This window comes from Vicia villosa, linkage group LG4 (genome assembly GCF_029867415.1).
Source record: "Vicia villosa cultivar HV-30 ecotype Madison, WI linkage group LG4, Vvil1.0, whole genome shotgun sequence".
NCBI lineage: Eukaryota > Viridiplantae > Streptophyta > Magnoliopsida > Fabales > Fabaceae > Vicia > Vicia villosa.
This window is the reverse complement of record NC_081183.1, coordinates 94,630-155,577: the sequence shown is the minus strand read 5'-3', so window position 1 is coordinate 155,577 and position 60,948 is coordinate 94,630. Positions and strand designations below refer to the sequence as shown.

General features: G+C 33.2%; 6 protein-coding genes across 10 annotated transcripts; all 6 read left to right on the top strand.

Annotated features, from left to right (window-relative positions):
• The first annotated feature begins 4,803 nt into the window (after positions 1-4,803).
• On the top strand, positions 4,804-7,918 carry LOC131598669 (1-aminocyclopropane-1-carboxylate synthase 7-like). The gene is made up of 3 exons (XM_058871253.1): positions 4,804-6,052; positions 6,263-6,552; positions 6,743-7,918. Exons 1-3 carry the CDS (start codon positions 5,876-5,878, stop codon positions 7,608-7,610), a joined length of 1,335 nt encoding a protein of 444 aa, XP_058727236.1. The 5' UTR covers positions 4,804-5,875; the 3' UTR covers positions 7,611-7,918.
• A 5,858-nt stretch (positions 7,919-13,776) lies between these two features.
• On the top strand, positions 13,777-19,697 carry LOC131598667 (protein ALP1-like). 4 transcript variants are annotated; one of them, XM_058871249.1, is made up of 4 exons: positions 13,777-14,059; positions 16,061-16,590; positions 16,671-16,896; positions 16,981-17,664. In XM_058871249.1, exons 2-4 carry the CDS (start codon positions 16,063-16,065, stop codon positions 17,478-17,480), a joined length of 1,254 nt encoding a protein of 417 aa, XP_058727232.1. In that variant the 5' UTR covers positions 13,777-14,059; positions 16,061-16,062; the 3' UTR covers positions 17,481-17,664. The 4 variants fall into 4 exon arrangements, with proteins under 4 accessions (XP_058727232.1, XP_058727231.1, XP_058727233.1 ...); XM_058871248.1 differs by having other exon boundaries at positions 16,044-16,590; positions 16,981-17,663; XM_058871250.1 differs by lacking the exons at positions 16,061-16,590; positions 16,671-16,896; positions 16,981-17,664 and adding exons at positions 17,713-18,130; positions 19,012-19,697.
• Positions 19,698-22,859: 3,162 nt separating this feature from the next.
• On the top strand, positions 22,860-24,151 carry LOC131598668 (probable phospholipase A2 homolog 1). Its single transcript, XM_058871252.1, has 4 exons — positions 22,860-23,016; positions 23,114-23,153; positions 23,252-23,371; positions 23,784-24,151. The coding sequence occupies exons 1-4, from the start codon at positions 22,939-22,941 to the stop codon at positions 23,960-23,962; spliced, it is 417 nt and encodes a 138-aa protein (XP_058727235.1). The 5' UTR covers positions 22,860-22,938; the 3' UTR covers positions 23,963-24,151.
• A 719-nt stretch (positions 24,152-24,870) lies between these two features.
• LOC131598666 (phospholipase A2-beta-like) lies at positions 24,871-26,992 on the top strand. The gene is made up of 4 exons (XM_058871247.1): positions 24,871-25,029; positions 25,119-25,158; positions 25,274-25,393; positions 26,636-26,992. Exons 1-4 carry the CDS (start codon positions 24,937-24,939, stop codon positions 26,809-26,811), a joined length of 429 nt encoding a protein of 142 aa, XP_058727230.1. The 5' UTR covers positions 24,871-24,936; the 3' UTR covers positions 26,812-26,992.
• Positions 26,993-28,761: 1,769 nt separating this feature from the next.
• On the top strand, positions 28,762-34,443 carry LOC131594243 (uncharacterized). Its single transcript, XM_058866321.1, has 7 exons — positions 28,762-29,010; positions 29,126-29,258; positions 30,143-30,246; positions 31,104-31,275; positions 31,369-31,509; positions 31,602-31,839; positions 31,928-34,443. Exons 1-7 carry the CDS (start codon positions 28,979-28,981, stop codon positions 34,213-34,215), a joined length of 3,108 nt encoding a protein of 1,035 aa, XP_058722304.1. The 5' UTR covers positions 28,762-28,978; the 3' UTR covers positions 34,216-34,443.
• An 804-nt stretch (positions 34,444-35,247) lies between these two features.
• On the top strand, positions 35,248-37,004 carry LOC131598665 (probable caffeoyl-CoA O-methyltransferase At4g26220). Of its 2 annotated transcripts, XM_058871245.1 has the most exons (5): positions 35,248-35,427; positions 35,530-35,609; positions 35,828-35,972; positions 36,139-36,270; positions 36,488-37,003. In XM_058871245.1, the coding sequence occupies exons 1-5, from the start codon at positions 35,359-35,361 to the stop codon at positions 36,776-36,778; spliced, it is 717 nt and encodes a 238-aa protein (XP_058727228.1). In that variant the 5' UTR covers positions 35,248-35,358; the 3' UTR covers positions 36,779-37,003. The 2 variants fall into 2 exon arrangements, with proteins under 2 accessions (XP_058727228.1, XP_058727229.1); XM_058871246.1 differs by lacking the exon at positions 35,248-35,427 and having other exon boundaries at positions 35,533-35,662; positions 36,488-37,004.
• Positions 37,005-60,948: the final 23,944 nt, after the last annotated feature.

Here is a 60,948-nt window from a genome sequence, read left to right as displayed (position 1 = left end):
GAATTCAATCCTTTATTAAATAAAAGTGAGTGCAAAGCAAAAAGTGAAATTAGAAAGGAACAATCTGATAAGAAAAAAAAGAAAGTACAAAGTGAATAGAAAAAATATATCACAAATAATATTTGTTTTGGATCGGGCATGTGGTTGACTCACTGTCGAGCACGGTCAAATCCAAGTCTTCATCGAGAACGGTTTAAAATGTTGTCGAATCTTTTAGGATCAGTGGAGAACACGTTTCCCACGTGCTCTTCACACCAGGACACGTCATCAAATGCATCTCCACGTTTCGCGCGACTGGCGAAACCGTCTTGCCTTTCATAACAGGCAAGCCCATCCATGATTCGAGAATAACAGAGCAGTTGATCCAGGATGATGAGCACGTGCTATTTATCCCCACTTTTACGTAGGAATTTTGGGAGTTGTCCATTACGGGCCTAAATACTCAGCCTATAACGGAAGCCATTAGCCCAGCGTTGGGGACTCATTATAAATATCCTAATTTGCATGAGGGTCAGGTATTCTATTAAAAAACCTTTTCTCACAACCTCTTCACTCATACTTATTTGAGCATCGGAGTGTCTGCAGGTACATCCCTCTCATTTGTTGATCCATCAAACCTACGGACTTTTTGTTGGCCATCATACTTCTGATCACCGATAAGATCAGTGGCGTCGTCTGTGGGAAGCCTTGTTTCCCCATCTTCTTTTCCCTTGAAACCAAAAAATCAAAACAAATCTCTCAAATAACCGATCATGGTTGGTCAAGACGAAAACACCGACGGTCACGACACTGTCGCCGCTCCCATCCGTAACACCAACAATGGCAGTGAAACACCATTTTTGGAGGAAAGCCCCCCAATGAGGAGAGACGGGCATACCGCTTCTCCCTCATCCGACGACACGGACAAAAATGTTGTCCATTATGTCAAAATCCTCAAAGGTCTAAAGAAGACGTCGGAGAAATTTAAGCTGATTCTAGTGCCGCCCAACGACGACCCGACCATGGTAGCCCTGTTCGTGACACTTAAGCAGACCAATGCTTTGATCTGCCAACATAATGAAAGGATCAGAGCATTGGACAAGGACCACAATTCATGTTCTTCCCCATGGAGACACCGATAGTACGAGTTCCGAAGCCCTTCTCCATAACGACAAAGCCGCCACCCATTATTGGAGAAGGCGCATCCCATGATGACCAAAAATCGCAACCGTTCTCCTCCTCGCGAGGATCGACACTTCATGAGGGCCAAGAAAAACAAGGTAAACCGATGACCAAAAAACCATCGTTCACCTCTACACAAAACTAAGGGCAGACCAAAGAATTCGTCGCCACGCCACAATGACAGCCCTTGGTGAGAAAGGTAAGACCACTCTCCGTCGCAATCATCGACTTGGAGTGACGAAGATGACCCTCGCAGTCCACTGTCTCGAGCTATCCTGGACGTTCATCTTGTAACACCCTGATATCTGCTGCACGCATCAACTGTGTCGGCCAACCGAGCATGTCACCGGCTTAATCAATAATCCCCCTAGGTCCGCTTATCGGCTGCCTAGGAAATATTGTTTTTGCCTCCCGCAGGAATCAAACCACGTACCTAGGGGTTAAGTACGTATTCATAGCAATTCCTGCTACCACTTGAGCTATGTAACACCCCGATATCCGCTGCACGCATCAACCGTGTCGGCCAACCGAGCATGTCACCGGCTTAATCAATAATCCCCCTAGGTCCGCTTCTCGCCGCCATTCAAAGTCCGAGGCGACACTTAAAAAAATCATGTAAGGGAAAGACGAATCCATCCAAGCCTACATCGAGAGGTTCAATCGGGAAGCCGTACAGGTCTCTACAATCAATGATATGAAGAAGTACCTGCTCGAGCGAGAACTGCACCCCTGCAGTGACTTTGCCAAAAGGTATCTCAGAGTTTGTGTGACACCCTTGCATTAGAGGTCTTAGCAATCATTAAAGAAAGAAACACCTTGAATATGTCCAACATCATCAAAAAAAACTTTCTGCACAAAAATCCATTGCATGTGCGGGCTCATCCGCTTTTCAGGCTGGCACATGTAACTCAATATTGAAGCATGTGGCTTCTGTCACAGTCAGGTCGACACATAATGTTCTTTAGGTCGACACATACTGAAACCTCAGTGTTATGTGTCCACACATGCATATTTCAGGTCGGCACACACAACTCAAAAATGAAATGTGCAACTTCTGTTTCTTTTGGGTCGACACATGTATATTACATGTCGGCACATATTGAAAGAAAATATTTTATGTGTCAGCACATACGTAAAATAGGTCGGCACTTGCAACTGCTTAAATAAGATTGTAGCTTCTATTTTTTTTTGGTCGACACATATACATCTTCAGGCCGTCACATGCTGCTATTTTTCATATCATGTGTCGGCACATGTATCAAACAGGTCGACACATGCTATTAGTTGGGTCAAATTCTTTTAATTCTCTTAATTTCTAATTTCCTCATTTTTCCACCAAACTTCCACAACTATAAATACATCACTCATGCATCATCATTATGAGAGAAAAAAATCATGAGCAACAAATAAAAAAGGATAGGGTTAGAAACCAAATATTTCTAGTACCATGTAAAAAAATAGTGATTGTTTGACTGCATGATTCTTTTAACTGAAAAAAAATCTAGATGTAAATCAAAAAGAGTCTAATTAGTAATTTTCTCAAGCACAATTGTCAGACACTACAATTAAAAAAAAAAATTGAAACCATTCTTTATACGCTTTATTACTTTTTTTCCTGTCTTTTGTTCGATTAATTTATTTATTATTTTCCGCATTGACTTTGCATGGAATACAATTTCTTCAGTATATCTATTAAATGTGGAAGTGTAAATCAGTATATGCAAAGAAATTATACTTTACTTTATCTTTAAAATACTAAACCTATCAACAACAACAACAACTAAAATTAAAATACTAAAACTATTATTACTATATTTATTTATTTTGAAATATAGCACTTTTATTTCAATAGATTATACTAAATCTATTAAAAATATGTATTATAGTTATTTTTTTCAATCAATTATTTTTAGTGTAAACCAATTATCATTTGTGCAAAATTGTATAGATTAATTTTTTTGAATATCTGAGTTCTTAAAAACAAAAAATTGGACAAAATATGGATATCTTAGGTTGTAATAGAACAACTCGACATATTTCATCAAAGCTGCTTATTAAAAAAAATGCAGCTGTCTGTAAAAGTGTCAAGACTTGGTAGAGTAAATATTCTTTCAAGGGATATGTTTAGTTGTTTCTATTTTTGGGTACATTGTACTCAATGGGTAACTTAGTAAAATTTCTAGTCACTATCATGAGAAAAAAGAGTTTAAATCTAAACCCTAAATCCTAGATAATTAAAATTTCTAGATCATTAAAATATTAAATAATAATAATTATTTCATAATATTAATAAATTATTAAAATTAAAATATAATATAAAATAATTATTATGAAATAAAATTATTAAAATAAAATATAATATAAAATATTAAGTAATTTATTAAATACTAAAACAGATATTCAAGAAACAAAAGGACAAATCTAGTGGATAATGACTATTAAGGTTCCAAGGGACATGGGTTCAACACTTTTAATTCAACATTTGATTTATTCATATGGATTTTTGTTATTTTTTTTATAAGAAGGAGGGCTTTAGCCCAGATTTTTGTCATTTTTTTCTTGCACTTTTGAAGTTAAAAAAATATAAGCTTAAACGATTTATTGGTCTTTGTAAGTTAACGTGTTATTGTTTTTAATATCTAATTTGATTTTTTATAAATAGTTCCTGAATGTTAAAATTATTTGAATTTTAGTTCATAAAGTAAAAGTCCGCAAGAAAATTCGAAGGAAAATCTGTAGAAAACTTGCAGGTGTTAAATTTGCTAGAAAATTCGGAGAAAAATCCGCAAGAAACTTGCATATTTTCCAATGAAATTTAAGGACTAAAACATAAAATATTTAAAATTCAGAAACTATTTAGAAAAAATAGATTATAAAATAAAAACAAAAACACACTAAACCAATAAACCATTTAAGTCAAAAATATATATATTTAAATCATCTCATGTTAAAACTCTAAAAAAAATTAATAATTTTATAATATTTTAAGCATATCTACAAAATACCATTTTAAAACTTTAGAGTTTAAGAATGAGTATAAAAATTATGGAGACTAAAGAAAGAATCAAAATAAAGTAAACGCAAAATTTAGAACATTCTCATTTTCTAATTTTATGGAAATGTAAAAAATGTTTATCCTTTAAAATTTTGTTGTTGATCAAAGTAACCACTATTTAAGATCAATATTTAAATATATTGAGAGGAGCACACTCTTAAGACCCAAACGTTTCACCGTTAAACCGCACACACGCACACACATTAATCTATGTAGTTGCACACATATGATATTCAATTTATATAAAAAAATTATTATTGTTCGAGAAATCCATTTTATATAAGTTAATTGACCGTTTATTATTTTACCAATGATAGTTATGTCTAGTAGAAGAAGTTAGTCTCCTACAATAATGCAAATTGCGTTTCAATTATATATATTTAGTAGTTTATTACTCCTCAAATAAGTTTACGTCTATATTGCCTTTCATTTTGTCTCCAAAGAAAAAATGGCATTCCAAATATTTAGGAAGTGCATAAGTAAACGACTAATCAGAACAAGGCAAACCACAATTAAATTAGTTATGGCTACAAACTTTAAATGTCATCATTGGGTTGACTTCTGGTTACACCAAAAAAAAAAATATCATATAGAAATTATTCGTATTAGATTGGAGTACTCGTTGTGCTCCTTCGTCGTTGATTCGTATCGAATTGGAGTACTCGTTGTGCTCCTTCATCGTATAATTTCGATCTTAGAAGATGATTGCTTTAAACTTCACAAAACTCATTGTTGATGAATTTTGTTGTTTGGTATTGAAGCAAAAGTGGGCCCATAAGATATCCCAAGATGTTCTTTCTTCTTACAAAATCAGAATCTTAATCTATCTTTTGGGTTACTTGGTATCTTTGTCAGGTCATCAAAACTTAACTACTCCTAGCTAGAATTTGCTCCAATTCTTTCTTATATGATAAAAACCCAATTCAGATCTTAATTCATGATTTGGTTTTCCACATTGGAATTTTTGGTGTTTATTTGGCAAGGGATTTGATTAGTCGTAGGTTGAGAATAGTACAATTTTTTTTTCCAAAACTCAACCACTTGTCAATATAACAAACAAGTTCAAAAACCATATTTTAATTAAGCCACAAAAAAAAATTATCACTAGTATTCCAAACTATCTACTCCATTAAACCAAAAACTATAAGAAAATATTTCACCAAAAATTTCTTTAAAAAAAACAACTGAGTCAAATCTCAGAAATTCATCCGATTAACGGTGAGTCTCAAAAATTCATCCGAATAACGACAGAATATTCACTATAGTATTTACATTGACAACAAAATTCGAACTCGAGTTTTTATAAAAACATCTACCTCCATACAACCACCATATAATTTCTATATGCATCTGTCATAGTTGTCACAAGTAGCAACATACAAACTATGTAAAATTAAATTAAATCATAAAAGGTAAAGCTTTGATGATATGCTTACACTATAGAATCAATAATTTATAATATAAACATTTTTCTACATTATTTGTCTGAACAAGCCAACCAAGTTGAAAAGGGACCATTTTTCCTTGTAAGCCTCAAAGCCTATATATATAGAGAAACTTCACACAAACACTTCATTCAACTTTCTCTCTCTCTATCTCTCACCCTTCTTTCTCTAACTAGCTTTTCATTCTTCTTCTCCTTATAGAAAGCTAGTTAGAATGGGTATTGAGATTGAACAAAATCACCCTATTGTTGAACTTTCAAGTATTGCAACTTCTGAAACTCATGGAGAAAATTCTCCATATTTTGCTGGTTGGAAAGCTTATGATGAAGATCCTTATCATGAATTAACTAATTCATCTGGAGTTATTCAAATGGGTTTGGCAGAAAATCAAGTAAGTGTATATATATCGAAAACATTTTCGGTATCAGACACATATTAGCGATCATTAGAAAAAAAAAATGTATATCTGATCTATATATAGATTAAAAATATATATATTTTTTTTATATTTCATGGCAAAAAGAAAAGCATGCAAGAAAATAATATTTGAACTTATTATTGAAAAATTAACTAATTTTTTTTTTTTTTTTGAATTTTTTAGGTGTCATTTGATTTACTTGAAAAATATTTAGAAGAAAACTCAGATGCATTGACATGGGGAAAAGGAGGATCTAGTTTCAGAGAAAATGCATTATTTCAAGATTATCATGGACTTAAGTCATTCAGAAAAGCAATGGCAAGTTTCATGGAAAAAATCAGAGGAAATAAAGCAAAATTTGATTCTGAAAGAATTGTCCTCACTGCTGGTGCAACTGCTGCAAATGAACTCTTAACTTTCATTCTTGCAAATCCTGGAGATGCTTTACTTGTTCCAACTCCATACTATCCTGGGTAAGAAATAATCACTTTTTTTTTATATCAATTTTACACTTATGAAATAATCACTTTTATATATTTTTTTACAGTATATAAAAAAATATATAATCAATTTAACATATTTTTTTCTTTGGAACTTGCAAGCACTGTATGATAATTGATAAATTATACTAATGTTTATTTTTATTTTTTTTTTATTTTGCAGATTTGATAGAGATTTAAGATGGAGAACCGGTGTGAATATAGTTCCAATCCATTGTGATAGTTCAAACAATTTTCAAATCACACTTGAAGCATTAGAATCTGCATACAAAAATTCAGAAGCAATGAACATGAAAGTAAAAGCTGTACTAATAACCAACCCATCAAATCCATTAGGCATTGCGATTCAACGATCGGTTCTTGAGGACATTCTCGATTTCGTGACTCGTAAGAATATACACCTTGTCTCGGACGAAATCTATTCGGGCTCGGTTTTCTCTTCACACGAGTTCGTAAGCGTGGCTGAAATTCTTGAGTCTCGTCAATATAGAGACGCGGAAAGAGTTCACATTGTTTATAGTCTTTCAAAAGATCTCGGTCTACCTGGTTTTAGAGTCGGGACGATATATTCGTACAACGATAAAGTTGTTACGACAGCTCGAAGAATGTCGAGTTTTACATTGATATCTTCTCAGACTCAACATCTTTTAGCATCAATGTTATCGGATGAAAATTTTACGGATAATTATATTAAGATAAACCGAGAAAGACTTAGAAAAAGATACGAAATGATTATTGAAGGTTTGAAAAGTGCTGGAATCGAGTGTTTGAAAGGTAATGCCGGGTTGTTTTGTTGGATGAATATGAGTCCAATGTTGGAAAATAATACAAGAGACGGTGAATTGAAGCTTTGGAATTCGATTTTGAATGAAGTTAAGCTTAATATTTCGCCAGGGTGTTCTTGTCATTGTTCCGAACCGGGTTGGTTTAGAGTTTGTTTTGCAAATATGAGTGAACAAACCCTTGAAATCGCACTTAAGAGAATACGAGATTTCATGAATAACAAGGACGTAAAGGATATTGAAACCTAATTCACTATATAGTGTTTTTAAAGTCGAATCTTCAAGAGAATCGACTCAAGTCAGGTTGTCAGAGGTCAAAGGGATAAGACAAAAAAATAAGTCTTTTTTTCAAATGGTTGAGACCATTTTGGTAAATTCTTTTGAAGCACATAATGTAAAGATGAATATTGAATTGAAGTGTATGAATCCCTTGTTTGCTTGCTTAATTAAGTTAAGCAAGTTCCTTAGAAGTTATAATTAATTAATCCTTTGTACTATTATTTATTTTTGTAATAAATAAAATTTGTTACTAGTATTAAATTATGAATGAGTTATTATATAGTGTCTATATCATAGTATATAATAAAAATTAACCCTTGTTGGATGAATATTATTAATATCCTTTTTTTTTTTTTGGTGTTAAAACACCGGTATCCGCGGGGGAAAGGGGCCCCACGTGACTAATCCGGACCCGGGCTCGGAGGCGACGGCACCGTGGCCCCAGGGCGTTTTTGACTCCAGCCGGGATCGAACCCGGGTACTAGCCGGTTCCGTCCCTTTTTGGAGAAAGCTCATTTGCCAACTGAGCCAACCCTTTGAGGTTATTATTAATATCCTTTGACTTAGTAATTAGTGATATTTTTGGTAGTAACATATGGTTGACTTAGAGATAGGAGTTTTAATTACGTAACAGCTACAGCTACAGCTACAGCTAGCAAAACACACCAACCAACCATTTATAGCTTTCAATTTCATGACAGAGATGGAAACTTGGAATGAATGATTAAATATATAACATCCCAATCTCTACATTGATGTGTATATTTTTTATTCAACAATCTAATTGCCATGCTTATTGGATAATTAGTATATTAATCTGATTTGGTTAAAGCATACTTAATTATTATAAGTATATACTTTGCATAAATTCCTATATTTAGAGTGTCGGAGATGTTGAAGAACAAATTAAAAATGGTCCAATCCACGTGATGTATACTCATTGAATTTATATTTGTAGGAGTATTATGTATAGCTGCTCCTATTACAAATTTCACCTGTTAAATCTTGGCCACATAAATAAATAAATAAATAAATAAATAAATAAATAAATAAATAATGGTCTAGGACTTTTGTTTCGGACCATATAAGACATTTTGTAGCCTATAAACAAAACTATGAGACTCCTCCTCGACAATGAATATAGGTTTTTTCAACTAAATTACAATGTTAAAATGTACTTCAAAAAATCTTTATTTTTCTAAAATATTGAAATCTTTAAATTTTTGAAACAAATATATTACTTAAAATGATAAAAGAGTATTTATCATTAACACATTTTTAATTTTTGAAATATTATAATAACATAAATTTATTTAAATAATTTATCTAAATCCTCCTCCAATATAATTTTTAGTTCATCCGAATCAGGAAGATTGTGTGAACAAAAATAAATTTTCTAAAATTCTTCCCACCTAAATCTTTCCATTCTTTGCATTCAATCATTCCTTTTTTTCAAACCCCTCCCCTCCCCTCCAAAATCCTAAACAAAGCCTATGAAAAGTAGGGTTGAGACTTCATACTTCCTTCTTGAAAAGACCCTTGGTTAGAACTCATTCCTTAAAGAATTCTTGATCTATTTTTTAACACTATTCAATTAGATATTGGTGAGAGGCGCTCAGGTGGGTAATGAAGAACTGGTCTGCGATCTCAGGTGGAGGAGACCCTTTTTTAGAGTTACTTGCGTTTTAAAAACTTCCTTCTGCTTTGAGATGTCATTCTCTCTCATGTTAGAGATAAGGGGATTTGGAAGCATACAAGTGAGAGTTTTTCTTAATTTTCTCTGCTTATCATATTTAGTTAGATGCTTCATCGTCGTCTCTTATGACTGTGAATTTGACTCTTCCCTTTATTTGGACTAGTTGGGCTTATCCTAAAGTTTTTTTTCTTCTCCTGAAAGTTTTCCAAGATAAATTCCATTTCAGAGATAACCTATCTAAAATGAGGGGATTATTGATGCAGGTGAGATCTCTTGTCCTTTCTTTAAGGATTTAATTGAGTTAGATTCTCATCTTTTTGTCACTTGTGAGCTAACTTTGTTTGTGTGATATAGGATATTTTAGTGATTTGATTGTTAGATTGTTCTTCCTAATGATCACATACTTATGTTTGAGTGTTTTCTTTCTATAGGAGGTAAGGTCAATCTAGGGGTAGTTTTGATTGACACTTGGAGAGCTCGTAATTATGTCTTTAATGGTGTTTCAAAACCAATGAAAGAGATAGAGGAGAAAAATACTTTTTATCGTCGAACTAGTTTCTAGTTAGATTAAAGGTGAACTTGTGCACTTATTCTGAGTAATTTCAAAACCCTATCATCTAGTTTAACTCATAACGGATCGAGTGTTCGCATTTGTTCTAAGATAAGTACTAATTTGTGTCTTTGTTGCTCTATATGTGGGTTCTAATATCTATTGATGGCGGCACTAGCAATATAAGATATAACATAAATCCTTCGATGCAAGTTTTAGACAGCTTGGACATTTTTCTCTCTCTACTTTGTTTTTGTTTTGATTGTTTTGTTGTTATGTTAGGCGCGGTGTTTCTATTCTCGTTCGATTTGTATCCTTAATAATCTTTTAAAGTTTTAAACATCTTATGCTTTATTATTATTTATATTTTGATATCATCTTTTTATTAATAATATTATTTTTTTTTATTAAAAAATATCCAAGAAAAATCAACTCTTATAGTATCCAACTCAAATAAATTAAGAAAAAATAAAATGCGTCCAATCCTCTTTAGTGTCTTATAATAAAAGGCTTGTACCAAAAAAAAAAAAATAGCTCTCAAAGGGAAAACTTAGTTGCTTAAAAGAAATACTATATAGTTAAGCATAAGCCATAAGATACTTATAATTGTTAAGAAAATAGAATTGATTCAACCTTTAATCGTAGAGTGTCACTATAATATACTACATATGTAGAAGCTAGTTTTCTTATATAGATATTAATGGCCTGCTTATACTTATTTTATTAATTATGGGATAATTTGACTTTTATATCTATATCTATATCTATATATTAAAATGAAATATTGAGGTAATGTTTTTAATGTAGTACATTTTGGAGAATATTATAAAAGGTTTTAACCAATGATGAAGACCCAATTTACGTAGACTTTCAATTCTATGATATTTAATTAATCCATCAAAATCTCAATAAACAAAACTTTTAACCATCTAATTAAATTTAGTCAACAATATTGTTTGATAATAAAACCATAGATTATTAGTCAATTTGCTAGTTTTATACTATATGCATTCCAAATGCAAGCTAAAGGATCACAAACCATTGAGATAAACTCAAAGCCAAATATTTCACATTATCTAAAAAAAATGTGACGATGTGACATCAAGCCAGAAAAACATGATGCTCAGCTTTATATTTCTTTCCTAGAAAAATACATCAATGATGCATCAAATTATTTACTCCATTATAATGAAAAAAAGTACAACATCAAATCAAAACTAAGCATGCATAGATAACAAACCACATAAAACTGATAGCAACAAAAAATAATCTAATCTCAATGTTTATACAAAATAGAAAGACGAGATAAAGATAAAATAAATTCTACTTGAAAGTTGAAATTTGAGTACTAAACAACAATGAAGTATAATGAGAACATGCAGAGTCATGTGTGTGGGTGGGTCATGAAGATAAGAGTGTTTGACTCAAGCTTATATGCAACGTGATTTTCACAGTCAACATACCCAACTACTTATTTGGAACTCAGTACACACATGGAGAGTATGTACTAATAAGTTGTTATAAGAGCAAACGTGCCATGAAAGTATTGGTATGTATATGAGGTCATAGTCACAAATAATTTAGGATTAAGTGCATACACACAAATGATAAAAAATAAAAATTTAGCCAGTTTTTTTTATCATTTATGTGTGTTTCATGATTTAAATTAGATGTGATTATGATTATAAAAATCGTGTTCATAATTCAAAATGTTTAGGCATTGAAAGACTTGTTAGATCCGAGTGATCAAAGAGTTGGTTAGAATTTAGAAGAGTTTGTTGTCTTCTAAAGTAATATTTTTTAGTTGTTACGGAATAGACTATTGATCAGATAGAATTTTTTTGGATGCCAAATATTCGTCGTTGATATTAGGGTTTAGAGCGGGTGGAGTCTATGGACCATTTTGTGAGATAACTTTCTTGTTTTGATATATGGTGATTAGGTAGGTGGATATGCCTACACCTCTTTCGCACTCGATTGTAGAGGTTTTAGGGTTTTTGTCCGGGAAAAATATCTCTTCTCTTGTTTTGGATTCTGACTTTTCGTTACTTGACTGAGAGCGAGACTCGCTCTGGTATCTTTGTTTTTAGTAGTGTGTTGGGTGATCATTTGTCCTCCTTTGTTTCGTCAGGTGATCGTGTTTAATTTTCTTCAACGATTTCTCGATAAGAGTGCAAAGTCCGATGTTTTAGAATAGACTTTTTGTGTGTGGTCTAAGATTGTGCTACTAAAAAAAGTTGCATTAATTTTTTCAAAAAAAAACTATTAATGTTTACCTTGACTAATAACACAACTAAATATATGTAATTGATGCCTTCAAGGTTAAACCAACATTACAAATTGCAATATATTTTATTTATATTAGAGTGTCATTCAAACTAATGTTTCTTTCTGCTCAAAATAGTTAACCTCACAATTTTAAAATATGTATAAAAAATTACATTGGAAGAGATTGAAATATTACATTGAAAATGATACAAATAGTATAAATTATAAGTACCATAAAAAGATAGCTACTATTATTGAAGATTGAAAGGGTTACTTTTTGACAATTTTTTTTATAAATAGATAAGCTAGTTAGTTTAGAATAGAGGTGTAATATCTAAATATTAGCAATACTTTTTATTTCTGATGGAAAGTGATGGCGAATAATTGAATAGTGTTTTAAATTTTTAAAGTTCTGTTGAATATAACTTTCCAAAGGTATGTGGAGTGGAGGTATGTTTTTTATTAGATTACTTAACACTTATAACTTGTTACTATAGGTACATGAATATTTGTTTTACTATCTAGCTAGCCGGCCCATTTTAATTAATACTTGATTATGAATGGGGTAGACTCTTATTATAAATCAGATTAATTTCATTGTATTCAAAAACATCTTTATGTTTTGCTCAAAGGAAAAGGCAAAGAAAATTCATCTACATTATATATATTATACATTATGTTTGAGGAGGTGTTCATTGCCCACACTAAGAAAGTTAAAATATAATAATTATAGGACGAAAATTACATCTACATTTTCTTTAGTTTTAAAATATTTTTAAAATATGCACTAACTTTTTACGAAATCTATTAAAATAACATCTACATTATTCTTTAATTTTTAATGGCAATTAAAAATCATAGATATAAATGACACTTACGAATTTTTATTTACTATGAAAATTTTCCGTTGACATATAGTACAAATTTTAAAACTAGAGAAGTGTTGTGTTATTTTAACAAATTTCAGAGAAGTTGAGCATAATTTTTCTTAATATAATAGATATTTAATATTATATTCTACTATTTTATGTATTATGATTAAATTATAAAAGTTTCCTTGTGAAAAATTAGAACATAATATAGGGGTGTAACTAACAACTAGTTCCCTTATATTAAATTATCGTTTGGAGTTTCAAGATTTTGGCTTGGAGATGGAGTGTCGTAGGAAAAATTAGTCATACCAATTATAACTTTTATAATTTTAGCAAAGACTCTTTGCTATTCCTTTTTTTTTAATCACCACCGGTATAATCCGGTTTGGGGGATCAGCTCTGGCATCAAGTCAAGCCCCCTCCCGATCGCAGTTTCGGGGCGTTTAGTGTCTTGCCTCCTTTTCTTGTAAGTTTGGATTAGAACTTTTGTTCTCTTTTAATCAATGAATTCTTGCTTACTAAAAAAATTTAAAATAAAATATATTATCATGTTTTATTTTTATTATGCTCACCAAATGAAACTTAAGAATCTAAGAGTGTGTTTGGATGGAGTAATTTAATGAGGGAATGTATTTTAATGAGGCAATTTAAAATGATTTCATCCAAATCCCTTGTTTGGATAAATAAATGACAGAAATGTTAAAATGATGGAATTTTATTAAATATTTTACAATGACTAATTTTGGAGAATTTACAATTCCACCTAATTTGATAGAATTGTGAATTCCTTCGTTCTCTCTCCATGGCACGTTGGTTTCAGATCTCGTTCACTCTCTCTTCCGATCTCGTGCACTCTCTCATGGCGATTCTTCTCTAGCTTCAGATCTCGTGCACTCTCTCTTCCCCGAAGCTTCTCAACAATCGCTCTTCTGATTAGGGCTTCCAAACTTGCTCTTCTCACTCTGGGCTTTCGAACTCGTTCTTCTCACTCTGGGCTTCCGAAATCGCTCTTCTCACTCAGTATTCTTTTCAGGTATTCACTTCGCATCTGGGTTTCGATCTACTATACTTTGCAACTCATATTCTCACTGCTTTACATGTTCTTTTTGTTCGTGTTCTTTTTGTTCATGCTCTGTATATCAGTATGTGATGCTAATGTTGATTTGATTCGGTAGAATGAAAATGAAACCTAGTTTCTATGTAATTTTAGTATAATGTTTATGATGGAAATGAGATATGAGATATCTCATTCATGTTAGTCTCTGTTATTTACTCCATGAAAATGAGTTAAATGCATTGGTAGTTTGTTTTGTGGTTTCAAACTGAGGTTGGTGTAGCATTTTTCTGTAGAAGAAAATTGTAGCTAGATGTTTATAGTATGCAATGGGAATCATCTAATTTTAATAGGTTTTATGTAGTTCATAACAGTGGGAACATGTTGGGGCTTCTATATTCCTTATTTGCAAGTGTGTTCGATTTTATGATCTTTAGCTCTCTTTATGATATTGCATCTGCTAATAATGTAAAACTAAGTTGTCATCTCCTTCAAAACCATACCATTTGGCATAGTAGAACTAATAGGAGAGGATGAAACTCTACAACTTGTAGAATATTTCTTGGGAGAGAGGGGCTTACTTGAATTAAGAATGTAGTTCTCTACTTTATAGATTGTAAATTATTGTTTTGGTAAAACTGTTTCGATCAAATAAGCTCTAACCGTTTCAGATCTTTTGCTGCAACTGTTTTTAATAGATTTATTGACCAACTAATAATTGATTATCAATACACATAAAGTTCATACTTCTAAATAGATGGCTTTCCAAGCTTCCCCTTGGCATAAACCAAGTAGCTTGACCAAGTTGGGATGAGAAATCCTACCTAAAAAGTTGATTTCTGTCTGCATTATCATGCTAAAACACAAGAAATTATATAGTCAACAAAAGAGAAAAAAAAGACTTTTTCTATTGAAATCCCTTGTGTTTTCTTCTATATACTACTATATTTATGAACTATATGGATAATATATTTTCCTATTGCAATTTTTTAATCTAGTCATGTGTGAGTGTGATATTGGTCTGGTGATATACATCCCAGTCATTGTCCTAAACGTGTACATTAAATTATACTCCTATTCATAAAGTATCTTTACTAATTGAAACACTTAATTACCTTTCTTGGCTGTTTCAAATACTAATTATATCCCTTAATCATTCAAAATCATCACTAATTATGAAATTTAAAAAAACTTATATGAAGAATATTTATATAGAATAGAGTTAAGAATTATGTGGTCACGTACTCACGTAGGAGAGGTACTAATGATGAATAGAAAATTTTATTTTATTAAGGCATATGGTTATTCACAATAGAAGCAAAGCATATGTTAGTGAAAATGAGATTGGTTGGTCACTATGCTTTGTTTTTCATTCTGTGTGTGACAAATAAAAACAGACAGAGAAAAAGGACATAAAAATATGGAGCACTATGGAGACAGAAATGTACACTTTTTTAAATTGTGGTTACTTTTATTATTTTACCTAACTGTAACTGTATAGCATGGTTAGTTTTGTGGGGAAAGAAGCAGAAATAGATTCCTTTTTTCAAAGATAGAATTTTTTACAGAAAAAAATTACATGTTCATGAGTACTTTATATTATGTTTATGTTTATGATGTTTGTTTCCAATATTGGTTTTAGTCTTTTCTTTATTATAATGTATCTGTCTTTGACAGAAAAAAATTACATGTTCATGAGTAATTTTTATTATGTTAAGTTATGGTACTAGATTCTTATTGGATGGTGTATGTGATGGCAATCTGAGTTTGTGTGTCAGGAAAATCTAATGGCCAGGGTCTGGTGGTAGTACTTTATTGTCTTAAGAGGTGTTGCTTACTTGTATATGCAGTAGCTATTTTGTTGTGTCTTTTTTAATTTTTGAATTCTTGTGATCAATGTGTAGGATTTTATGACTGTTTTTACTTACAAAATGAATGTTACTCTCCCATGTGCTCATAACAGAACCTTTATTTTTCAAGAAATGGACATTAGTATAGCCAACACTTCAATAAAGCGTAAAAGAAATGAAGAAGAAATGCAAGAGCTTGAGGAAACAACATTAATTGTTGTTAGTGTTGTTACTACGCTATTAGGAGTAATGGCTTGGTATCATGACAAATATTTTGTTAAGGAACCAACTCGTAATTGGGAATTGGAAAGGCGCAATTTCCTTAACCGTCTATACAGAGGAACCGAAATTGATTGCATGGAGCAATTAAGAGTTAGTAAAGGAGCATTTTTTAAACTTTGTAGAATTTTAGAAGAAAAAGGGAAATTGGTCAAGACAAGAAATGTTCCAACAACTGAAGCTGTGGCAATGTTTTTGCATATCCTTGCTCACAACCTAAAATATAGAGTCATACACTTTAACTACTTCCGATCAAAAGAAACTGTGAGTAGACAATTCAATAATGTCCTTAGAGCTGTTATGAAAGTAAGCCGAGATTATTTGAAGTTTCACGACTATAATCTAGACGGCCTTGAGGCAAATAAATGGAAATGGTTTGAGGTAAGTTTGAAATTTGTTTGAAAACTTCTAACCTTTTTTAGGTATCTATAGTTGTAGTAATATTTTTAAATTGTTTTTAGAATTCAATTGGAGCACTTGATGGAACACATATTCCAGTAACAGTTGCTGCAGAAGATAGGCCTAGATACCGTAATAGAAAGGGTGACATATCTACAAATGTTTTAGGAGTTTGTGGTCCAGATTTAAGGTTTATCTATGTGTTACCGGGGTGGGAAGGGTCTGCAGGAGATTCTCGGGTATTGCGAGATGCTTTACGTCGTCAAAATTGTCTTCGAATTCCAAACGGTAATAGATTGACATTTTTTTATTTAGTGGATCAAATGTATCTATTTGATTTTTTTTATTTATTTTGAAAAAAAATCATTGTAGGTAAATACTTTCTTGTGGATGCGGGATATACAAATGGTCCTGGATTTTTAGCACCATATAGAGGGACTAGATATCATCTCAAAGAGTGGGTTGGAAACACTCCTCAAAATTACAAGGAATTGTTTAATCTTCGTCATTCAAGTGCAAGGAATGTAATTGAAAGGTCATTTGGGATATTGAAGAAAAGATGGAGTATATTAAGAACTCCTTCTTTTTTTGATATAAAAACACAAATTAGAATTATTAATGCTTGTTTCATATTGCACAATTTCATAATAGATGAAAAACAAAGTGATCAATATTTAGAGGCTCAAGACTTGGATCTTTTATCTATTGTTGATGAAGAGTTAACCAACCAACAAACAGAAAGAGGAACAACTAATGGTGTAGATGAGGTTGCAAGTGTTCAAGTGACTGAAGAGTGGACAACATTTCGTGACACATATGCGATGAAAATGTTTGCTGAATATCAAGAGAGAAGAAACATTTCTTATGCTTAGTGGATTTTAGATTGATTTTTCATTAGGAGTTGTTAGTTTGTATTTTTCATTTTGCTGCTTTTGTTTGTTGAATATTAAGAGAGAAGAATATTTCTTATGCTTATGTTTGCTTCTTTTTATATGCAATGAAAATGAATGTCTTATATATTGTGTGGCTATTTTTGATTGATATCTTATTAATATATTTTTGTTTCTCTAATATTGAGATTTGATTGTTATCATGTGTGTTTAGTTGATTTCAAGAAATGGATTCTAGTTTAGCCAATGCAAGAAATTTGAGCCGCAAGTCATTGGGAAAAAGAAAGATAGATGAAAGAAATGTTGGGAATAAGAAAGATGATGTAAGAGGTTACTTCACATGGAATTTGGACATGGAGCGTGTTTTAGCTGAAGCACTTAGAGATCAAAGAAGTTTGGGCCGCCAAAGTGACGGAGCTTGGAAAACAGTAGCATACAACGCTGCAGCTGATGTTTTGTCTACACGCTTTAATGTTCTGGTTACAGGAGAGAACGTCAAAAACCGCATCAAACTTTGGCGAGGATGGTATGGGATAATTAGTGATATTCTCAGTCAAAGTGGGTTTGATTGGGATGGAACAAAATGCATGATCAATGTTGAAGATGAAAATGCTTGGACTGAATATGTTAAGGTATTTATTTTTAACTATTGCTATATTTATTTTCTCTTGCTTTCATCATTAATTTATGGATTGTTTCTTTCATTCATATTAAAAGCTAGACATAAATGAATCAATTATGTAGTGCACTTTCATTCATTAGGACTTAAGAAGGTTATGAATTCTATATATTCCCTTTCTTTTTTCCTCATTAAGTTACTGGTAACTTAAGTAGATTAATTTCCAAATATTCATGTACCTATGGACATTGCTTTTCTGTTTTTATTCAACAAACTTTGGTATGATTGTATGTATAATTGTTTCTGCCATAGTGCTGGTGTCAAATTGGCATGACTCATTGTTATAGAGATAGATAGTGATACCTTGGTCTATTATTATGTTCAAAGCAATAATTCTACAATTTGTAACATGTGTTGAGTCATGACAACAACTTGCAACATGTGATGAGTGATGACAAGATGCAACATGTACTGTCATGTTTTTATGTGTGATCGATTGTTGAAACTCAAAGTGTAACTGTCAAACTCATCATCATAGAGAAACTTGAGGAACTAAAACAGAAACATAACATACACACTAAACTCTAACATGAGGAGGAAAATAACAGAATCATCTATACCATTATGTGTAAATTAGTTAGTTGTATATTAGAAAAATAGTTACTACTCTTGTTAGCATGGTCCATGTTCATGACTTTACATAGCATATAGTATCATAGGCTAATTTTGTCTTTTGAATATGTCTCTTTTGTGAAAACTATTTTAATTTAGTTTAAATTTGTCTAAAAGACAATGTATTTCCATTTGATTTGTTAGAACATATGGCATGATTGTTTTATTTGTCCGCACTCATATTTCAAGCTATTGACAATATTGTTTTATTTTGTTTTTAAGTCACATGAAGAAGCCAAAAGGTTCCGATTTAAGGTTATACCGAATTGGAATGACATTGTAGACATATGTGCGAAAGATAGGGCTAATGGAGTTCAAGTAGAACATGCATTTGATGCGGATGATGTCATGAGCAAAGAGGTAGTTGAAGATGAAGAAGGGTCCACTGTGCATATTGATTTAGAGGAACCAAGTTCCGCAACAAAGAAAAAAATGCAACATACTCGTGCTTATAAGGGTAGAGACAAAGAAGGGATGATAAGCTCTATTAGAGAAGTGGCTGAGTCATTGAAAGATTTTGTGCAAGTTAGTAAAAAAAGGATGGAAGGAAATGCTCAAGAAGTGGTGCAAGAAGTGTTGAATGAAATGGAGATGATTGCTGATTGTGATGACGCTTTACGCTATGGAGCAATAAATTGGTTGACCGAAAATCCAAACAAAATAGCAATTCTCAAAGCTCTTCCATTGTGGGAGAAGAAAAAGTTTCTATTAGCTTCCATGCCAAAGTAATTTTTTATGCCTTGATATTTGTTATGAAATTGTTATTAGTTTATATTTTAAAGTCGAGTATGATAAAATTTATAATACATTATTTTATGTTTTTGTATGACATTCTTGTGATAGACATATGATATATGTTTTTTCATATTTAGACTTTTATAATACAAAGAACAAAGTTATTTGAGTTATTTGTATGTTTTATTTTTTTATTTTTTATATGATGGATTTGTATACATGAATGAGATTTTTCCTATAAACATTAAAAATATATATTTTTTAACATTTTAAACTTGTTTTTTTCATAAATTAATTTAAAATTGCATTAATTAATTTTAACATTTTAAACATATTTTTTTAACATTTAAAAAAAAAACATTTTAAACATATTTGTATACATGAGATTAAATTTAAAATTGTTTTTTTCATAAATGAATTGAATTACATCACTTTATCCAAACAATAAATTTTGAAAATGAAGCAATTCAAATACTTCATCCAATCACTTTATCCAAACAATAAATTTTGAAAATGAAGCAATTCAAATACTTCATCCAATCAATAAATTTTAGAAATGAAGGGAATTCAAATGAAGCATTTGAATTCCATGAAATTTCAAAATTCTTTGAATTTTCAATTACTTCATCCAAACACACACTAAGAGTAATGTAAGGGTGCAATTAACAATTGTTTCAAATTTAGTACACTTCATAGTCTTTCTTTTCTTTATGAAGCCTGCAATAATATAACAATTGGAAAAGAAAAAGAAAAACCGTTGCAAGCCTGCAATTTACTATGTATAATTATAAAATGTTGACTGTAGTAGATCAATATGGTCAACATCATAAATTCCTCAACAACTAAAAATAAAAGATCAACATCATCAAGTTGACATTTTTTTGGCTTGGCTCAGATATTTTTTCCTGGCATTGTTTTAAATTTTCTAAGAAATTTCCTTACATTTTTAGCATTTTATTTTTATTTTTATGGTTTTAATATTTAATTCATTTAAAAAGAGATCGATATGATACATGTGTAGATCAACTACAAACTATTGGGGTTAAATATAGAATTAATAAAATCTAAAAGAAAAACATTAAGCATCACACTTGTTCCTAATTTGTACATCTATTATATCATTGTTATTTTGATTAGCTAGGAAAGAAACACACAGCACCTCAAAACACCAGCAATAAAAAAAAATACAAAACATAATCATAATTGCACCTCAAAAACACCAGCAATAAAAAAATATAAAACATAATCATAATTGAAACAACTGTTATGGTATATACACTAGGTTTATTATAAATTATGTGGAATTCTTATTTCACCGATGCTTACTAAACATATAACAATTCATTTTGATTTAAAACATTATAATATGATAAATTGAATTATATTAGAAGAACAAATTACATGTTCAATGTTAGGCAAAAATTATTCAGCTCCTTATCCGTATTTTGCTCTTTAATTATTAGAATTTGTTTCAATGCTCCTAGTTCTTCAACCCCTTCCTTCACCTCTAATTCATTTTGCAACATATTATTTACATCGCAAACTAAATTATAGGTGAAGGAAGGAGAGGTTAAAAAAATATTATTTGGTAAACCATAATTGTGAGTCAGACTCACCCTTACTATTGATTATTTTCATATTAAAGTGTAGCACCTTGTGCTTGGCGAGGATACACGTAGAGTCATTTCGTTTAGTTCGTCGTGTCAGTGTCATGCTCTGGTCTTGTAACACTAGGGGAACGCTTGTTTATATTTTAGAGTTGTTTGATAACTCTTGATTTTTTTGTTGAATAATTTGGTTTGGTTTTGATGTGGTAATCAGTTAGAGGTGTTAACCTATGGTTTTATTTTATTATTCAACTTATGAATTAATTTCCGCTGTGTTAACATGTTTGGTAAAAGAATGAGATTATCGTGTTTCCTTGTGGTTATGCATGACATACGTGGTTTTTGGATTTTATATGACAAGTTGTAACATCATTGATACATGTTTACTTTGAAAATATTATATTAATTCTTGGGGTTTAGAAGGGTGTTACAAGGTTCATGTAGTAAATGATGTATTTGGACAATATATAGACTAAATACATCAATTATTTAATAAATCTAAAAAAGTAAATATTGTTTATAAAAGAGAATAGAGGGAGTAATTTCTACTTTGAGGCATTGGATAAGTCGTTGAAGGATATTATGAGTGGTGACAACTCGGCAACATCAAAATTTTTTGGAGGAAAAGTTGTAGTCTTTGGTGGAGATTTAGGCAAATCCTCACTGTCATATCAAGAAATTTTATATTGGATATTGTACATGAAAAAACTAAATGTATCATTTATTTAGGATCATTGCAATGTTTTGACTCTTACATCAAACATGAGATTATAACATGGTTCATCAACATTAACTTCCAAAGATATTCAAAAAAAATCTGAATGAATATTAAATATTGGTGATGGAAAAATATATAATTCGAATGATGGATATGTCGAGATTACCATTCCAGATAAATTTTTTATGTTTGAATTCAATGACCTAATAGAATCAATTGTTTCAAGTACATATCCTAATTTGCTAGATAATTTTAAGAACTCTGGTTATCTTAAAAAAGCAACTTTGATATCACATATGGAACTTATGTGCTTTGAAATCACTCAATTAAGCTTAAGGTTGACACTACAATAATGTTATTGAGATATTTAAATCAAGCAAAAGGGTTATGCAGTGCTATTAGGTTGGCCGTAACTAAACTTGCTAATCATGTCATTGAAGTAAAGATAATTTTAGGGAAAGAAACATTGGCAACATAATCTATCTTCCAAGGATGTCAATGTTTCCTTCTCAATCAACATGGTCATTCAAATTTTAATATTTTGTCGTGTTAGTTGAATTAAATGTTGTCTACTACTACAACTTGTAAGAATCACACCACTTTTACGTAAAAATTGTTATTTAGTTTCTTTCACATTCCTCTTAGTGCTTTATTAAATCATATTAGTTAAATTTATTATAAATTAATTCACCCGTACCTCGGTAGAATTTTTAGTTAGCATTCTTTGTTACAATTAATTGGTTAGAAAGTAGACACGTGTTTTTAACCAGTACTCCATATTGCAGCATAATTGGCTAGAAATTACTATTTTATTATCCTTCTCTAAGATAACTTGAGAGATTTATTTTTAAACTTTTTATTTTAGGATACCCCCTATTTTAACTTATAAAAGATTCCTAAATATATAAAGTAAATTGCATTTGCTCCATCCAATGATAATCACTTGTTAACCAATCACATTATAACAATCAGAAGGGTGCTTTGGTAAATTTAGCATGTCTTCTCTTTCGAACCCAAAAACACGCGCTAATTAGAAACATATAAGAAGAGAAGAAGACCAACTCATGACTCTTTCCTACAAATTGAAAAATGACTTTACGTGCCACCGTCACATTTGCTCTCATATCTTTCCTCCTTTGCACTGTATTCCGCTACTCCGTTGCGGAGGTATGTTTTGTCATTCTACATAATCGCAAATTATAATTTATCATTAGCAATTGATCAAAAATATTGACCACAATGTATTGTTGTGATTTGATCACAGGGAAATTGTAGCACAACATGCATTATAGAGCAGTGTGATTGTAAGATTCATTCCATTTCATTATTATTATAATTTGTTTAAATCTTAATTACATAATTAATTCAATTGTTAATTTTGTTATATTGATGAAAAATACAGCGATGGAAATCAAATACGGAAAGTATTGCGGAATAGGTTATTGGGGTTGTGCCGGCGAGAAACCATGTGATGATGCTGATGCTTGTTGCATGGGTCATGATGATTGTGTTGGGAGATTCGGTACATTCTAATCTGTGTGTTTTTTTTTCTTAATTTAAATTTGTATTGGTGTTATAACATTTATTTATAAAGTATATAACATATTGTTGATGTAATGTGGAAACTAAGAAGTCTCAAATACCTTGGAGGAAATTACTCTAATAAAAATATGTCATTCAAAGTCGTTTTTGAGGGATTCCAAAACGAGCTATTAGTTTAAAATTTGACATGATTAAAATGTAACTAAATAAAGTCTGCAAAATTTTTATAACTATTAAGCCTAGGTAAAATAGAGTTGTTTACTATGTCAAATTTAAACTGTGACTAACCTAGTTGGCTCTAAAAACATAAGACGACCCTGATATCATATGGACATTATTTTTTTGAAGTTGTATTGGATTTGATACTCATCTTTTTGGTTATTATTTTACAGGAATGACTCATGTGAAATGTCATACAAGGTTAAAGAACTGTTTAACCAGGGTACAAAAATCTGGGAAAGTTGGATTTTCGAAAGAGTGTCCGATCACTTCTGCCGTGCCAACCATGATAAGAGGCATGGACCTGGCCATCTTGCTTAGCCAATTGGGCGGAGCCATTCCTACTATATAAAAATATTCTAAATTATAAATCATTGATGTAGGTTATGTTCCTGTTTATAAACATCTCTTAATTTTGGAATGTTGGTCTCAATGATTTTATTGAGTTTGGTAATTAAGCCAATGCTTATGTTCTTGTTGTTATGTTGTGATTTAATTGAAATTTTTTTTAAAAAATTCAATGTTATGAAAGATTATGTCATATTATAGGAGCATATTATTTGAAAAATTGTTTGTCATAGAATAGTAGAATCAACATCTCATACAATGATGTCATATGTACATATTTATGGTTTGATTAATGTGTGAGAGGGAATTTGATATATATGCTATCCCATTAGTTTTAGACACACGTAGGTTTGTTTTTGGTCCGGTCCGAATATATGCTATCCCGAGAATCGGATCAAAATAGTAATCGGGTAAATTCGGATCGGACCGAAATAATGATGAACCATTTTTTGACCGAAATTGGACAGTTACTTCGGATATGCGACAACAATATCTTTTAAATATTTTAAATATCCAATATAGTATCCATTTTTGGTATCAGATAAAAAAAATATTTATTCACAGATCGAGTAATATTTCGGCCAACCCATTGGCCTGATTCTAATAGACCGATTTTCGAGTGATTTTCCGCTTCTATAACTCAAATAACAGCCCTAGACACACATGAGCAAATATTAAGTTACATCTCTAAACAATTAAAAAATATACTTTTATAAACAATTATAATATGAGAGTAAAAGGAGCATTCTACCCTAATATAAAAGATTCAATGCAAATTAAGGGAGTCCAATAAACAAAAATTGAATTTGATCCATCCAATGAGAATCACTTATTTTTAGCCAATGACGTTGCAAAAATCAGAAGGGTAACTTGGTAAATTCATCACACTTCCCTTTCAATCCAAACAAACACACCAATGGTGATAAAATAAGAGAAGACCAAATCACGACTCTTTCGCAATACGCCCAAAATCCAAAAATGACTTCACGCGTCGATATCTCACGCGCCACCGCCGCATTCGCCTTCGTCTCTCTCATCCTCTCCGCCGTATTCCGCTGCTCCGCCGCCGATGTATGTTCTCTCTCATTCTTCATAATCACAAATTAGAATTCATTAATCGAAAACGTTGACCGAATTATATTGTTGTGATTCGATTTCAGGGAAATTGCAGCAGGAAATGCATTGCAGAGCAATGTGACAGTAAGATTCATTCAATTCAATTCAATTCAATTTCGTTATTGTTATTATTATTATTTGTTTCAATCTTAATTACGTGATTATTTAAATTGTTAATGTTGTTGATGAATTACTCTAGCGATGGGAATCAAATACGGAAAGTATTGCGGGGTAGGTTATTCGGGTTGTGCCGGCGAGAAACCGTGTGATGATGTTGATGCGTGTTGCATGACTCATGATGATTGTGTTGGTGAATTCGGTACATTCCTATTCTATGCTTTTCTGCATTTTTTTTTTCTCTTAATTACACTTATTGTGTAGCTGCTTAATCATGGATTGTGGAATTTATATCTATTTATGTGTGATTGCTTGCATTTTCAAATTATTGCTTTGATTATAAGGAGGGAGTATCGCGGTGCTTCGCTAGCTCGGCTCCCCCGACCCTGCCCCTCTTCTGGGACTATACTTCAAACTCAATAGAATGTATGTAGGGTTGTGTTTTTATTGAACCCAATTCTGTAAATTATTCTAATGCGAAGCTTACATTTATGTGTGTAGTGTATCATTGGATGCTAGAAACTTGAAAGCTTGTTGGGTGCTCTGTTATCAATATTTTGCTATTTGGTATAGGATGTTCTATGATCTATTATCATCACAATTTTGTTGTTTAGCATTTTTCCTCTGTCATCCATGGATGGTCCTACTGATCTGAATTTCATTAGTTTAGTTTAAGAGGAGGGCCAGCTGAAATTCTAGCTTATAAGAAAAATTAAGTTTTTGAGGACTGATATCCTAGCTTTGATAGGCATTGTTTATGAGAATCACACAAAGGCATAATCAAGAGATCTCAACTGCTAGATAAAAATTGAATGGCTTGTACTTAAACTTCATCAAATCGGCTATAAAATACAACGTGAAATATGATCTAATGATCTCATGTGCGATCAAAATATGTGATTATGTGAATGCATGCATCATTGTAGAGTATATAATTTTTGTTATTTTTTTGTTTTTGTTTTGAACAATCAAATTTTAGTATTGGTAGTATATTGTTTGAGGTGAGAATCAACCCTCCAGATTCTTATCACTCTACTCTTTAACTTTTCAGTTTTCACTCGCCAATACAAGGAAAAATGTTATGTCATATGGTTTTTGTTCCTGAATAAAATATGCTGCTATGTAATTTAAGTTTTTGTTGTGTTATTCAAATTTATCTTACCTGTTACAAATCCTATACATATGATGGATGATTTTCTGAGGACACCCAAAAGAAAATTACTTAGAAGTAAAACACTTTGGTACTAATGAAGTGTAGGAACTAAGAAGTTTCAAATGTCATGAAAGGAATTGAGGAATGAAATAGACATTAGCTAGCTGGCTAGTAGTTGTTGCATGTATACATGGACATGCCATATTAAAATGATTATTTTTCTGATTCTCCTTTACATTTTCTATTACCTTGAGACTTATTGCTTTAAACTGACTTAACATTGTTTTACAGGAATGACTGATGTAAAATGCCATAACAAGTTTAAGAAGTGCTTAACCAAGGTACAGAAATCTAGGAAAGTTGGATTTTCGAAAAAGTGTCCGGTTAGCACGGTAGTGCCTACCATGATAAGGGGCATGGACTTAGCCATCATGCTGAGCCAATTTAGTAACAATGCTGAACTGTAAAAACATTCTAACCCCATTGATATAATAGGCGATATCTCATTTAGAAACCTCTTTTGATTCGGGAATGCGTTTCTCAATCATCTTACCGAGCTTGGTAATTAAGCCAATCTTTTTGTTCTACTTACCATGTTGTGATTTAATTTGTGATGTCCCAAAAGAATCCAATTGTGTTTTTGTGCAAGATCCTGTCATATTATAGGAAGAAATTAATGACAGCTGTTTTTCACATAATAATGGAATCAACACTCATAATGCTGCCATATACATATTCATAGTTTGATTAATTTGGGAGAGTGGATTGGATCTGACAAAATTCTTCTGGAGAGTATACTCATGCAACGTACCCTCACCACTAACCTCACAATTCGACTTTGTTTTAGCTAACATGTGAGCAAGGATTAAATTACATGTCTAAACAATTTAAGAGTTAGTATTATTCCTGCTAAACAGATTAAAAACATGAAGTACTTATTTATTTGGGTAATGTCAAAACTTGATCATCATAAAAATTTATGTTTTTAGTTGGGCCCATACTTATAAACTTGATCATCGTATTTATAATTTTGGTTCACAAATAATTGCTTGCTCGAATTTAATCACTATAAACTTTTGATATTTTGCTTCAAAATCTCCACAAACTGAACTTATTCAGCCATTTTAAAATATTTATTCGATTCAAAATTCTAAAATACCAATTCTTTCTTTCAACTTCTAACCTTACATCCTATGATATCTTTTGAACAATTTTAACAAGTTTTTTTTACTTTTAATTTTTTCCATCATTTTTGGATTAAAGGTATATTTTATCAAAACGAGCTCAGATGACTGATTTTAATAAAGAGAGGAGATTTTAATTTTTATGAAAGGAAAAGGATAGGCTTTAATTTGGTACTAGTAATGTGCTTGGTTGGGAAGATGGGAGATAAGAGGTTTTAATAAAGAAAAGCATTTTTTATTTATTTTTATATATAAAAGAAGGGTTATTCTACTCTAATCCCAATCAATTTTATAATTTTTACAATTTTCATAATATTATATTTCGTAAAGAAGATATTAAATCATTTTACTTTAAATGAATTAAGCTCCCTTTTTCTCCGAATTGAGTTAGAAATGATCCGCCCATCTCTTTTTCTCTCATCTATTCTAAAAAAAATTAAATCATACGCATAATAAAATTTAAAATAATAAAAATCAAACAATTAAATCATACACATACTAAAAATTAAAGTAAAAGTTAGTGAAGAATCAAAATCAAACATTAAACTCATACATTAATATATTTATTTTCTTAAACAACATAAAATGTCATTATCTTTATGATCATACACTACAAATGTACACATCAAATTAGATCACTCATTAATAGATTTTTGTTAGTGTCAGCAAGTAGACGTGTGTATTAAATTAAACTATAAACTATAGACTATAGCATATAAATATATACAAGTGGAATACCAACATGTGAAGCAACCATAAAACAATACTACTAAACAAACCACCCTAAGTTTTTTTTTTTTTTTTTTTACGTTGTAGTTTGAAGTTTCTGTCTCTTTTACCCAAAACATTCATACGTGTCTTGTCCTCCGCATATAACTCGTTCTTCACGCGGAAATTAATACCGTCTATAACTAAATATTCCATTAATAAGTTTCTAGATTTTAAGTTGTTTCACTAAAAATCATTTTAATCATATATTAGCGTTAATAACATAAATAATAAACATTACATTTTATTTATTTATTTTAGGTTAGTTTTAAATAAGATAAAATTGATACCGGAAACAACTGAGGCGGTTTTAATTTGTTTTAATTCAGTTTAAAAAGTAAATTATTTTTAATAATTTAATAATTATAATTAATTCTGTTACCTACTCGTAGAAAAAAGGTTTCTTCTGCTTGTATTTGTTTGTCACGTACATATTTATTTCCTCGAAAGTTCAATCCCAATTAAAATAAAAATAAAATAAATTAAATTAATTAATACTCTTTCTTCATTCGCAAGATCCAATTCTTCTTCTTCTTCTCCCAAAAATTCTTCTTCTCATATTATCACTGTTTCATCACAATCAAAACGAATCTAAACCTATTTTCTTCTTCTTCTTCCTATTCCATACAAAATAATCACTTATTAATAATCGATTAATTTCACCAATTCCACTTCTTAGAGCATGTTGCACAGAAGCTTCAAGCCTGCCAAGTGGTACGTTTTTCACCGATTTCAATTCAATCTAACGCTTCCGATTTAAAACCTAACGCGTATTAATCGATTTTGTTGTTTTGATTTTGATTTGGTTGATTGTTTTGATTTGATGCAGCAAAACGGCATTGAAGCTCGCTGTTTCGAGGATTAAGTTATTGAGGAATAAGAGAGAAGCGCAAGTGAAGCAACTCAAGAGAGAATTGGCTAAATTGCTTGAGAATGGTCAAGATCAGACTGCTAGAATTCGGGTATGAACAGTTCTAATTTAGCAGTTTTTTTCATTGATTTTGTTGTGTTATTTTTAGGTTTGTGTTGTTTTTATCTTAGTGCATGTTTGCATTTGCTTTTGGAGAGATGAAAGTGATTATGAATAATTAAAATTGATTTTAGTATGTTTGAGTGTATTCTATTAGAATTGATTTTGCTTCTAAAATAGATTCTTAGTGTGTGTTTGGTTGAGCTTTAACAAAAATTGATTTTGAGTGTATTGATTCTGCGGTGAGAAATTTGATTTTGAATTAATGATTATGTAAAATTGATTTTTGTTAAAACTTAAAAGTGACTTGAATATAAAGTGATTTATGTTTGGATAACTTGATGTAAAATTGAATTGAACAATAAATTTCAATATAAAAATCAAGTTTAATTACAAATTCTAGCTTCAAATAGAATCAACTCTTGAGGTAGAACCAATTCTAATTTAGAAGAATCAAACACCTCAAATTCATTCCAAAATTACTCTCCCAAAAGTTAAACCAAACATACACAAAGTGATTTATGATTTGATGTCTTCATGTAAAAATGAGTTGAGCAAAAAAATTGGAGTGTGGAATTCAAATCTAGAATCATAAGCTCAAATTTCAAAGTATAATCAATTATCAGAGGAAAAATCAATAATATTAGAAAACAATCTCACGTGTCAAAATTAATTTCATATGGGTTTTTTACATTGAAACTTATTCTTTCAACTGAATTTCACCTGAACATATTCAAACATAAATCATTTTATCTTGAACTCGCTTTTAACTAAAATTACTTTTGCTAAATCAATTCAATTTAGCAAAATCACTTTTATCTTTGTGTTGATGAAGAATGAACTAATTGTTTGACTTTTTGTGTGTTTTGTGTTTAGGTTGAACATGTTGTCAGGGAAGAGAAGACTATGGCAGCATATGAGCTTGTTGAGATATACTGTGAACTTATGGCAGCTCGCTTGCCTATGATTGAATCACAAAAGTATTTTCAAACTCTCATACTTTGTTTTCTTTCTTCTTTTTTTAGAATATTGTATGTTACCTGCATTACTAGCTATTAAGTTCATGTCACTCAACATGTCATCGCTACATTGTTTCCTGGTGGTTTTTTTGCTACGTCAATGTACAAATATAGGGACGGAAGAAGGCAAATCATGACTACGATTTAAAACCTTAGTATAATTATCAATAATTTTAGGGGGAATATCATTTTTTCTGTTTGTAGTTTGATGTGTCTAGAGGTTTATATTCTGTAGTTTTGGTAAAACCACTCAATTTGCCTGTATTTTATTCTTTTGTTAAGACATGTCAACCAAATGTTTGTCACTTTGGGATAATTTAATATTTATACCCTAACGAATGAAAAGTAAATGTATGATTTAAGTGGATCAATCCAAGGGTTCGATTGAGATGTAGCATATCATATCAAATCTCTTGAGCAAAGGATCCTTGTTCTACAAGATAACATTCACTGTCTCAGTGATCCTATTGATAAATGGTTTACGTAATTTATGTCATTGTTTAAGGTGTTATAGAAGAATACAAATTGGTTTATGTAGTGTAGCAAAGGTCAATTCCTAATGATTTTATACACGAGTTACTGTTTTTTTTTTTAGGCACTTCGCTGTAGAAATCATGTTTAAATTGGTATTCTGAACTTTACAGCTTACATCTTTATTGTATCTTCTGCTTTGACCTTGTCTGTGTAAAGGAATAGAGGCATTTGAATTTTTCTTTCTGAAATGGTTGATCTTGCAGTCTATTAGTTTGTTCATCATGATTGTGTATTTTCACTGCATTGATCTCATTTTTGTTCTTTTTCCCCCTAAATATTTTCAGAAATTGCCCCATTGATTTGAAGGAAGCAGTTTCTAGTGTTATATTTGCAGCTCCAAGATGTTCAGACATACCTGAGCTCGCAGATGTGAAGAAGCATATGGCGTCAAAGTATGGAAAAGAATTTGTCTCTGCAGCTGTTGAATTGCGCCCTGACTGTGGTGTAAATCGCTTGGCAAGTTTGTTACCTACTTGATGTTGAAAAGGATCATGTCGAAGATCTTTTTGTGCCTGTTTTTTATTTTCTAATTTAGTGTTGTCATTTCAGTTGGTTGAGAAATTGTCCGCTAAAGCCCCTGATGGTCCAACCAAGATAAAAATACTTACTGCAATAGCTGAGGAGCATAATATCAAATGGGAATCCAAGTCATTTGGAGACAATGATACAAAGGCCTCTCATGACTTACTGGTAAGCTTTGTTTATTCTAGATTTCCTATAGTTTCTTTTGATTAAAAAATATGTTACTGTAGTTTATTTTTTGGCACTATTTTTATGTCAAGGTTGGGCCAAGTACTCCTGAGAAGTCTGCTTATGTGGAACCTTTTCAAGTCCATGTTCCACCACCACCTGTTCATGATGAAAAGGGTCCTCCTAATTCTGGTGGTCCTTCACAACTTACACCAATGCATGATGCATATACAAATTCATATGAGCAGAGTGCAAACACTGCTGCTAGAAAGGCTAGTGGCAATAACTCTGCAACATCAGGCATGCCTAACATAGAAATCAAATCTTCAGGTATTTTTTTTGAAAGAAAGTCATTTACAATTGAATTTCTAGGTTCTGTTCTGCCGATTACATGAATATTTGGGATTCTTTTTTGCAGGGGATCGAAGTCAAAAAATGGATTTTAGAGATTCATATTCTGAAAACATGAGTTCCTTTCCTACTGGGAGACAGAATTGGAACATGGAATTCAAGGATGCTGCCTCTGCTGCACAGGCTGCTGCAGAATCTGCTGATCGTGCAGCCATGGCTGCAAAAGCAGCTGCAGAATTTTCAAATCTTGAAAATATAAATAGGCAGTATTCAAGTGGATTACATAGCTCTCCCAGCAGGGGGTCAAGAGGTGAAGCACCTAAAGACTACACTTTTCATGATGACAAACATCTTTCTTCCGGTTCTGTTAATAGTGCCCTGCCTAAAAACAGTTCTAGGATGCACAATGAACAAGATAATCTGGCTGGAACAGTCAATGAAGATTACAGGAATAGTTATCAGAATATGGTGAAACATGCCCAGACAGCTTCAACTACAGGTGGTGTTGTTGGTGATGATAAACCATTTACCCATGGTTCTCAAATAGCTGATACATATCACCACAATAACTTATTTAAGCAAGAGAGTAGTGACTTATATGCGACAAGTATAAAAAAGCAAGCAAGCAGAGCTGATGATGATTTTGGGACCGAACATCATTCTGATGATGATATGTATACTGAAAACAACTACGACTTTGGACATGCAAAGACAAATTTACAATCTGGAAATTCTTCTTCTCATCTCTTTATTCCAAGCGATGATCACAATGATAATTTGAACTCAGATAACTGGACGATAGGGAACAAGGCTGCACAAAACCTTTTTAGTACTGAAGTAAACACACCGAGAAACACCACGAAACTTAGTTCTTTTAATGATACTTCTGTTGTATTTGATGATTCAGAATCTGACAACGATGATTATAAATTTGATGCTGATAATAAAAACAATGGCAGTGGATCTGGGTTGTTCTTCTCATCTCCTAGTAGCAAATATCAAGTTGATCCATTAGAAAATACAAATTCTTGGAACCATGGACAAAACACTACTGTAAAAGAGGCAAGTTCTGGTACACAATCACATTTTTCTGAAAAATTGATGATGACTGAAGTTTCTTTTGAAAGAGAAGACCCTTTGCCTGCCACTTTTGATGATTCAGATGACCCAGGTTCAGATATTGAGACAGATCTCCTTAAGTCTAGAGTTTCTACGACTTTCGATGAAGAAAATTCTGTCCTTGATCAGATTGCAAACCATGGGACACTAGGATCCCCATCGGGAAAGGTTAAGAATCTCGATACTGACAGACATCCCCGGTCATCACCATCTTCAGTTGGTTCAGATTATGTGGAAGAGCATTCATTGAAAAAGGTAGATGTCACTAATATGTCTGGAAAAGATTATGGTTATGATGACTCGTCAACTAGTGAGCTATCTTCAACAGGAAGAAACATTACATTGGGTTTGGATTCCAAGGAAGATATCTATACTGAAACTTTGGAGAATTCTCATATAGAAAGTGGTACAGAATTAAACTATGGAACATTGAAGGGTGGTTTTCGCAATAAAGGGGTTACACGGCTACCGTATATTAAGAAGACATCAGATGATGTTTCAGCATCTCAGGGAGACATTTCAATCCAGAATAGAAGATTGCCTACAGTAAGGACTTCAACCAGTTTTGATGCTCCTGTTCAGGACAAATATACAACTGAAAGCAGAGGAAATAGAAATGCGGGCTCAAAATCACACAACAGATCTTCTGATTCTGATAGTTATGATCTGGTTACAGAGTCACAAGAAATGACCAGTACTCATAAACCTCGCATTCAGAATGAGCAAAGTGAAGCAAAAAAGAAATCAAGCTCACGAACCTCAATTCCCTTCTTTGATTCCGATGATAGTGAATCTGAGGCTGAACGTCATAGACAGAATGCAGCTAATGTTTCTCGTCCTGTTAGTAGAGTATCTCGAAGAACAGCAGCTTCTCCAAACACGGGTACAGGTTTAAGTTCTAACCATGCTCCTTTATCTGAGGCTCCTGTAACTCCTGGTTCAACAAGGCTTGGATGGAAATCTTCAAGGGCTTCTGATGAGAGGTCTGATAGCCGGGGAGGATCTAAGCCTGGATTAGCAGAAAATGAAACTTCAAAACCAATTTCACAACCAAATAGATCCTTAGAGGAGGAAGTTGTGAATTCATCTTCAAAGGTGCAACCTTCTCTTCCTAATACAGATGTACAAGATAGTGACACTCCATCTAAGCAGAAAGTAGATCACGTTCATCCAAAGTTACCTGATTATGATTCCTTTGCAGCTCATTTCATGTCTCTTAAGAAAGGCCGTCCTTGAATTTCAGTTGCTTTTATCTAGCAACATAATTCCTCGAACATGGTTATATTGGTTGAATTTTTTTATAGCGTGTATTATTACACATAGATACGTGATTGATTTAAGATTCAAAATAGTTGAGGAATAAAGATGTTGCATGTATTTTGTGTGCGTGTAAATTGAGGTAGAGTATAGGTTTATTTTATTTTTGTACATCTCTATTTCAGGAATACTATAAATGGTTGAATATTTGATATCTTTTTACGTTCATCCATCTACTTCTTAATAATTAGTTATATCATTGCCTCTGGTACGATGAAAGTTGCTCGAAGTGAAGGAGAAATTGTAAACACAGAATAAAATTTGAGTATTTGATGGTAGATTATGGCCTACTTCTTTTTGCACTTTCCTATAACAATACATTTTCAAGTTATAATTTAAATTTCCTTTTCCAAAATTGGTCAAAGAGTATATGTTGGCATGTAGTATGAAGTATCAATTTATATAAGATCCAAAATTGGTCAAAGAGTATATGTTGGCATCTAGTATGTGGCATCAATTTTTAAAAGAATTTGGAAGAAATATGCAGCTAGTCAGCAGTTATGATTTCTTCTTCCTTCTTACAAAATTTAACTTGGAAGAGCATTTACATGGCTATATCACGTATACAGTTTGCTAATTCTAGAACTAGTGTGTATCAGTAAACTGATACTTTTCATCACCATTAATTAATGCAGCCTAAAAGTGACTAAAATAAACCATTTGATTGATTGTAATATAAAGTCCGCGTATAACTCCCGAGAGTTTTTAGTCGGGCCTAGAAAAACCTGAGCCCGACATGGGCCGGGCACGACAGAAGCCCACTCCAGTAGTCCCTTCAGCATCTTTTTTTTTTTGTACTAATGAGCATTAAGTATGACCAATTATAGCATCTCTTTTAATATGGTTTCTTACGTAGCATATTAACTTCAAAAGATAATATAATATTCTAATACAGCATCATACTAAGAATTGTTATATATGTCTGTCACTTTCTTCAATTCATATTAAACTTGTACCAAGTTAAAGAACAACTCAAGACTTGATAGCATCTAAATTGTAAATTCTCTCTCACTCTGAAAGGCCTTACAAACTTTCGTGTCGTTGTTGGTTGATTGCAGAGAAATGGAAAACATTAAAGATCCATCAATCTACCGCAACCCAGTCATATTGCAGAGTGAGGACTTGACAAATGTTAGTATATATATTCAAACTTATTTTAGAAAAATCTAATTCCAATTTTTCACACACTTTTTAAGTAAATTCATTGATGATTCATGAACAATGATATGGCAGTATATATTAGAGACTGCTGTTTACCCTAGAGAGCCGGAGCCTCTCAAAGAGCTGAGGAAAGCCTCTGAGACTCACCCTTGGTAATTACTCTATCTCTTGCAATGTTTTCAAAATTGGATCAGTGGTTGAACCGGTAAGACCTTCAGATTATGGTTGAATAGGTTTAATCTGATTCAACCAGACGCAGTAGAATTGGATCAAACCAACCATGAGCTGACTAGTTTTCTGTTTAACCGGTTGAACTGATGGATTCGACTTGTGATGGTGACTTTTGAATTTGGTTTTGATATTGAATCAGGGGTTTCATAGCTACTTTACCTGAGGCTGGTCCACTAATGACTATACTTTTGAAGCTTTTGAATCCCAAAAAGACAATTGAAGTGGGAGTTTTTACTGGATACTCTCTTCTCCTCACTGCACTTAATATTCCTCATGATGGAAAGGTTTGCATACTTTCTGTTCAAGTTAGTTGAATATATTTACAAGTAGTTACAAGTTAGTTAAGATTAGTACGAAATCGGTTATGATTAGTTAGTTTAATCAAATTTTATGTCAACATTGGCCTCAATATTAGGTAATTTCTTATATGAAAGTTCATTTATGTTGCAGATTACAGCCATAGACATTGACAGGAAAACTTATGAAATTGGATTACCGGTGATAAGAAAGGCTGGAATGGAACACAAGATTGATTTCATTGAGTCTCCAGCTCTACCAATTTTGGATAAACTGCTAGAAGATGTAAGCATGTCTTTCTTTGTTTATTATCTGTTTATTTGAACTCATCAACCAACATAAACACTTACGAGACTATAGAAAATCGGCTTGTATAGTGGGAATTTTTCCCACCTATAATCGTATATTCAGACTATAGTATCTGACGTAGGACTCTTAACATACCGTGTCTGATGTTCGACTTTTACGTCTAATTTTTTTGTGGAATATTATTTTGATGTAGCCATCAAATGAAGGAAATTTTGACTATGCTTACGTTGATGCTGACAAAAATAACTATGTAAATTACCATGAAAGACTGATAAAACTAGTCAAAGTTGGTGGCTTACTTATATATGACAACACTCTTTGGGGTGGAAGAGTTGCATGGCCTGAAGAAAAAGTTCCACCACATGCCAAAGTAGGAAGAACAGCAGCAATTGAATTCAACAAAGCAATCAGAGATGACTCTCGTGTTGATTTTTCTCTCAGTTCTGTTGGTGATGGACTCACTATTTGTAGGCGTATTGTCTAAGTTTTAAACTAAGGTTATTTGACTATGACCAATCTTGTGTTTTTTCATGTACTAGAGCTTTATCAAGTTGCATTTTGTGTTTGTCATAAAAACTTAGAATTATACAAATTAATTACTGTTTTCTTTGTCATAATTGAATTAATCGGATTAATCGTAATACATATAGAGTTTCAAGAGAGAATTTTAGCATATCAATTTGTGGTGGCATAGTTAGGTATAGTTTAAAAATATTATTTGGAGTTTTCTCAGTTAAGATTGAAGTTTGCACCTCATTTCAAACCGAATGACATGAAATCATATTTGCTATCGAATATGTTTACAAGAAGAATTTGAGAAACCGTTCGTACATTTTCTAATTTGAATATTGTTTATTGACATCTTTTAATTAAATGGAAGAATATTTTACACATTATACACTCTTCTAAATTCAAGATATCTCACATATTCATAAAGGAAAATTCATGTGCAAACAAATTAGTTAATGTAGATTTTTTGGTTAATAATAACACTTAGTGGAATATTTTGGAAGATTTTCGTGTGCTATAATACTTAAAAGTCTCGAAGTTCGTTAAAATTTGCATACATTGGTATTTTTGAAGATTTTCGTGTGCTATACTACGTAAAAGTCACGATGTTCTATAAATTTATAAATTTTAATATTTTGTGTGATTTTCGTGTGCTATACTACATAAATGTCACGAAGTTCGTTAAACTTGGAAATTTTAACATTTTGGAAGATTTTCGTGTACTATACTACATAAAAGTCACGAAGTACGTTAAACTTATAAATTTTAATATTTTGGAAGATTTTCGTGTGCTATACTACATAAAAGTCACGAAATTTGTTAAACTTGGTTACATTGGTATTTTGGAATATTTTCGTGTGCTATACTACATAAAAGTCACGAAGTTGTTAAATTTGGTTACATTGGTATTTTGGAAGATTTTCGTTTGCTATACTACATAAAAGTCACGAAGTTTGTTAAACTTACAAATTTTAATATTTTGGAAGATTTTCGTGTGCTATAATATATAAATATCTCGAAGTTCGTTAAACATGCATATATTGGTATTTTGGAAGCTTTGCATTTGCTATAATACATAAAAGTCACGAAGTTTGTTAAACTTGCAAAATTTGGTCTTTTGGGAGATTTTCGTGTGCTATACTACATAAATGTCACGAAGTTCGTTAAACTTGGAAATTTTAACATTTTGGAAGATTTTCGTGTACTATACTACATAAAAGTCACGAAGTTCGTTAAACTTATAAATTTTAATATTTTGGAAGATTTTCGTGTGTTATACTACATAAAAGTCACGAAATTCGTTAAACTTGCAAATTTTGGTCTTTGGAAGCTTTTCGTGTGCTATACTACTTAAAAGTCACGAAGTTCGTTAAACTTATAAATTTTAATATTTTGGAAGATTTTTGTGTGCTATAATACATAAAAGTCTCGAAGTTCGTTAATCTTGCATACACTGGTATTTTTGAAGATTTTCGTGTGCTATACTACATAAAAGTCACGATGTTCTATAAACTTATAAATTTTAATATTTTGTGAGATTTTCGTGTGCTATACTACATAAAAGTGACTAAGTTTGTTAAACTTGCAAATTTTGATGTTTTGAAAGATTTTCGTGTGCTATACTACATAAAAGTCACGAAAATCGTTAAACTTGCAAATTTTAATATTTTGGAAGATTTTCGTGTACTATACTACAAAAAAGTCAGGAAGTTCGTTAAACTTAAAAATTTTAATATTTTGGAAGATTTTCATGTGCTATACTACATTAAAGTCACAAAGTTCGTTAATCTTGCAAATTTTAATATTTCGGAAGATTTTCCTGTTCTATACTACATAAAAGTTACGAAGTTCGTTTAACTTATAAATTTTAATATTTTGGAAGATTTTCGTGTGCTATACTACATAAAAGTCACGAAGTTTGTTAAACATGGTCACATTGGTATTTTTTAAGATTTTCGTGTGCGATACTACATAAAAGTCACGCAATTCGTTAATCTTGCAAATTTGGTCTTCTGTAAGATTTTTGTATGCTATACTACATAAAAGTCACGAAGTTCGTTAAACTTGCAAATTATAATATTCTGGAAGATTTTTTTGTGCTATACTACATAAAAGTCACGAAGTTTATTAAACTTGGTTACATTGGTATTTTGGAATATTTTCGTGTGCTATACTACATAAAAGTCACGAAGTTGTTAAATTTGGTTACATTGGTATTTTGGAAGATTTTTGTTTGCTATACTACATAAAAGTCACGAAGTTTGTTAAACTTACAAATTTTAATATTTTGGAAGATTTTCGTGTGCTATAAAATATAAATATCTCGAAGTTCGTTAAACATGCATATATTGGTATTTTGGAAGCTTTGCGTTTGCTATAATACATAAAAGTCACGAAGTTTGTTAAACTTGCAAAGTTTGGTCTTTTGGAAGATTTTTGTGTGCTATACTACATAAATGTCACGAAGTTCGTTAAACTTGGAAATTTTAACATTTCGGAAGATTTTTGTGTACTATACTACATAAAAGTCACGAAGTTCGTTAAACTTATAAATTTTAATATTTTGGAAGATTTTCGTGTGCTATACTAAATAAAAGTCACGAAGTTCGTTAAACTTGCAAATTTTGGTCTTTGGAAGCTTTTCGTGTGCTATACTACTTAAAAGTCACGAAGTTCGTTAAACTTATAAATTTTAATATTTTGGAAGATTTTCGTGTGCTATAATACTTAAAAGTCTCGAAGTTCGTTAAATTTGCATACATTGGTATTTTTGAAGATTTTCGTGTGCTATATTACGTAAAAGTCACGATGTTCTATAAATTTATAAATTTTAATATTTTGTGAGATTTTCGTGTGCTATACTACATAAATGTCACGAAGTTCGTTAAACTTGGAAATTTTAACATTTTGGAAGATTTTCGTGTACTATACTACATAAAAGTCACGAAGTACGTTAAACTTATAAATTTTAATATTTTGGAAGATTTCCGTGTGCTATACTACATAAAAGTCACGAAATTTGTTAAACTTGGTTACAATGGTATTTCGGAATATTTTCGTGTGCTATACTACATAAAAGTCACGAAATTGTTAAATTTGGTTACATTGGTATTTTGGAAGATTTTCGTTTGCTATACTACATAAAAGTCACGAAGTTTGTTAAACTTACAAATTTTAATATTTTGGAAGATTTTCGTGTGCTATAATATATAAATATCTCGAAGTTCGTTAAACATGCATATATTGGTATTTTGGAAGATTTGCATTTGCTATAATACATAAAAGTCACGAAGTTTGTTAAACTTGTAAAATTTGGTCTTTTGGAAGATTTTTGTGTGCTATATACTACATAAATGTCACGAAGTTCGTTAAACTTGGAAATTTTAACATTTCGGAAGATTTTTGTGTACTATACTACATAAAAGTCACGGAGTTCGTTAAACTTATAAAAATTAATATTTTGGAAGATTTTCGTGTGCTATACTACATAAAAGTCACGAAGTTCGTTAAACATGCAAATTTTGGTCTTTGGAAGCTTTTCGTGTGCTATACTACTTAAAAGTCACGAAGTTCGTTAAACTTATAAATTTTAATATTTTGGAAGATTTTCGTGTGCTATAATACTTAAAAGTCTCGAAGTTCGTTAAATTTGCATACATTGGTATTTTTGAAGATTTTCGTGTGCTATACTACGTAAAAGTCACGATGTTCTATAAATTTATAAATTTTAATATTTTGTGAGATTTTCGTGTGCTATACTACATAAATGTCACGAAGTTCGTTAAACTTGGAAATTTTAACATTTCGGAAGATTTTCGTGTACTATACTACATAAAAGTCACGAAGTTCGTTAAACTTATAAATTTTAATATTTTGGAAGATTTTCGTGTGCTATACTACATAAAAGTCACGAAATTCGTTAAACTTGCAAATTTTGGTCTTTGGAAGCTTTTCGTGTGCTATCCTACTTAAAAGTCACGAAGTTCGTTAAACTTATAAATTTTAATATTTTGGAAGATTTTCGTGTGCTATAATACATAAAAGTCTCGAAGTTCGTTAAACTTGCATACACTGGTATTTTTGAAGATTTTCGTGTGCTATACTACATAAAAGTCACGATGTTCTATAAACTTATAAATTTTAATATTTTGTGAGATTTTCGTGTGCTATACTACATAAAAGTGACTAAGTTTGTTAAATTTGCAAATTTTGATGTTTTGGAAGATTTTCGTGTGCTATACTACATAAAAGTCACGAAAATCGTTAAACTTGAAAATTTTAATATTTTGGAAGATTTTCGTGTACTATACTACAAAAAAGTCAGGAAGTTCGTTAAACTTAAAATTTTTAATATTTTGGAAGATTTTCATGTGCTATACTACATTAAAGTCATGAAATTCGTTAATCTTGCAAATTTTAATATTTCGGAAGATTTTCGTGTACTATACTACATAAAAGTCACGAAGTTCGTTTAACTTATAAATTTTAATATTTTGGAAGATTTCCGTGTGCATTACTACACAAAAGTCACGAAGTTTGTTAAACTTGGTTACATTGGTATTTTGTAAGATTTTCGTGTGCGATACTACATAAAAGTCACGCAGTTTGTTAAACTTGCAAATTTGGTCTTTTGGAAGATTTCTGTGTGCTATACTACATAAAAGTCACGAAGTTCGTTAAACTTGCAAATTATAATATTCTGGAAGATTTTTTTGTGCTATACTACATAAAAGTCACGAAGTTTGTTAAACTTGGTTACATTGGTATTTTGGAATATTTTCGTGTGGTATACTACATAAAAGTCACGAAGTTGTTAAATTTGGTTACATTGGTATTTTGGAAGATTTTCGTTTGCTATACTACATAATGAAGGATAGAAAAACACTTAGAAAGGGGGGGTTTGAATAAGTGTAGTCTAAAAACTTGAACGATAAAAACAATATGCACAGTTATTTTTATCCTAGTTCGTTGTTAACTAAACTACTCCAGTCCACCCCCACGGAGTGATTTACCTCACCTGAGGATTTAATCCACTAATCGCAACAGATTACAATGGTTTTCCACTTAGTCCGCGACTAAGTCTTCTAGAGTATCCTGATCACAACCTGATCACTCCAGGAACAAATGCTTAGACACAAGCTAAGACTTTCTTAGAGTATCCTGACCACCACGTGATCACTCTAATTACAACTGCTTAGACACAAGCTAAGACTTCCTAGAGTATCCTGATCAACACTTGATCACTCTAGTTACTTACAAATTAATGTAATCAAATAAGAGTTTTACAATGCTTCTTAAAAGCTATAATCACAATAGTGATATTTCTCTTAACGTTTAAGCTTAATCTCACTAATATATTACAACAGCAATGTAGTGAGCTTTGATGAAGATGAAGTTTCTGAGCTTTTTAATTGAGCAGCGTTTCAGCAAGTTAATATTCACAGAATTTGGTTCAGAGTTGTTAACCTTGTTTCTCATCAGAACTTCATATTTATAGGCGTTTGAGAAGATGACCGTTGAGCGCATTTAATGCTTTGCGTGTTCCGTACAGCTTTGCATTTAATGTTTCACGCTTTTGTCAACTACCTCGAGCCTTGTTCACGCTGTGTCTACTGACGTTGCCTTTAATAGCTTCCAACGTTCCTTTTGTCAGTCAGCGTAGCCTGCCACTTGTACTTTCTTCTGATCTGATGTTTGTGAATATAATATTTGAATATCATCAGAGTCAAACAGCTTGGTGCAAAGCATCTTCTTGTCTTCTGACCTTGAAATGCTTCTGAGCGTGATACCATGAGAACTTCAGTGCTTCTGCTTCTGATCTCAAGTTCTTCTGATGCTTTCATAGACCCATGTTCTGATTCTGCCTTGACCATCTTCTGATGTCTTGCCTTGACCATCTTCTGATGTCTTGCCAGACCATGTTCTGATGTTGCATGCTGAACCTTCTGAGACAAAGCTTCTGAGCGCTGATTTGTGCATACTCTTTATATATTTCCTGAAATGGAAATTGCAATGTATTAGAGTACCACATTATTTCACACAAAATTCATATCCTTGTTATCATCAAAACTAAGAATATTGATCAGAACAAATCTTGTTCTAACAATCTCCCCCTTTTTGATGATGACAAAAACATATATAAATGATATGAATTTGCGATCAGAAAGAGCAGATGGCTAAAGACAAATTACACAGCTATAGCATAAGCATGTGAATATGTCTCCCCCTGAGATTAACATTCTCCCCCTGAGATGAATAATCTCCCTCTGAAATAAATACTCGAAGAACTTTAATAATAAAAGACTTCCCTGATTATTTCGGTAGAGACGAACACATAAGCTTCTTGCTTCTGATAATTCATAGCTTCTGATTTCTGCTTCCATTGGACAGCTTCAGAACTTGAATTTCTTTAGATCCCTAGAACACTCACAGCTTCTGATTCCTGCTTCCAATTAGGACAGCTTCAGAACTTGAATTTCTTTGATCTTCAGAACATTCACAGCTTCTGATTCCTGCTTCCATTTAGGACAGCTTCAGAACTTGAATTTCTTTGATCTTCAGAACATTCACAGCTTCTGATTCATGCTTCCATTTAGGACAGCTTCAGAACTTGAGTTTTCTGGATCTTTAGAACATTCACAGCTTCTGATTTCTGCTTCCCTCGGATAGCTTCAGAGCTTTGAATTTCTTCTTACATCACTTCATGCTAGATTGTATCAGAACATTGTTGAATGTACCAGAGCATCATCAGAGCATCTCTACATCCTGAAATGTTACAGAACAAAACTAAACGACAAAAGTCAGCATGAATGAGTTAGAACATAAAATGTGTATCAGAACACAAAATATGTATCAGAGCCATATAAGCCATATAGAATATATCAGATCCAATAGACAATGTATCAGAGCAAATAGCCAATGATTTGGATCATATTCTATTATCAGAATTTCTGATCATTCTTGCTTCTTGCTTCTGATTCTGAAGCTTCCTAGCACTCAGCTTGCTTCAAGAATCCAAGAGCTATTTCTGATCATTCTTTCTTCTTGCTTCTGATTCTGAAGCTTCCTAGCACTCAGCTTGCTTCAAGAATCCAAGAGCTATTTCTGATCATTCTTTCTTCTTGCTTCTGATTCTGAAGCTTCATAGCACTCAGCTTAAGAATCCAAGAGCTATTTCTGATCATTCTTTCTTCTTGCTTCTGATTCTGAAGCTTCATAGCACTCAGCTTGCTTCAAGAATCCAAGAGCTTGATTCTATAAAGAGTTGCTTCATCATCTCGTTGCTTCCTTATATTGATCTTGAATCTTCGATTCCTGCAACAACACAACTTAGAAACATATGAAGCTTGCAGCTTCTGTTAGTAAATGTGGGGTCTTTTTACTCGGTAACTGATAATATTAATCAGATCATTTATCATATATTTTCTCCCCCTTTTTGTCATAACATCAAAAAGCATAAAAGATTCAGATGTAAAGCAAGAGACAAAAGGAAAGAAACATAGATAACTTTTCATTGATTTCAACAAGAAAGATTACAAAAGAGGAATGCAGGAAAACAGATGCAACAAGGAAAGAAAACTACAAAGACTTAAAGCCTAAGACTCTATCCTACGCAAAGACTGCGCAAACAACTCAAGAACCCTCTGGTCTTCAGTTTGTTCAGCCATGGAAGCTTGAAAGCTCTTCATGCCTGTCCAGACTAGAACCTCCACTGTAGGAGAGATCCAAGAGACCAAAGAGGAAGTGAGGGACAGTTCATAGACAGGGAGCTAATGTTGCAAATGGGCTCCAGTGACTCAAGAAGGTCTTCTTCCTTTGGATAAATGTTGATAACAGCATTGAAGAAGAGATCTGTCTTGAAAGAGACTTGGAGAGCCATTTCAAGATATGCTTCACATCCTGTAACTGATTAACCCTTCCATTCGTTCTCATTGAGTTGAAAGGATTCATGATGAACGTTAGGTTGAAGATGAATGAACTAGGGTTTATGCCAAAGAAAAACTTTGTTGGACAAGAGAGAAAAAAAAAAAGAAAGAGAGCCAAGACTTATTGAAAAAATGCAACGAAATGACGGAATAAATAGAGGGAAAAAGAAGAGGGAAACGTTCGAGGAATATAAAAAAGAAAAGAAGGACAATAAAAGGAATGATGAATGGCATTTAATGTTATTTGACGTGAGGAGAGATAATAATGACAAAAGACGAGATTTGCACAGTTACCTAAGTAGACGTCCCCTCAACTGCACGCACGCTTGTCCAGAAATAGTGAACACGTGTTTACCATCTGGATAGCCAGTTACAGCTGTTTTGCTTTTAAAGAGATTCTGAATCAACTTAGACAATGAAACGTTAGGAATAACTGAATCACAATTTCTAATTGATTTCAATTAGAACTTCTTATAAACAAAAAATCCAATTTCATTTCAGAAGATACTCATACATAAGATCTTCTCATCTTCTCATTCTGGGCATAAATTCATACTGATATTCTTCAGAATGAACTTAAACCTATCTTCAGCAAGGGGTTTTGTAAAGATATCAGCCCATTGATGGTCTGTATCCACAAAGTTTAAAGATATAACACCCTTCTGAACATAGTCCCTTATGAAATGATGTTTAATCTCAATATGTTTAGCTTTTGAATGTAAAATAGGATTCTTAGATAAACATATAGCAGAAGTATTATCACAGAAAATAGGAATGTTACTCTCATATATCTGATAATCTTCCAGCTGACTTCTCATCCAGAGCATTTGTATGCTACAACCAACAGCAGCAACATATTCTGCTTCTGTTGTTGAGAGGGCAATAGTAGCTTGCTTCTTGCTGTACCATGAGATCAGATGACTTCCAAGAAATTGACAACTTCCAGAAGTGCTCTTTCTTTCTATTCTATCTCCAGCATAGTCAGCATCACAGAATCCTACTAAGTTGTAATCTTTAGATCTTCTGTAAACTAAACCAACATTAGTAGTACCTTTCAGATACCTTAGAATTCTCTTAACCGCAGTTAAATGAGATTCTCTTGGATCTGATTGGAATCGAGCACACAAACAAACACTAAAGAGAATGTCAGGTCTAGAAGCAGTTAGATATAGAAGAGATCCAATCATACCTCTGTACAACTTCTAATCTACCTTCTTACTTACCTCATCCTTACCCAGTACACATGTTGGATGCATAGGAGTTTTGGCTTCTTTGCTTTCAGAAAGATTAAACTTCTTCAGAAGTTCTTTCACATACTTCGTTTGATGAACATAGGTTCCATCGGAAGTTTGGTTGATTTGAATCCCAAGGAAATACTTGAGTTCTCCCATCATGCTCATTTCAAATTCAGCCTGCATAGACTCAGCAAACTCCTTTCCAAGTGTAGCATTAGATGTTCCAAAGATAATATCATCAACATATATTTGACAAATTAAAATATCCTTTTTAAATGTTTTACAAAAGAGAGTAGTGTCCACTTTTCCTCTAGTGAAACCATTTTCCAGAAGGAAAGAACTCAAACGTTCATACCAAGCTCTGGGAGCTTGTTTCAATCCGTATAATGATTTCTTTAATTTAAAAACATGATTTGGAGACATGGAGTCTTCAAAACCAGGAGGTTGATGGACATAAACTTCTTCATCTATGTAACCATTTAAGAAGGCACTCTTAACATCCATCTGATAAAGAGTGATGTTGTGTTGAGTGGCAAAAGAAATTAATAGACGAATAGATTCTAACCTGGCCACTGGTGCAAAGGTTTCTGTGTAGTCAATTCTTCTTGCTGACTATAACCTTGAGCAACCAGTCTGGCTTTGTTTCTTACCACTTCTCCTTTCTCACTTAGCTTGTTTCTGAAAACCCACTTAGTACCGATGATGTTAAATCCTTTTGGTCTAGGAACCAAGTCCCATACATCATTCCTTGTAAACTGATTTAGTTCTTCTTGCATGGCAATTATCCAGTCTGGATCTTCTAGAGCTTGATCAACAGAAGTTGGCTCGATCAAAGAAACAAGACCTAATTGACATTCTGCATTGTTCTTAAGGAATGCCCTTGTTCTGATGGGATCATCTTTCTTCCCAAGGATCACATCTTCTGAATGAGCTGATGCAAGTCTAGGTGATCTTCTGATAGTTGGTTCTTCAGAAATCCTAAGATTCTCTAAAGATGCAGCAACTTGATCTTCTGATCCATTGCTTCTGCAGCTTTGCTTCTTGGTACTTCAACTTCTGATATATCAATATCAAAATCTGCAAAATTCTCAAACTGCTTTGGTTTTTCAAGACCAAGCTTATCATCAAACCTGATATTGATTGATTCTTCTACAATCAATGTTTCAGTATTGTATACTCTGTAGCCTTTAGAGCGTTCAGAATATCCAAGAAGGAAACACTTTTGTGCTTTAGAATCAAACTTACCAAGATGATCTTTAGTATTCAGAATAAAACATACACATCCAAAAGGATGGAAATATGAAATGTTGGGCTTTCTGTTCTTCCACAATTCATAAGGAGTCTTATTTAGAATAGGTCTGATAGAGATTCTATTCTGAATATAGCATGCAGTGTTTATTGCTTCTGCCCAGAAATGCTTAGCCATATTGGTTTCATTGATCATGGTTCTGGCCATTTCTTGTAGAGTCCTATTCTTTCGCTCTACAACTCCATTTTGCTGTGGAGTTCTAGGACAAGAGAAATCATGGGCAATACCATTTTCTTTGAAGAACTCCTCAAAGAGTTTGTTCTCAAATTCACCACCATGATCACTTCTGACCTTTATGATTTTGCACTCCTTCTCAGATTGGATCTGAGTGCAGAATTCAAAGAACACTGAATGAGACTCATCCTTGTGTTTCAAGAACTTTACCCATGTCCAGCGGATATAATCATCAACGATGACTAACCCATATTTCTTCCCTCTGACAGATGCTGTTTTGACTGGGCCAAACAAATCAATGTGCAAGAGTTCTAACGGCCTTGAGGTAGAAACAACATTCTTAGACTTGAATGCAGGTCTGGAGAACTTGCCCTTCTGACATGCTTCACAAAGAGCATCTGATTTGTATTTCAGATTTGGGAGACCTCTGACCAGATTTAGTTTGTTAATCTGAGAAATCTTTCTCAAACTAGCATGTCCTAATCTTCTGTGCCAGACCCATTGCTCTTCAGAAACAGACATAAGACAAGTCACCTTCTGCTTCTCAAGATTAGAAAGATCAATCTTATAAATGTTGTTCTTCCTCTTGCCTGTAAATAGGATTGAGCCATCCTTCTGACTTACAGCCTTGCAAGACTTTTGATTGAAGATTATATCATAACCATTGTCACTTAATTGACTTATGGACAATAAGTTATGCGTTAATCCTTCTACAAGAAGTACATTAGATATGGAAGGAGAGTTACCAAGACTTATGGTTCCAGAGCCAATGATTTTGCCCTTCTGATCTCCTCCAAACTTGACTTCTCCACCTGGTTTAAGCACCAGGTCTTGGAATGTAGACCTTCTTCCCGTCATGTGTCGCGAGCACCCAGAGTCCAGGTACCATGACATTTTGCTTTCTGTCCTCTTTGCCGCCAAGGATATCTGCAAGAGGAATAATCTTTTCCTTAGGTACCCACAATTTCTTGGGTCCTTTCTTGTTAGTTCTTCTCAAGTTCTGATTGAACTTGGGTTTAGCAAAATATTTAACAGGAGGAACAGCATGATATTTCTTATTCTGAGTTCCATGATATTTCTTAGGTTGTGTCACATGCTTCTTGGTGTGTGTTATGTGAAAACTTTGTGCATGTGATGTGTGCTTAATATCATGGGAGTGGCCAAATTTAAATTGGTTATACAGAGGCTTGTATGATATTTTCATATCATCCACAGATTCAAGCTTGTATGGGATTTCACCCTCATAACCAATGCCAACTCTCTTGTTCCCAGACACAGCATATATCATAGAAGCTAGCTGACTTCTGCCAATACTTCTAGATAAGAACTTCCTGAAACTTAAATCATATTCTTTCAGAATATGATTCAGAATGGGAGTGGATTTTTCTGAATCAGAAGGAGATCCAACATTATTGGATAATTTTAAAACTTTTTCTTTTAATTCAGAATTTTCCAACTCAAGCTTCTTAGTTTCAAATTCAAATTGCTTCTTCAGCTTTTTGTATTTGATACTAAGATGAGCTTTTAATTCAAGAAGCTCTGTTAGACTGGAAACTAACTCTTCTCTAGATAGTTCAGAAAATACCTCTTCAGACTCTGATTTTGATGTAGATTCTGATCCATCATCTTCTGTCGCCATCAGCGCAAAGTTTGTCTGCTCTCCTTCAGAGTCTGATCCTGATTCTGATTCAGAATCATCCCATGTTTCCATAAGACCTTTCTTCTTATGAAACTTCTTCTTGGGATTCTCCTTCTGAAGTTTTGGACACTCGTTCTTGTAATGTCCAGGCTCATTGCACTCATAGCAGACAACCTTCTTCTTGTCAGATCTTCTGTCACCAGAAGATTCTCCACGTTCAAATCTCTTTGAACTTCTGAAGCCTCTGAACTTCCTTTGCTTGCTCTTCCAGAGTTGGTTCACCCTTCTGGAGATCATGGACAGTTCATCTTCTTCTTCAGATTCTGATTCTTCAGGATCTTCTTCTCTGGCCTGAAAAGCGTTAGTGCATTTTTTAATATTATATTTTAATGCAATAGACTTACCTTTCTTCTGAGGTTCATTAGCGTCAAGTTCAATCTCATGACTCCTCAGGGCACTGATCAGCTCTTCCAAAGAAACTTCATTCAGATTCTTCGCAATCTTGAATGCAGTCACCATTGGGCCCCATCTTCTGGGCAAACTTCTGATGATCTTCTTCACATTATCAGCCTTGGTGTAGCCTTTGTCGAGAACTCTCAATCCAGCAGTCAGAGTTTGAAATCTTGAAAACATCTTTTCAATGTCTTCATCATCCTCCATCTTGAAGGCTTCATACTTCTGGATTAGTGCGAGAGCTTTGGTCTCCTTGACTTGAGCATTTCCTTCATGAGTCATCTTCAAGGACTCATATATGTCATGGGCCATTTCCCTGTTAGATATCTTATCATACTCAGCATGAGAGATAGCATTCAGCAAAACAGTCCTGCATTTGTGATGATTTTTGAAGTCTTTCTTTTGATCATCAGTCATTTCGCTTCTCGTGAGCCTTACACCAGTAGCTTTAACAGGATGTTTGTAACCATCCAACAGAAGATCCCATAGATCAGCATCCAGACCAAGAAAGTAACTTTCCAGTTTATCTTTCCAATATTCAAAGTTTTCACCATCAAATACTGGTGGTCTAGTATAACCATTGTTACCATTGTATTGCTCAGCAGAGCCAGATGTAGATGCAGCTGGATTTGTTGGAATTTCACCAGCCATCTTTTACTGAAGCGTTTTTCTCTTCCTGAATCTTTTCTAAACACGGTTAAGTGCTTGCACCTTAGAACCGACGCTCTGATGCCAATTGAAGGATAGAAAAACACTTAGAAAGGGGGGGTTTGAATAAGTGTAGTCTAAAAACTTGAACGATAAAAACAATATGCACAGTTATTTTTATCCTGGTTCGTTGTTAACTAAACTACTTCATTCCATCCCCACGGAGTGATTTACCTCACCTGAGGATTGAATCCACTAATCGCAACAGATTACAATGGTTTTCCACTTAGTCCGCGACTAAGTCTTCTAGAGTATCCTGATCACAACCTGATCACTCCAGGAACAAATGCTTAGACACAAGCTAAGACTTTCTTAGAGTATCCTGACCACCACGTGATCACTCTAATTACAACTGCTTAGACACAAGCTAAGACTTCCTAGAGTATCCTGATCAACACTTGATCACTCTAGTTACTTACAAATTAATGTAATCAAATAAGAGTTTTACAATGCTTCTTAAAAGCTATAATCACAATAGTGATATTTCTCTTAACGTTTAAGCTTAATCTCACTAATATATTACAACAGCAATGTAGTGAGCTTTGATGAAGATGAAGTTTCTGAGCTTTTTAATTGAGCAGCGTTTCAGCAAGTTAATATTCACAGAATTTGGTTCAGAGTTGTTAACCTTGCTTCTCATCAGAACTTCATATTTATAGGCGTTTGAGAAGATGACCGTTGAGCGCATTTAATGCTTTGCGTGTTCCGTACAGCTTTGCATTTAATGTTTCACGCTTTTGTCAACTACCTCGAGCCTTGTTCACGCTGTGTCTACTGACGTTGCCTTTAATAGCTTCCAACGTTCCTTTTGTCAGTCAGCGTAGCCTGCCACTTGTACTTTCTTCTGATCTGATGTTTGTGAATATAATATTTGAATATCATGAGAGTCAAACAGCTTGGTGTAAAGCATCTTCTTGTCTTCTGACCTTGAAGTGCTTCTGAGCGTGATACCATGAGAACTTCAGTGCTTCTGCTGCTGATCTCAAGTTCTTCTGATGCTTTCATAGACCCATGTTCTGATTCTGCCTTGACCATCTTCTGATGTCTTGCCTTGACCATCTTCTGATGTCTTGCCAGACCATGTTCTGATGTTGCATGCTGAACCTTCTGAGACAAAGCTTCTGAGCGCTGATTTGTGCATACTCTTTATATATTTCCTGAAATGGAAATTGCAATGTATTAGAGTACCACATTATTTCACACAAAATTCATATCCTTGTTATCATCAAAACTAAGAATATTGATCAGAACAAATCTTGTTCCAACACATAAAAGTCACGAAGTTTGTTGAACTTGCAAAATTTGGTCTTTTGGAAGATTTTCGTGTGCTATACTACATAAATGTCATGAAGTTCGTTAAACTTGGAAATTTTAACATTTCGGAAAATTTTTGTGTACTATACTACATAAAAGTCACGAAGTTCGTTAAACTTATAAATTTTAATATTTTGGAAGATTTTCGTGTGCATACTACATAAAAGTCAAGAAGTTCGTTAAACTTGCAAATTTCGGTCTTTGGAAGCTTTTCGTATGCTATACTACTTAAAAGTCACGAAGTTCGTTAAACTTATAAATTTTAATATTTTGGAAGATTTTCGTCTGCTATAATACATAAAAGTCTCGAAGTTCGTTAAAGTTGCATACATTGGTATTTTTGAAGATTTTCGTGTGCTATACTACGTAAAAGTCACGATGTTCTATAAATTTATATATTTTAATATTTTGTGAGATTTTCGTGTGCTATACTACATAAATGTCACGAAGTTCGTTAAACTTGGATATTTTAACATTTTGGAAGATTTTCGTGTACTATACTACATAAAAGTCATGAAGTTCGTTAAACTTATAAATTTTAATATTTTGGAAGATTTTCGTGTGTTATACTACATAAAAGTCACGAAATTCGTTAAACTTGCAAATTTTGGTCTTTGGAAGCTTTTCGTGTGCTATACTACTTAAAAGTCACGAAGTTCGTTAAACTTATAAATTTTAATATTTTGGAAGATTTTCGTGTGCTATAATACATAAAAATCTCGAAGTTCGTTAAACTTGCATACACTGGTATTTTTGAAGATTTTCGTGTGCTATACTACATAAAAGTCACGATGTTCTATAAACTTATAAATTTTAATATTTTGTGAGATTTTCATGTGTTATACTATATAAAAGTGACTAAGTTTGTTAAACTTGCAAATTTTGATGTTTTGGAAGATTTTCGTGTGCTATACTACATAAAAGTCACGAAAATCGTTAAATTTGCAAATTTTATTATTTTGGAAGATTTTCGTGTACTATACGACAAAAAAGTCAGGAAGTTCGTTAAACTTAAAATTTTTAATATTTTGGAAGATTTTCATGTGCTATACTACATTAAAGTCACGAAGTTCGTTAATCTTGCAAATTTTAATATTTCGGAAGATTTTTGTGTTCTATACTACATAAAAGTCACGAAGTTCGTTTAACTTATAAATTTTAATATTTTGGAAGATTTTCGTGTGCTATACTACATAAAAGTCACGAAGTTTGTTAAACTTGGTCACATTGGTATTTTTGAAGATTTTCGTGTGCGACACTACATAAAAGTCACGCAGTTTGTTAAACTTGCAAATTTGGTCTTTTGGAAGATTTCTGTGTGCTATACTACATAAAAGTCACGAAGTTCATTAAACTTGGTTACATTGGTATTTTGGAATATTTTCGTGTGCTATACTACATAAAAGTCATGAAGTTGTTAAATTTGGTTACATTGGTATTTTGGAATATTTTCGTGTGCTATACTACATAAAAGTCACGAAGTTGTTAAATTTGGTTACATTGGTATTTTGGAAGATTTTCGTTTGCTATACTACATAAAAGTCACGAAGTTTGTTAAACTTACAAATTTTAATATTTTGGAAGATTTTCGTGTGCTATAATATATAAATATCTCGAAGTTCGTTAAACATGCATATATTGGTATTTTGGAAGCTTTGCGTTTGCTATAATACATAAAAGTCACGAAGTTTGTTAAACTTATAAATTTTAATATTTTGGTAGATTTTCGTGTGCTATACTACATAAAAGTCACGAAGTTCTTTATACTTGCAAAGTTTGGTCTTTGGAAGCTTTTCGTGTGCTATACTACTTAAAAGTCACGAAGTTCGTTAAACTTATAAATATTAATATTTTGGAAGATTTTCGTGTGCTATAATACTTAAAAGTCTCGAAGTTCGTTAAATTTGCATACATTGGTATTTTTGAAGATTTTCGTGTGCTATATTACGTAAAAGTCACGATGCTCTATAAATTTATAAATTTTAATATTTTGTGAGATTTTCGTGTGCTATACTACATAAATGTCACGAAGTTCGTTAAACTTGGAAATTTTAACATTTTGGAAGATTTTCGTGTACTATACTACATAAAAGACACGAAGTTCGTTAAACTTATAAATTTTAATATTTTGGAAGATTTTCGTGTGCTATACTACATAAAAGTCACGAAATTTGTTAAACTTGGTTACATTGGTATTTTGGAATATTTTCGTGTGCTATACTACATAAAAGTCACGAAGTTGTTAAATTTGGTTACATTGGTATTTTGGAAGATTTTCGTTTGCTATACTACATAAAAGTCACGAAGTTTGTTAAACTTACAAATTTTAATATTTTGGAAGATTTTCGTGTGCTATAATATATAAATATCTCGAAGTTCGTTAAACATGCATATATTGGTATTTTGGAAGCTTTGCGTTTGCTATAATACATAAAAGTCACGAAGTTTGTTAAACTTGCAAAATTTGGTCTTTTGGAAGATTTTCGTGTGCTATACTACATAAATGTCACGAAGTTCGTTAAACTTGGAAATTTTAACATTTCGGAAGATTTTTGTGTACTATACTACATAAAAGTCACGAAGTTCGTTAAACTTATAAGTTTTAATATTTTGGAAGATTTTCGTGTGCTATACTACATAAAAGTCACGAAGTTCGTTAAACTTGCAAATTTTGGTCTTTGGAAGCTTTTCGTGTGCTATACTACCTAAAAGTCACGAAGTTCGTTAAACTTATAAATTTTAATATTTTGGAAGATTTTCGTGTGCTATAATACTTAAAAGTCTCGAAGTTCATTAAATTTGCATACATTGGTATTTTTGAAGATTTTCGTGTGCTATACTACGTAAAAGTCACGATGTTCTATAAATTTATAAATTTTAATATTTTGTGAGATTTTCGTGTGCTATACTACATAAATGTCACGAAGTTCGTTAAACTTGGAAATTTTAACATTTTGGAAGATTTTCGTGTACTATACTACATAAAAGTCACGAAGTTCGTTAAACTTATAAATTTTAATATTTGTGAAGATTTTCGTGTGCTATACTACATAAAAGTCACGAAATTCGTTAAACTTGCAAATTTTGGTCTTTGGAAGCTTTTCGTGTGCTATACTACTTAAAAGTCACGAAGTTCGTTAAACTTATAAATTTTAATATTTTGGAAGATTTTCGTGTGCTATAATACATAAAAGTCTCGAAGTTCGTTAAACTTGCATACACTGGTATTTTTGAAGATTTTCTTGTGCTATACTACATAAAAGTCACGATGTTCTATAAACTTATAAATTTTAATATTTTGTGAGATTTTCATGTGTTATACTATATAAAGTGACTAAGTTTGTTAAACTTGCAAATTTTGATGTTTTGGAAGATTTTCGTGTGCTATACTACATAAAAGTCACGAAAATCGTTAAATTTGCAAATTTTATTATTTTGGAAGATTTTCGTGTACTATACGACAAAAAAGTCAGGAAGTTCGTTAAACTTAAAAATTTTAATATTTTGGAAGATTTTCATGTGCTATACTACATTAAAGTCACGAAGTTCGTTAATCTTGCAAATTTTAATATTTCGGAAGATTTTTGTGTTCTATACTTCATAAAAGTCACGAAGTTCGTTTAACTTATAAAGTTTAATATTTTGGAAGATTTTCGTGTGCTATACTACATAAAAGTCACGAAGTTTGTTAAACTTGGTCACATTTGTAACACCCCATACATATATGTCTAGAATAATATGCAGTGATGTTATAAATGGTACAAGAAACATACATAAGCGAAAAAGACAAGAATTTAAAATCATATACAATTCAAGTTTCCCTAATAAATGTATATAATCAACTTGTCTTCAATAATACACAGCGGAAAGATAACATCTGACGAGGTCTTTCTGCCATTTGCTTGTCCATAGTCTTCAAAGCAATCCTTCAAGCAATCAATTTACTTCTAACCTGTTCCTGAAAAATATTAAGATGATTGGGGTGAGATTACTAAATCTCAGTGAGTTCCCCTATCTTATGGGCTCGCTCAGTTCTACAAGGTTCATGCAATCAAACGGATTCACCGAGAATCCGGGTTTTCCTTACGGCTGGGTACAAGTACAAACAAGGATAGACCACCATTGGAAGTCCCATAACTATCCAATGAGGCAGCAACAATAATCACAAGCCAAGTGCAAACAGATATGCAGACCCGTACCCATGTACGAGGAATCCAGGAGTAAGTTACTTGCCTGCTACATAGACTACGCATCCACACCCTCGGTGAGTTACCTCTCATGCCTAAATGTCGAGAGACTTGTACATGCACATCGCAAGTGAATCGGATAAGTCCTACGTGGTTTACCCGTGACGAGTTACAGCGGTGACTGGCCTACATGGCTTCACGGCCCCGTCAATCACCATACGCCAATGTGATCGCTACAATGTACAAAACGCCATCACGACTACATGAGCTCACCGGGCGAAAGCCTAGTAATATTGTCTACATGACATCACTAGAGGTGAGTTTACTGAGAAGTGCATCCTATATGGTACCACTACCTCACCTTACCAAGCACGCAGATGTTTACCTGCTAGAGGAACGCCATAGAAGACCCTCTCAGCGCATCGCAATGGTAGCTCAGGTGCGTAAGACATACCAAGATCACACAGCAAGGTATCCCAGACCACACAGCAAGGCACGAACTAAAGATCACACAGCAATAGTCGTGGTCTTAAGCGATTTATCGTCTATTAGCCAGGCCTACCCCGATTCAAGCATACACACATCACCGAGATCACACAGCACGGTATAAGCCATCACACAGGAAATCACATTCGAATGTTCAACCGGAACAAACGGGAAACAAATGCATAACTATACATAACATTACATGTGATTTATAACTCATCCAACATGCATATCGACGTCATAACCATAATGTAATCATGCATTTAAACACATATTTACTCTAATAATTCCATGATAATTATCAATTCAAAACATGAGGCTTTCGGTTCCCAATTCGGAACGAAACTGCACTCAATAGGGAAATTATCAATTCTGCATCAGACTAGTTCGCTACAGCGAACTTCTGTTCGCTACAGCGAACTCAAACAGAAGCTAAACTTCTTCAAATCCAGGTCAGTTCGCTACAGCGAACTCCCAGCGAAGCCCCGATTCGCTACAGCGAAGGAAAGTTCGCTACAGCGAATAAATCAATTCAACTCCCAGGTTTATTCGCTACACCATTCGCTACAGCGAACCATTCGCTACAGCGAATGAAAGTTCGCTGCAGCGAACTCTGCAAAATCAGCAAAATGCAGAAACGCATTTGGGGTCCCTAAGCCCCAAATTTCTACATGCAGCCATTAGTGATCGAATAATAAGCTATGGTAGACATGCATACACTCCTTTAGGATAACATTATACAACCTAATAGTTAGGGTAACATCCTGGTCTAATATCAACACAAGAATAACATCTTATTGACATAAACTCAAGGCTAATTGTGCTTGTTCTAATACGAAGCAACACCTAATCATGTCCCATAATTTATATCTGCACCAAAAGCATGTTATCTAAACAATATCACATAAAGCACTGGAAGACCTTTCCAACGCTTCTGACGGCACTCCGTTTCGAGTTGTAGAACTCAAGTTATGACCGTTTTAGTGAAACATAATAGTGCAGTCTGCAGACATTCGCTGCAGCGAACACAGAGTTCGCTGTAGCGAACTTGACAGTGCAGAATACGAATTTGGGTTCTAACATCCATACTTTCCATCCCAATTCATCCCAAAACAAGCCCTAACATGTATCAACTTATTAGAACATGCCAGGACCTCATAAGAACACATTTCTCAGCAATTAATTAGACATACTACAACAAGTATCTAAACACTGACATATAGCAGGTATAATCTCACTAACCCATTCAACATGCAAGAAATTCCCATTCCTACCCAAGTTCTATCTAATGGAACTCACCTTATCCCATGAAGATTCTGAGTTGTAGAGGTCAAAAGGATGGTAATGGTGCTCTCAAGGTTCTTCTTTGATCAAAACTCTACCTCCAATGTTGTCAAACCCGCATGCATGTCTTCCCTAAAAATCAGCATCAAACCCTCTACTTCAAACGCGTTTTTCTCCATGATAAGGAACATGCAAGAAGCGACCCATATATGCAAATTGTAGAGAAATTCGTAAGCTTTCCAATGGGACCAGAATCAGCTCAATCGGAGTTACGAGTGAAGAGTTATTACCTTTTCGGTGGAGGTTGTCTCATAGGTGCGAAAATGGAGGATGAAGATGATGAATATGAGTCTTCCTCTTCTCTCCCATGCTTCTAAGCTCTCTCTTATTCTTCCCAATTCTGATTCTATAAGCCAAACAAGCCCTTATAATGATATACTTTTCTTTGGACCAATTTGCCCTCTAACTAAACCATATTTACCAATATGCCACATGGTTCCTTTCTAACTAAATCCATTTTATTCTAACTAATCCACTAACTCCTCTTATAAGCAAATTCTTACATTAATACGGAATAGGACCAGACATGCATTCTAATTGCCAATTAGTCAATTAAATGATAATTACTAGTGTCGGCAAATCGGGGTATTACATTCTCCCCCCCTTAAATAGAATTCGCCCTCGAATTCCTTCCGATCACCATGTCAACAAACACCTTCACATCTTCTCTTTGGATAAATCTCACAACTTCCATTGAAGGCCATTCCATCCAAGAGAACATCCCACTTATACACTTGTGTTCGAATATCCTTAACCGGGATCTTAGTCCTCACAGAACACATCTCTTTTGATACTCCGCATCAACATACTTCAAAACGATCCTTCCAAGGTTCACAACCTTACTTCTTCACACAGAGCCTTCATAGCTTCAATATTTCGAGAAATCTACTCTGGTCGGACAATTCTCATATGAAATGTCTACCAAGCTCAACCCTACTCAACATAAGCCACAAAATCTCCACTCTTGCCCTTGGCATCTAGAAACACTGTCATCCCAAGAAATCTTACTAAAACTTTCCTTCGATGATGATATTCCAAATTCACTTCTAAACGGATCCTTCATTCAGTCTTCGACCACATTACTGCCATTGCAACCCACAAGGGAGTAGAATCCCGGAACTACAGCCTTGATATCTGACAACTTCCCATAAAGTTCCATTGACAAAGGGTAAACTCCAATGGGGGTCCTACAATCATCGCCTAAGTTTTCACGCACACTTATAAGTGCACAAGACATATTCACGACGAGTATTTGTCAAGCAACATCCTTTACCTGACTTCATCATTCCAATGGTCACTATGCTCACAAGCTCGACCGTCGATCAGGGGATAACTAATCACACATCAATCATGAAGCTTTCCCTAAGCCGGTCCATCAATATTACCTCTCAAGATTGTGGCGAATCATTGAGAGATAGGAACAAACCAAAACATTACTCTAGTGAGTTCCCTTAGGAAGATATCTTCATTCCAACATAAAATCTTACAAGTAGTCCGTCCATACCCACTACGTAACCATCTGGTTTTGCCTATCCGTTGCGCTACTCTGGTCACCACCAGTCACACACTTCTCCGAATCCTCTTTATTACACTTTATCCATGGTCCACTTAATTCCTTTACTACACTACACTTAGTATTTAATAGTAACAGTTCCTTCTCGGCATTCGTCCGAATATAACACCTGCTAGAACCTTAAACACACTCTTCGCCCACTACTCCCTGAGGTTGAGTGATCCCAAAAATCAAGTCTCCAAATCTTCCATTATTCTGGACTAGGTATACTTGAACACAACTTGGTCCACAACTTCGGTTCAAGAACTCACAAAGCCAAATGCTTTCTCCGAGTACGAGTTTGCCTGATCTTACCGACTTCCACACCTTACAACTGCTGCGAGATCTCTTCCTAACCATATGACTTCATACCGTTGGTGTGGCAATACTTCTAATAACTCACATGACTTGACTGATGTAATAATCCTCTCTCGGTCGCACTTCAATCACATAGTCATCTAATGCCTCTTCGTCTCCGAATCTGACACAAGTCGACTTCTTCAGTTGCGTTCTCCAATGCAACATTTATAACTACAAAGGTTTAGTCACAAACAAGAGATCATACTCTGTGCCTCTACTTTTCCGAGTTCGACATTGTCTACGTTACTGAGGATCTACCCATACTCCTCTAGGTATATCCCACATCGAGCCAATCCAAGATACACTTCTTTCACTCCGGCAGTGTTCACCAAGGTTAGAGAATAGCCACGCATCGGGTTATCCAGGATACATTGTTCACACATATCTCAAATCTCGAACACTCAAGCGTAAAGGTTCACCAATCTGACAAATCAAGGAACACACACGATGTAGAAACCTAAAATTCTCATGTGACCACGACCCCCCAAGGTTTCCTCATAAGCGTAGCTTTAGAATCTAATCCATCTCATTGTCGCCCGCTCGCATAATCCTGAATCATCGAGCACGACATATGGATCCTTATCCCACCTACCTTATGAGTGTTTCGGGTTCGTGTCTCACGAGTACCAAATCAGGATCCTACCTCGAGTTTCAGATCAACCCTGTCTCATATCTGTCGGAAAAGTTGACTCACACATCTCGTGTATGACAGTGATACTGTGGCGTCATACCTATCTGATAGTACTAACATGGTGGTCCTACTCCGAGGCCATGCATTCAAGTAACTTACCCAGTAGCGTATAACGATCTCCACTCGTATCCTATCACCACGACTGATGATAACTAGACAGGTCTCCCACTAGGGTAATTGCTCCTCAAGTCCTTCTAGTCACACTCCTTAGGATTCTTAAACCTAAGAGTGTCACACGTCCACTGTTAACTTCCTCTAAACGCAACAAGCTAGATCTGACTTGATAAGAATTCAGTTCAGTTCATATGCCGGGTGTGTACTCAGTCACACAGGGCACACACAAGAGAATCATTAAAGATAACTTCCAGCATATAAGAATACCACGGTCATAACGATAATCACAAAATAAGGCCTGCCCGTCAATGTTGCAGATAACCACTAGTTCAATCCACCTAATTGCCCAACACTTATTAGATGAATCACGACTAGTATGGAACATGGATCACTGCACTCCGTGTCTTCATTCAGCTGCCTCCTAGCGTAGTTCTAGGACTCACGCATTTCAGAATGAGCATGAAGATGCAGTAGCTCCTTCCACCAGAACAGACGTCTAGGAGTTTTCCCAATTGGAGGTCACCACTTCCACTTGTTCGATCAATCCTTCACTAGGTAACTACCTACTACTTAGGGTATACCAGAACGATTCGGAGTGTAGTTCCTTATCTATACAAGTACTTCCCAAGCCAGATTGACTAAAAGATCCAATG

Coding starts and splice junctions, on each gene's coding strand:
- LOC131598669 (XM_058871253.1), top strand. CDS start 5,876: ATGGGTATTGAGATTGAACAAAATCACCCTATTGTTGAACTTTCAAGT. Junction 6,053..6,262: donor TGGGTTTGGCAGAAAATCAA/GTAAGTGTATAT, acceptor TGAATTTTTTAG/GTGTCATTTGATTTACTTGA. Junction 6,553..6,742: donor CCAACTCCATACTATCCTGG/GTAAGAAATAAT, acceptor TTTATTTTGCAG/ATTTGATAGAGATTTAAGAT.
- LOC131598667 (XM_058871249.1), top strand. CDS start 16,063: ATGGACATTAGTATAGCCAACACTTCAATAAAGCGTAAAAGAAATGAA. Junction 16,591..16,670: donor ATAAATGGAAATGGTTTGAG/GTAAGTTTGAAA, acceptor AATTGTTTTTAG/AATTCAATTGGAGCACTTGA. Junction 16,897..16,980: donor TTGTCTTCGAATTCCAAACG/GTAATAGATTGA, acceptor AAATCATTGTAG/GTAAATACTTTCTTGTGGAT.
- LOC131598668 (XM_058871252.1), top strand. CDS start 22,939: ATGACTTTACGTGCCACCGTCACATTTGCTCTCATATCTTTCCTCCTT. Junction 23,017..23,113: donor TCCGCTACTCCGTTGCGGAG/GTATGTTTTGTC, acceptor ATTTGATCACAG/GGAAATTGTAGCACAACATG. Junction 23,154..23,251: donor CATTATAGAGCAGTGTGATT/GTAAGATTCATT, acceptor TGAAAAATACAG/CGATGGAAATCAAATACGGA.
- LOC131598666 (XM_058871247.1), top strand. CDS start 24,937: ATGACTTCACGCGTCGATATCTCACGCGCCACCGCCGCATTCGCCTTC. Junction 25,159..25,273: donor CATTGCAGAGCAATGTGACA/GTAAGATTCATT, acceptor GAATTACTCTAG/CGATGGGAATCAAATACGGA. Junction 25,394..26,635: donor TGATTGTGTTGGTGAATTCG/GTACATTCCTAT, acceptor ATTGTTTTACAG/GAATGACTGATGTAAAATGC.
- LOC131594243 (XM_058866321.1), top strand. CDS start 28,979: ATGTTGCACAGAAGCTTCAAGCCTGCCAAGTG. Junction 30,247..31,103: donor CCTATGATTGAATCACAAAA/GTATTTTCAAAC, acceptor AAATATTTTCAG/AAATTGCCCCATTGATTTGA. Junction 31,840..31,927: donor CATAGAAATCAAATCTTCAG/GTATTTTTTTTG, acceptor TCTTTTTTGCAG/GGGATCGAAGTCAAAAAATG.
- LOC131598665 (XM_058871245.1), top strand. CDS start 35,359: ATGGAAAACATTAAAGATCCATCAATCTACCGCAACCCAGTCATATTG. Junction 35,428..35,529: donor AGAGTGAGGACTTGACAAAT/GTTAGTATATAT, acceptor ATGATATGGCAG/TATATATTAGAGACTGCTGT. Junction 36,271..36,487: donor TGGATAAACTGCTAGAAGAT/GTAAGCATGTCT, acceptor ATTTTGATGTAG/CCATCAAATGAAGGAAATTT.